Genomic DNA, 64,912 nt, shown 5'->3' on the forward strand with positions numbered 1-64,912 from the left:
CATCAGTCTGACTAAATGGTGGAGATACTGACTGGAACCATCAGACTTGAATGATGTAGTGCTGGCTGCACATGTTGTCTCAGCATATGCATATGCAGACTACTCTAATGGATCCAAGGACCTACTTTTAAGGGTATAAGCTCTGCACTAAATGAATGTGACTCGATAGGAACAACATATGACTCCTAATGTAGATGGAGAACTACCTCTTTCAACATTTCCACAAGCTAAACACTTAGGTAACCAGATGGAAGAAAAGTTTAATTAATGTCTGCAGAATCCACTATATACTTGGAAAAATGTAAAAACATATATGTGAATAATCCTAGAATTAGAGCCAGAGCAATGAATTCAAGAATAACCTGAAACGGGAGGGACACCCATGTCAACTCCCATGTGGAATAGCGAACTCCGAATCTCGCTCTTGTTGCTCTTTAATTTGTGTTCTGCATCAAGCACTTAGAAGCTTGATTTCACTTTGTCCTTTTTCCCCAGGCAAAGGTTGTTCCATATCTCTTTCATGTTAAGGCTGCCACCAATTTGTAGCCTCTCCAAGACTAGAAAATCAATCTGTAAATGTTAAGTTGTGTTAGTACATACCTTGACCTGATTAACATTTCATAATAGCTAAATCAGATTCAACCGGTGAGCTGTGGGCGGTAACCGATTCTTTGCGGGTCATGGGTTCAAACGTCACTACCATCATGGGATGCGATGTGGATAGAAAAAAAAATTAAAAAAAAAAAATTCAATACGAACAACACTTTATCAACCCTTACATTGCAGAAATAAAGATTTATGTGATATAACAAAGTCAAACGATTGAAATCTCATATGATGAAAGCAATCATACATTGGATAAGTTTTAAATACCCGAGTCTAAGAATCTATCAACACAGTACAACATATTAACAATATCTACTACTAAAAGGATTTTTGTTTCGTCAGCAATAAGAAGGAAACTTTGTCTTCGTTTGAGAGAACAAATTCTCCATATCTCCATTATGTTTCATTTGACATGAACTATACGGTTGAGAAAATTTAGTTGTAGAAAACACCAATGCAAATTCAGTGCTCTATTGTTCTCCTAGAAGTAGACAATAAAGAGCAGCAATTGTCTGTTAGTCATAAGTTTTAAGACCATTCCCATGACTTTCACAAACCAAAATTCAATTCAAAATTGTGGCAGCTCCTTCGGATAATGCTTACGGTTATCTTAGTACTTTAGGACTCAGCAAGAAAATTGAAAACAGCTGCAAATACCAGCAAACAAGACATACTCTTCATTTTCTATCTCCAAGGCCACAATTGTTGAAAGTTCGAAAGCTCAGGCTAATTGATTCAAAGTGCAATTCAGCCTAATCATCACAAATTTTCGATAAACACATTTGATTTACCACTTCTCTTTTTCTTTCTCAGCTATTCATTCCCCATATAATCTACTTTGATATGATCCACATATGTATGACTCCATAACCAATCACCACCCAGTTCAAGTTACCAAATTTGAAGCAAAACCCACAAATCCAAACACAGAAAGACTAAAAAAGTGTTACCTTGACAGAAATGGTTCCAGCTAAAGCATCAAGGTCTTCAAGCATCAAGATCCCTGTACTGCTCCCTCAGTATAAAATCAGTAGAGAAATTGTACAGAATTGTAGTCCTGCTCTGAGACGGAGTCTTGTTCAGCAATTCGCTCTGCGGAGGAGCGTCTGCCGGTGGGTCCAAGAGCCTCTCGAACATGTGAGACCTCGCTTCCCACAGTGCCTGTGTCACCGGTGAGTGGAACATTCCGGGCCACAAGCTGATGGGCTTCCGGGTCAAAGAATCCGACCCGAGAGCGGGGAGGGTTGCAACTACCGGAATGGTGGTGTTGGAATTGGAATTGGAAGGAGATGAATTTGGGTACATGGAGCTCTTGGGGGTCTTGGAATTTTGATTTCTGGGGAATCAGGGGATACAGTTTATGGAATTGACTTGATTCAGTTTTGGTGGTTTAAGATTTGGTGAAGTATTAATTATGGTTCGCGGCCCCCAAAAACAATGGGACGTTCACGTTTCTGGCAGGACGCTATGTAACGATATTGACCCATATTACATTGTCATATTAAGTTGAGTGTTGCTATTAGAAACTTCAAATCTCTTCCTATTAAATGACATATATAACCTTTTATAAAATAATAATAATTATATACAAAAATTTATATTCATTTTATCTAGACTTTTCAATTTAATAATATTAGATTACATTCATTATGTTCAAGTAAATCCCTATTTATGTGTCTGACCCAAACTCTAGGTTACTTGATATTGTGATAATAGAGTTTAATTAGAAGAATCTAGATATTCTTATTCAATGTATGATTACCTTTCCTTATATAATTCGAATTCTATATATTGTAATCCTCGATATAAAGAGACTCCTATTATCAATGAGAATACACAGCGAATTTCTCTCAATTCCCGTTTCTCTAAAACACGTTATCAGTACGAGCCCTAACCCTAGCCTTAAAAATCAAAACCCTAAAAGCCGAAATATTCTTCAGAGGATTAGCCTCGCCGGCGCTACTACTGCTCCCGCAACCCTCGCATCACAACTCAACGCTAACCCTACCAGGTTAGCCCCGTTGCCCCCGCAGTGCCCACAAGCTCTGCTTGCCTTTTGTCCCCGCGAACACTCGTTTTTCCCTGCACACGCTCGCCTGTCCCCGCGAACGTTCGCCTTCCCCGCAGCGGTCCTGCAGCAGCCCCACACAAGTCCCTACCGAGATCTGCCGAGTCCTCGCGACTCTGCTACCCCGCGACCTAGCGAATCCGGGTCGCGACCCAGCGACCTCAATTCCACGACCCTGCGAACTCGCGGCCTCATGACTCAGCAAACCAGCGGTCTCGTGACCCCGGGATTCCGCGACCACGCTGCAATCCTACAAGTCTGCTTGCTTGCACTAGACTGAAGCTCGTCTCCAAATCCTACGACAAGGACCAAATACTTTCTGCAATCCTAAGAGGAATGTTTTACTAAAAGTTCCTGTTTTTGAAGTTTTTCATTCTTTTTCTTCTTTTCTCGAGGACTTGCAACCTCCCTTCTTCTACCTCCCTTTCTTCTTCATAGGGGAGACCAAAAGCCGAACTGTGGGGGTTCATGCTTACTCCAAGCTTGGAGCTTGTAGAGTCCTCCAAACTTAGAGTTTGTCGAGAAGATAATGATCGACCACATACATCATTGTTTAGATCTAATCCAATCCCTCTTGGAATCGAATTTCTTAGAAGTGACTACACCCGGATATTCCTAAATTCTTGGAAACGACTACGCTCAGAAATTTTTATTGTTTTCGTGGTAATCTTTTTAGCTCCGAAAATAACCCTAATTTCTTGTTCTTTTTCAGGATGAGTAACATGAACAAATTGGACTTTGCTCCATTGGGAACAGCTGGCTCTGGATATCACAGGTGGGTTCGTGATGTCCGCCAGCATCTCAAAGCCGATGGAATCCTGGATACAATTCTCGAGCCTAACCAGGACGTGCTAACTATTGAGCAAGCTCAAGCTTTGGAAGCAAATATAGCAGCCTTAGAGTCAAATAAGGCGAAAGTCATCATCCTAATGACTCGTCATATGGATGATTCGCTCCAGTACGAGTGTATGAATGAAGTGAAATGGCATAGCCTTCGCTTTTGTGATTTCAAGTCAATTCTTGACTACAACTTGGAATCACTTCGCATTAAATCTGTAATGGAATTCTGTGGTAAAGAGATCACAAATGCGATGTTGATTGAGAAGACTCTCTACCTTCCCTGCCTCTGCATTGATGGTCGCTAAGAACTATCGAATCGATGTTACTGCAGGACGGATCACAAGGTTTCATGAGCTTGTTAGAGCTATGAATGTCGCTGAAAAGCATGACAACATCCTTATGAAGAACTATAATTAGAGATCCGTGGAAACAGAGCAAAATTCGGAATCCAATTATAGTCACGCCCCTAAGAAAGGGTGCTAAAGGCGAAACCTTAATCGTAGGGATACTTCTGGACATTCTGGTCCATATAATCTCTCTACTTGGGAAGGTAACTACCAAAATAGGCTAACACGGAACCGAAGAGGTCAACGTGGAAAGAGAGAGGGAGGCAACACCTTTGGCCTTGTTGCTGGCACCACCAACACTAAGAGCCATCTAAATGATGCTTTCAAAGCGCCTCAATCAATGGAGTCTGAGCAAAGAGATGTATCTTCTCGATGTGGAGTATCCGGTCATTGGGCACACATTTGTAGAGCTAGTGAAGAAATTGTCACCGCCTACAAAGCATATTGTGAAGCAAGAGAAGCTCACTATGTGGAACAAGAAGATCAAGAAGATGATCTAGAGTGAAGGGTTGAAGACTACAAATCTGGTTGGGATCAATAGATCGCCAATTCTGTTTAGATCTTTTAATTTTCCAAGAGATGTAATAGGCAATTGCCATATATTTTTGTAGTAGATGCCAAATGGTTTAGTCTTTCTTCAAAATAGGCTCACTCAAAGTAAGTGTGATGTCTAGGAAGGTTCTGAGATTAGTGGTACTTAAGAGAGCCTTACTCCACCGACATCTCTCTACTCACCTGGTCACATTTATTTTGGAATTACCGAAATAAGTTAGACGATTACCATTGTCTTGCATTAGCTAGCATTTTGGATTAGATTTTATTTGGTCGAAGAGACAATGATGTAAATCTGTTGGCTTATGAATAAAATTTCGAGTTCTTTTCATGACTCCATTTTGATTCTAAGCACATTACTTTGTGACTACGATGGCTAGGCCATAAGTGTTAATTCAAGGACATGGAATAGCCCAAGTTCCCCTTGCCAAATGGCACCTTGATTACTGTCACAAAAAATCTCCACACTCCTAGGGCAAATCGCACCTATGAATAACCAACGGATTCCATGCGAAAACACATGTAGAGAACGAAAATGAGTTCCTTTGCGATACCTCTAACGATTGAAAAACAAAGGCGCATTTTAGAGAAGTTTATGTGTCTCTCTAGTAGACTCTATGTCACTATCCGAGCTATTAAATCCAATAAAGTTATGAGAGAAGATCTCTTGGATTTAGACACATATTGGCTTTTTCACGACAGGATAGGTCATCTTAGTTATGATACGATGATCCGTCTACTAAAGTCTTCACATGGACATCCTTTCTCTTAAGCGAAACGAATCATGAATCAAAAATTGATTCCTGGACTAAGTGTGATCGCCGCCGCTGCCTCTGGAGCTGCCACCGTCCACCACCAGCCTAGGGCTGGCATAATCCTTATCCATGACGCCATGGATAACGTACATCATGGTGATGACGCCCCAGGTGATGTTGCAATCACCAACTTTTCTTCAAATGGCGTTTCAAACGCTTAGGCCCAACCAAAATCCTCATTGGTTGATTCTACGGCCTCTCGCTCATTTTACAAAGCCTGTTCCTTAGGGAAATTAGGACTGCGACTGTCCTATGCAAAGGATATGAAAAAGCTCATTATGTTCTTACATAGGATCCGTAGGGATTCCGTAGACTGATTCAACCAACCTGTGGACGTTTAAATATCTCATGATGTTGGTTGAGATGCAAACACGCTGGTCACATGTTGTGCCATTGTCCACTTGTAAAAGCTGCTTATGCTACACTCCTAACACATACCATATAACAACGGGCTCACTCCCCGGATCATCCTATTCAGTCAATTGGATTTGACATTGCTAGAGAGTTTACATTGAAGACTTTCGATGGTTATTGCATTGGGACTGATGTTGGACATCATATTCTCATGAACATACCTAAATGGTCTCGTAAAAACGACTACGATGGTAGTCCGGACATTGGTAATGCGCACCAATCTCCTTACATCCGCTTGGGGTGATGTAATATCGCATGCAACTATGTTAATTCGTCTACGACCAATCGCCACTCAATCTACCTATGCATTACAGTTAGGCCTGGGCTCGAGTTGGGTGGATCCGAAATTATACTAAGACGAGACCGAGCTGGAAGTGATCGGTCCGGTTCGGTTTGGGCTTTTTGAAAACCTGAAACTGACATAAAACCGACCCGAAACCAGCCGGTTCGGGCTTTCGGTCTTTTAGGGTCCAAAGCACAATTTAGGACTTTAGGACCTTTAGGTTCTTCAGTTCAATACCTGGTTTTTTTACCCGTTTACTTGCCTGCAATGAGTGCAATTGTGTAATCCCTCAATCCAAAATCCAAATCAATAGAACTAAAAGACATCAAACATTCAAAGTTCAAACTGATCAACAATCAACTCATCAAACTATCAAAGTATTAAACCAATAGCAAGTCAGCCAAGTCTGCAAGACTGCAAGTCTGCAACACATCAATACAAGCCATTACAATTTCCAAATCAACAGAAATACAAAATTACAAATGCAGCACATCAAGTCATCAACATAACTACAGAAGTTCTAAAATAAACAAACACTGAAACACAAAGCAATGTGCATTTCTGCAATCTACAGAATGCAATCTAATGAATTAAATATTAATGCACAACACAATAACAGTTTAACACAATAAACCAGCAAGTAGCAACTTCACTCTCCAGTCTTCAGCCTCCGCTCTCCAGACAACCAAAGCTCGGCTTGATCAACAAGCCCACAACACAACATTCCACAACTCTACTTCTAGATTTCCACTTTTCTAGTCAGTCTGCAATCTGCATTCATAACATTCATGCATTGATTCAAGGGAAAAATGCATAGACAGTGTCTGGACACTCTGAGGACTGTCAAAATGATACCTGGACTTTCAAACGTATCAAAATGATACCTGGACTTCTAATTTGTTGTCAACGTAGTACCTACGGGGACTTTCCGTCACGGCTCCGTTAAATTTACCACGTGTGAGGCAAGTGAGGTACAAAATGAAGGTAAAAAGACTGATTTGCCCATATAACTGACATTTTAAATATATTTTTTTTTTGGTAAAAACATATTAAATATTTTTAATAAAAAAGATCTATTTACCTTTAATTTTTTTAATTAATTTTTGTTCACTTCTCCACCTCTCGTCTTCTTCCTCTCCCCTCGATCAACCACTCTCTGAAAAGACTGACTTGGCTCGCCGATTTTCCCATTCAAAGCATACCGATTGATCATCGAATGCCACAAACTCAAATTTCTCTCAGGCATTCTATCAAACACCTTGCGTGCATCTCTCATACTCCCACACCTCTCATACATTTCGATCAATTTCACATTCAACTCGATATCTCCCCCTTCATGTACTGTTCAATCTTTCTCCCAACCTTCAAATCGTCACAAAACTCCAGTAACATCCAGAAAATATGGGGCACCCAATCACTCCTCCCTCCTCATCCACCACCACAGCCACCATTAGATCATCTACGGCCACCACCACCACCACCACCAATTGGGTCTTACCTTCTTCAAACTCCAGTAGCTTCTCTGTAATGGCCAGAAAACATCCAGAAAACACCATAATCAGCAGAAACGCCATGACCCATATACTCCAAGGCCTCTTCGACCTTACCCTCCTTGCACAAACCCATCAAGTCCACATCTTTTCGTGATGCGTCACTCACATTTCGATCGTTGGACTCATTTGTGGGTTCATTTGGGTTCGGGTAGTTGCTGTTCTTGTGTAAAGGTTGGGTCTTGTAGACGGGTTTGGAGCGAGGCCTGGTGGTTTGCAGCTGGGAGGAGCAGTCGTAGCTCCTCGATTTCAGGCACACAACGCCGACGCAATTGACCTCGACGAAAGGATCAGCGGCGCACTCCATCGCTGATTTCAGATCTTCATTTTGGAGAAGACTCTGTCCTTCATTTTGGAGGAGGAAATTGAAATTGAAATTGGGATTGGGATTGAGATTTGGATTTGGATTGGGTTCTCTGTAAACTTTGATGGTACTCAAAGCAGGACTTGAGATCGAGGAAGGAGGACGGAGAGCCCAGCTAGCTATGAACACCAGAATAGAATCATGATGATGATGATGATGATGATGAATATGAAAGCCCAGCTAGCTATGAACACCAGAACTGATTATCATCATGAAGAAAAAACCCATATTCAAAAAATAAAAGAAAACCCAATATACGTGAACAATCAATGGAACTTATAGAAAGGTAAAGGATGATGATTCTTCGTTCTACCTAACAATTCTGCTTGTGTTCTTCGTGGCTTGAATACCCAGAAGTGAAAAGTTGAAGGCTTTGGACTTTAGAGAGAGAAAGTCTCAAGCTTTGGACTTTAGAGAGAGAAAGGACTCTTTTCGGAAGAGGTAAAAACGTTTCTGCGAGAGAATGACTGAATTCATGAATGGGTTCAAGAACATGAACAATTGGGATTTCTTTTGTTTTTTTGTTTTTTTTTTGCTTTTTTTCTGGGTTTGAGAAGATGAACATGAAGAAATGTTCGTTCATACTTATCGGATTGGGATTTTTGTTTTTTTTTTTGAGAATATATTGGATTGATATTGGTTAGTAGAAAAAGCAAAAAAATTTAATCATCTTTTATTTTCAATATAATAAATTATTCTGTTTTTATTTTTAATTTTAAATTTATTCATTTAGGATTTTGATGGAGTGGAAAAGTCTTTTTTGCCCTCATTTTTGGCCTCATGTGCGTCCCACGTGGTCAAAATTGACTGAGCCGTGACGGAAAGTCCCCGTAGGTACTACGTTGACAACAAATTAGAAGTCCAGGTATCACTTTGATACGTTTGAAAGTCCAGGTATCATTTTGACAGTCCTCAGAGTGTCCAGACACTGTCTATGCATTTTTCCCTTGATTCAATTATCCAACATTTCACAACAACACTTCATCTTCCACAGAATTACAAATTTACAATGCAATAGAGTAAAAGTGTCTATGCCAAGTAGTCTTCCAAGCTTAAAAGCACTGATGCACATAGTTTAAACTTTAAACTTTTAATTTTTTCAAACAACACAGCAGTTCATCGGTTCATCCCATTACAAAAACATAATTGCATATTGCACATTTACAAAAACAGAAGTACAAGTTCAGATTGCACATTTAGAACCTTCTTTGATGCTTTACAAAAACACACAAGGACAGAAACAATCAAACAAACCTTCTACAGTTACCTTATTTAGTTGTATTCTTTGATGCTTTAGATGATTTGCAGGTAGATCGCTTCTCAGTCTGCTCCACTGTAGAACCTTCTTCCCTTGCATGTTCTGTAAAACTCAAAAGTGCAAAGTTCATACTAGAAAATTTGATATCACATCATTCACATGTCACAGAAGTAGTAAAAACTTGAAATAAATTAAAGTTACAGTCTACAATCATACCTTCCTCCACACTTTCATAAAATTCAATGTCCTCAATAGTAGGAACATATTGAATGTTGTTGATGCTCTCCGACCTGATCCAGTTTTGGTAGCATATTAATGCCTCCACTGTTTTGGGAGTTAAAGAACTCCTAAAGGGATCAATTGCTAGTGCTAAAGCAAGACTCACTTGCCACTGTGGTCACTTGTATTGCCAAAACATCCTTGGCAAGTGTAGCAAGGTTAGGATACTTGGCACCATTCATCTTCCACTACTCTAATATATCCCACTTTTGAGGAATTACTGGCTTTTCAATTTGGTCCAATAGGTATCTATCCACTTCATGGCCAACAACTGCTTCGTCGGAGTCTTCCAATTCTCTCTCCCAATCTTGTTCCATGTCGGCTATGTTTCCAGTAGCCTCAATCTGCTTTTTGGAGCTGGATTTGCTGCCTTGGCTAACTAAGCTCTCTCCACTTTTAGCTTTTCCAGTCCTTGAAGTACTCAAGGATGAGGTCATTGAGCTGTACAGATCACAAAGAGACCTTCGAAGCTCTTTAAGCTCTGCTGACTTCTTCTTAATGTCATCAGTCTCTATTTTCAGCCACTTATTGCAGATGCTTTCAAAGTTTCTGATCTTGAACCTTGGGTTTAACACCAAGGCAATGAATAAAAGCTGATTGCAATCGTCCAAGCTCCCTAAATACTTATCAAACTTCCCTCTCATCTTCACAGCCATATCGAACAAGATCATTTCAGTCTCCGAACCAATGCACATATGAGGTTTAGTGAACAATTCATCAATCTCAGATTTGATGGCCGTTATATCATGAAAATCTTTCCATGATGTTGGGTGATTTGAAGCACTAATCCTCATTGTCACATCATAGAAGACTTTTAAAAACCTCACAAACACTGCAGCCTTTTCCCAATTCTTTTTAACCGATGGCCCTATATAACGTCCCGAACCTGAATTTACTGTTTTACTAGGCATTTGGACAGTAAACGACAACTATTTCCACTTTTTACTCTGTTTTGATACTTTTAGTGGCCCTAAAATTTGACTTTTTGTTCGGGTCAAAATTTGAGAAAATGTTCTTCATGAAAGTCGTAGAGGACATTAAACCGAGCACGTGCATATGTGGTACGTAAAAATCTGAGTTCGTATGTGAAAGTTATAAGTGAAAATGTGAATTTACTGTTCATGGTAACTCTCTCTATATAAGGAAACTTACCGAGGTAAGTTCCCATTTCAGAACTTTCCCTGACCCTCTCTCTCTCTCCTCTCCCTCTTCCCCCGCGTCGCCCTCCCTTCTTCTTTTTCCGATTTCTTCATCGTCCGGCTTCCGATGAACGTGATTCCAGTTGTCCTTGGACCGTCTCTTCCTCCTCTACACGATGGTACCAGTGGGTATCGGCGATTTGGCAGGAAAACCCCGAATTTATGCAAGCATTGTTACTGTAGCAGTTGGCTTCTCCGGCGAAATTCTCCAGTTCCCGGCTATCTTCGGCGGTGAAATTGGCTTTATTAGGAGCGCCTCGAGTCACTGATCATCTTCCCTCAAGACTTCTAGCTGAAATCTCCACGTTTGGAAGGTGAATTTGAAGGATTTCCAAATTGGTGGGTTTGGAGATTTCCGGGTTTGTGTTCATCGGCAAAATTGGAGCACTTCAAGGTATTTTCTCACTTGGTCACAGTTATGAAAAATGCTTAGAATGTTGAGATGATTCTGTGGTTGAAATTTGGTGGCCGGAGGAGGAGTTGGTCGCCGCATGAACAGTGCGGTGCATGAACAGTGGTGGCTTTTAAACAGTAATTTAAATTATATTTTTTTAGCTAGTTAAATCCTATAATTTTTGTAGAGGTTGAATATGTGAATCTGGTTGGAATTGGAGAAGGTTTTAATCGATTATAAATTTCTAAAGATTTGGATTTCGGTTAATGTTAATCGTGAATCCGATTGTCGGATTTCCTCCATAATTGTTATATAGTCTGAAATCGACGAGTGGGCAGTGTTGGTGAAGTTTGGTTGGATGTGGAAGAGTATTGGAGAAGTTGAGGTTTTGGGTTTTGAGACTTAATTATTGATTATCGTAAGATTATTTTTTGTCCAGTAATTATTTATGTACGAATAATTGTGTACAAGACGAGGTACCGAGCTTTTGCTCGATGAAGGAACTCGTACACGTGGTCACCTATATAGTACTGTGAGTGGACTTTTGTTTTTAAATAATGATGCATGCATTTATTTCTTAAAATAATGCTCTAGTTATTAATCATATTACATTTTGAGCAAATGAATTGATTTTCGGAATTTGATTTCGGTTTATCTTGTGGATTTGCTTTCAATAATGAGTTTCAAAGGTTGGTTATGATTTATAATATTATTTGACTAATTACTTATTTCTGAGATAATTGCCGGAATTAAGTATATTTCTAATCGCCGATTTAAGTTCCTCGAAGATTTTCGAGACGAGTTTCGATGGAGTTGGATTTCTCTTTTATTTATTGACTTTCGGTTTTGGCATTGGGAATGCCTAATTAATGATTTTGGATTTGGTTTGTTTCTTGGAGATTTTGAGAGATTTTTTGGAAATGAGATTTGTTTATTCTAATTTCCGGTTTTGGTTACGGATTTGAGAATATTTTGGCGTGCGGGTCACGTCATTGGAATATTTTATTTTCTCATGAGATATTGGGGAAGCTTTATGGATTTACTGGTTTTCGATTGTTTTTCCTCACCATACTCGGGTCATTTGATTAGGTCTCCTCCTCACTTACTTTGTGTTTGTTAGTGGCAGTTGAGGTAGTTTATTCTCCTCCTCACGTGGGTGGCAGTCGAGGTTATTAGTTCTCCTCCTCACACAATCTATGTGTGAGTGGCAGTCGAGGGTAGGTAGAGCCTAAGGGGCTCCTTTACCCGTATGGTGACATCTTTTCCCCATATCCTTTATGTGTTACTTGACTAGCGGGGCCAGTCTGATTCTTTTAGCCATCAGCGACTGGTATGTTTTCACGAGACTCTGAGTTTTAAAGACATACGTTTTATAAACGTTGCATGTATCGAAGTTTTACGAATTTAAATTCGTGGGGAAGTAATACAACCTCTTTTCTTTTAAATTATTTATTTAGTCATTTATTTTTGTTCACTCACTCTAACGTGTTTTTCAATTACTTTCCCCTGGGCCCTTGGGTTTCAAATGCCCAGTTTGCAGGCGAAATTAGTTGAGGTCGGGCGTACATTGGAGTTGAGGCATAGTCAACAGCATGGCTTCCGCGTTTTTATTTGATTTAGGTTTTCCTTGTTTACCCTTGCTGTTAGAATTGCTCTGATTACCTGAGGAAATTAATGTTATTTAAGTTGTGATTTGTGTTATGTGATTTTTGGTTGATGTTGATTTGGGGAGCAGGGTGGCTCCAGGAGAATAAGGATGGATGTTTTAGAAGTGTACATGTTTTCGTACAGGTTTTGGGTAGCCTACTTTTAGGGGAAGTTCCGCCAAATTTTTGATAGAATTTCTTCTAAAGTGAGCCCCGCATGGCCACTTTCTGTCAGTTGGTATCAGAGCATTAGGTTGTTAGATTCTGTAGACTTGTTTCTATCCTGTTTCCTTACACGCTTGATGTTACACAGTACCTCCCGAGTGATGGCCCGACTGCAGCGGTTCCCCATCGTTTACTCTTCGGTGCTGATGTATTCATTAAGTGTGGAAGGTGCATGTCTAGATGATGTTCCTTTAGGTGCTATGCCTCTTGTACGCCGACCTCCTAGGGTTTTCATTGCGTAGCCGATTGTTCGCATGTTTTGCACATTTCCCTGCTGATGTTAGAGTAAGACTACTCTACAATTTCGAGTTGTGCTACGAAGTATGATTCAAGGAAATGTTGTGGTTATTTCTTCCTTTGTGCCAATAAGTTTGTTGGAGCAGGGTCTATGATGCGAGAACGGAGTTCGATTTCGTGTTCCCTAAACTATTTGGAATGGGGTTGAAATTTGGAGATGGTTTCGAGATCGTGCTGAGATGGTTTTCACTTTTCAGAGATTGGGTTTTCAGAAAATGGGGAAGAACACGAGTGTTCTCTGAAATGGGGTTGAAATTTGGATATGGTTTCGAGATCGGGCTGAGATGGTTTTCAGAGACTGGGTTTTTAGAAAATGGGGAAGAACACTAGTGTTTTCTGAAATGGGGTTGAAATTTGGAGATGGTTTCGAGATCGGGCTGAGATTGTTTTCAGAGACTAGGATTTCAAAAAATGGGGAAGACCACAAGTGTTTAGGGATGAGAGCCTGAGATGGTTTCGAGAGAGAGAGAGGCTAAGATCGGGAAAATGCCAAAATGGGTTAGGCACGACTGTTTTAGTGTTTAGGGTTTTTTTTTTTTAAAATATTTGGTATATTAATATCACCCAATAATAAAGGGACAAATGGCAAATGATGGGAAAATTGGGCCGGTTCGGGCTTTGGTCTATAGTATGTGAGGACCGAGACCGAACCGATATAATGCAATCGGGTCGGGCTTTGAACCGAACCTAGAATTTTCATATCAAAACCTAACCGAATCGGGCTCTTTTGCTCAGTTCGGGTCGGGCTTTCGGGTCCAGACGCCCAGGCCTAGTTACAGTTAGTGACTCAGTACCAGTATCGTACTTACACATATTTGAGTGTGTCATTTATGTGCCAATTGCGTCGCCACAGTGCTCTATGACAGGTCCTTACAGACGAATGGGCATCTACGTTGGATTTAAGACTCCAACAATTGTCTGCCAATTAATACCCTTGCAAGGCGATCTCATTATCGCTAGATTTTCAGGTTGTCACTTTGATGAGACAGTCTTCCAATAGTTAGGGGGAGATAAGAATATGGATGTTCAGCAGGAACGACAGGAATTGTCGTGACCTGCCCCCACTATGTCTCATCTCGATCCCTGTTAAAGTGACGAGATCACACAAATATGCTGCAAACATGCCTGCAAGGAAGGACGTCCCTACAAGAGGACGTAGCGCCACCCTACACGCAGGTAGGCATGGCACCAATGCCAAAGAGAGTGGCACTCTGGTGTTATAGGCCATGGCCCCAGCTAGGATGCTTGGGATGCCCGTGAGTTTGAATGATACTTTAGCACATTCCAATCCTTTGATCATCAAGACTCAAAATCCATCTCATGAGAATCTTTTGGATTATGGTTATCATTAGGGGACGCCTCAACGTCAGAACCTGTTCCTGAGAATATAAAGCTCTATGAAAATTACACTAGTGTATATGAGACTTGGGATAGAAACTCCATCATAATTGATGACATAATCGCATTTTCCATTAAGCATGAGTTTGTTGAGTCTAATGATATCGAACCACGCTTTGTTGATGAATGAATACCAACGTAGAGAAATTTGGCCTAAATGGAAAGATGCGATCCAAGTTATGATGAATTCTTTAATGAAGAGGAAGATTTTCGAGCCAGTAATGCCAACACCTCCTAACATAAAACCTATTGACTAATGGGTCTTAATTAGAAAGCGTGGTGAGAAAAAGATATGGCAATCTCGCCTTATGGCCCAAGGCTTCTCACAAAACGCTCTGGAATTGACTACGATAAGACATATTCTCTCGTAATGGATGTCATTGCACTCCACTACCTTGTCAGTTTAGTAGTTTCCTAATAACAGATTATACAGCTTACAAATGTGGTCACTACATATCTCCATGGGGATCTAGATACGGAGTATACATGAAGGTTCATGGTGAACTTCATTTACCCAAGTCAAGTGGCTCTAGACCATGGAGAGCGTTTACAAAGAGGTTGAAACGCTCACTAAAGTGACTACTTGATTGGGAAGAGATATGCTCGCGTGTTTCCATAAAAAGTTTTGGATTCTATCTCAGTTCATGTTGGACATGATATTCATTGGAATCCCTTAAAGAGTTAAGGGAAACCACTGAACACTTGAAATCCGAGTTTGAGATGAAGGATTTTGGGAGAACACGATTATATCTCAGTTTGGGACTTGAGCATCGTGTTGATAGATGCTTAGGCATTTTGACAAGGTCAAGCCTTCAAGCACCCCCATGATCTTTCGTAGTCTTGATCCTGAAAAGGATCCTCTTCGTTTAAAGGATGATGACAAAGATGTGCTACAAGCAGAAGTGTCCTACATGAGTAGAATAGACGCATTATTGTACTTACCTCAATGCACAAGACCGGACATCTCATGTGTTGTGAACTTGTTAGCTAGGTATAGCTGTGAGCCAACGCGACGCCATTGGATTGGTGGAAAAAGATATCTTTCTGTACTTGAGATGTACGATTGATATGAGCTTGTTCTATCCCTACAGATTGATGATGGATTCGGACCCATCACACGCCAGGATCACCTCCAACACTGGCCTGCGTCCACTATCCCCATCCCAAAATGACATGTGCTTTGGAAGGTTTTGCTGATATTGGGTATCTCTCTGACCCATACAACGGTCATTTCCAAATTGGTTAAGTATTCACCATAGGAAAAGACAGTGATATTTTGGAGGTCTACAGAACAGACCTTAGTCACTATATCTTCAAACCATGCAGAGATTATTTCTCTTCACGAAGTAGTTCGTGAATGTTTATGGATTGGATCCATAATTACGCATGTTCGAACAATTGTGGTTTGAAGTCTACCACAGATGAGTCTACGAGCATTTAGGATAATGCTTTTCGTTTTGAACAAATAAAGCAAGGCTACATCACAAAGCGACAACACCAAACATAATCAGCAACAACAGACTCTCCTCAAGATCAAAGTGAACTAGGTTCGATCTGAGAACAGTATGATAGACTTACTCACTAAGTCATTGCCTAAATTCCACTTTCGAGAAACATGTTGGTAGCATCGTTTGCGGAAGTTATCCCGACTCCAATGACCGTAGTCATCAGGGGGAGATGCAGACATCAGGAGGAGGTGTCTACATGTATGGTCTCGAAATGTGAAGGGTGTGTTGTGCTATTTTTCCCCTTCAACCGAGGTTATTTTTGTCACACTGGGTTTTTGTTACTCGGCAAGGTTTTTAGCGAGGCAACTAGAGAAGCACTACGTTTGGGCAACACAAGGGGGAGTGTTCAAGTAAATCCTTATTTGTGTGTCTGGCACAAACTCTAGGTTGCTTGACCTAGTGATAATAGGGTTTAATTAGAAGAATCTAGATATTCATATTCAATGTATGATTATCTTTCCTTGTATGATTAAGATTCTATATATTGTAATCATCTATATAAAGAGACCCCTATTATCAATAAGAATACATTGCAATTTTCTCTCAATTCCCGTTTCTCTAAAATACTTTATTAGTTTTCTTATCTATTTTTATTTTCCAATTTCACTACATCTTATATATACTAGAAATTGCCTACACTCGATGGGTATAGGAATAGTGGGTAGTTATGCTTATGGTTAGTTTTCAAAAAAAAAAAATTAATTAATTTTTTTTCTTTTGTTTGTTATGTTTTGACACTTTTGTCATTGATGAATAAAACGTTATCAATGATATATTAATTCTTGAGGGTTGAAAAGGTAAAAAAAAAAAAAACCAGTTTTGGCTAACAAAATCTCTTCTCTTAATAATAGTATACACACACACACACACACATATACATATCTAATAGGGTAAATTTTCCAAACAGTACACCAAATAAAAGGCCACTAATAATTCTTATACACAAAGTTTCAAACCAAACATTTCGGTACACGAAATCTGAAACTCGACCCACTATCAGTACACGACGTCAATTTTTGACACCAAAATGTCCATTATGCCCTTTGTTCTTTTTTTTTTAATAATTTTTTTCCTTCGTTTTATCTCTTTCTTCTTCCTTCTTCCTGGCTCACTCCCTTGCTTCCAACGCAGCCTTCCTCACTTCGCATAACAGAAAAAAAAAAATGACTCAAGTCATTTATAAACGAAGGAAAAAAAATAACAGAAAAAAATTATTAAAAAAAAAAGAACTGAGGGCATAATTGACATTTTGGTGTCAAAAAATGACGTCGTGTACTGATAGTGGGTCGAGTTTCAGATCGTGTACCGAAATGTTTGTTTTGAAACTTTGTGTATAAGAATTATTAGTGGCCTATACTTTGTGTACTGTTTGCGAAATTTTCCCTATCCAATAAGAACTAAAACTATGATGTATCATTATACATGTTGAACGGATATTAAAAGAGGGAGAATAAAAAAAAATCTTATTATGACCTAAATCTAAGTCTATTCATTATATTGGAAAAAAAAAAACAAAAAACCATTAAAATTTGAAATAATTAATCATGATACAAAAAATAGAGAAAAAAAATAAAAGTTAAGAAAAAATGATTACTCGTCATTTTCTTTTGCACAACTAAAAGAGAAAAAAAAAATTACAAAATAGTTCATGTTGAAAATTTTCTTTTTAGTTAGAAATTAATTTTTGAAACCCAATATCTTATGTTTGATTTTTTTAAATTGGATAAGATATTGGGAAAATGTCCATTTACCCAAATTTGAGCTACACTAACCCCATTTATTGCCCCTCAATAAACTTTTTATTGCCTCCCAATAAACTTTATTGCCCCCTAATAAACTTTTTATTGCCCCTTAATAAATTTTTTATTGCCCCCCAATAAAATTTTATTAAGGGTTAATAAAAGTCTCCGGCGACCTCTTTGCGAACTGCTTGCAATCTCCGAACCGGTGACCAGAGTCCTGCGTCCTATTTTATTGCCCCCCAATAAACTTTATAAAAATTTATTGGGGTAATAAAAGTCTTCGGCGACCTCTTTGGAAACATTCAGCAACTGTTGATAGAATTCAGGAGGGTGGTGACCGGATTTCGACGGCCGGTGACGGGAGTCCGGCAAGGACTTCAATGACTTTTTAATTATTTAAAGGGAAAACTTGTCTTTTTACATTTAAATTGGGTAAGTGGGCACACAAATCTTTTAGTGGAGTAAGTGGACATTTATTGGGCCCAAATTGGGTAAATGGTCAAGAGCCCTAAGATATTTATGTTGTTTGATTAAGAAATGGAGATGTAATCAAGATCTATAGAATAATTAAAGGGTTAAATACCTGTTACTCCTCAAACTTTACCCTGAAAAACAGTTTAGTCCCTCGCCTTTTAAATTAAACAGAATAGTCCTTATTCTCTTTAATTCTCACACAACTAGTCCCAAAATGACTATTATACCCTTCATTTCCTCTTTTTTTTTCTTTCTATTTTTCTTATTTATTCTTTTCTACCTCTCTCTCTCTCTCTCTCTCTCTCTCTCTCTCCAAGTTCACCTTCCGACCTCTAGTTTATCCGTATCGACGACAACCCATTTTCTGGTCAAGCTAGATCGTTGATAGGATGCCCCACCTCCCTAACCCGAAAATCATGGCTGCCATGACAGGATTCCGATCAACATCATCAACCACCTAAACCTCCCACAACTCCCTGCTCCAGTTCCCCAACCCCAATTCCAGCTCCGACCAACCCAACTCCGATCCAATTTCCAACCAACCCAACTCCGATCCAATTTCCAACCAACCTGCCTCCACCGAGCTCCACTCCCAGCCCGCTTACCCCAAATTCTCAGGCTCTTTGCCTTTCCCAACCCACCCTCCCAACCAGGACCCACCGGAGGAGCTTTCTTCAGACCCAACAGCACCGGGAGGCCCACCCATATCATTCACTCTGAACATCATCCTATTTCGGGTGAAAGCCCCAAATTCATCAGTAGAATTCGATTCAGTGGTTTCATTCTCGCAATCAGACTCTGAATCTCTATCGTTCTATGCACTGGAGTCGGAATAGGATTCGATATCAGAGGGATTCGATTTGGGGCGACCTGACCCGGAGTCTTGATCCTCAATGATCACAGGATCCTCCTCATATTTCTCAATTCAAATCACATAAAGATGAAGCAAGCTCAATAACACCAACACCTATGAGAATATACTAAGACCTTTGTGGCTATAAGTGTTCTACGCACAGCGCAAAGCTCGTTGATGGTAAGCAGTTTGCCCAATACGGCAGCATTTACAATCTTCGATACGTCCTCGATGGAGTGGAGATCGGACAACGGAGACCCGATAGCTGCGATGGCAGAGACTGCAGCGGTGGTTTGATGTAGAAGCTTCTAGCTCTCGGATTTGGACTTTATGAATGGAATTTGGGCCTTTTGCACGGTGGAGAATCCCATGGAGGTGGAGGCGAGAGTGGAGATGTGGTTGCAAATGGAGGCCCATTCGAGCCATTCGAGGATTTTGAGGGTTTCAGATTGGAGGGAATGGGCGAGGAAGAGTTAGTGACGGCGGCGGTGGCGGTGGCAGTGGGTTTGGGGAAGAGAGGGCTGCAGAGCTATACTATTGGACAAGGATAGGAACCCAACCATTCAAAAAAAAAAAAGGATAGGAACCCAAAGGGGGAGGAATCGGAAGAAGAAAAAAAAAATAGAGATAAATGGATGATGTGAAGGTCTGGAGAGAGAGAGAATAAATATATAAAAAAAGAGAGAAAAAGTAAAAGAAAATAGACCCAAAAAAAAGTGAAGGGTATAATAGTCATTTTGGGACCAGTTGTGTGAGAATTAAAGAGAATAAGGACTACTCTGTTTAATTTAAAAGGAGAGGGACTAAACTGTTTTTCAGGGTAAAGTTTGAGGAGTAACAAGTATTTAACCCATAATTAAATTATTGAAATGTCTCCTCCATTCTCTTCTTCCTTCCTTGCCTGTTGTAGACCTGCACTATGAGAGGCCCAGCTCAACGATGCTGTTTGATTTTTTTCAGTTGGGGGGAGCTCGAGAAACATATGCGCAGGCACACCATAATCTCTATTGGAGTTTGTTGCCCGGAATCGGATTGCCTGGCTCTGAGATCGTTATCGGAGTTTATTGCGTAGTTGCCGACATCGGAGTTAAAGTCTGTGCTGCACGTCAAAGTCTGAAACAGGAATCAAAATTTGGAGGAGTCGGAATTGGATTTTGGAAGAGAGATAGTGGCCTGGCTCCGGTGGCCTCGGATTGAGCCTCGATGGCAGGACTTGCCCAAGATTTCACCCTGAAATCAGAGGTGCCATGTGGGGCCCACTTCAGGAATAACACTACTGAAAATTCGGCAGAGTCACCCCTAAAATGGATTACTCAAAACCTGTAGAAAACACATTTACACTTCTAAGGAACCATCCTTATTCTCTTGGAGCCACTTTTCTCCCCGAATCATTCCAACTCCTAAAATATAAAACAAGTCTCGACTTAAACACATCAATCCTACAGGTAATCAGAGCAATTATATATAGTACAAAAGGTATACAAGAAAATAAAAGTAAGATAAAGATACGGAAGCTGTGATATTGCCTAAGCTTCGACCCCAGGTATGCCCGACCTCAACTAATCTAGCCTGCAAACTGGGCATTTGAAACCGAAGAGTCCAGGGAAAAGTATTGAAAAAACACGTTAGTGTGTGTGGACAAAAAATAAATAAACGAGATAATTTAAATGAACCAAGCTTCAATACTTTCCCACAATTTGTATTATTTATAAAATCTTGATGCATGCAACGTTGAAAAAACATATTTCTTTAAACTTGAAATCTCGTGAAAGCATACCAGCCCTACTGATTAAGAGAAATCGGACTAGTCCCGCTAGTCAAAAATAATAAAACATAAGTAGGGTATGGGGACGAAGAAATCACCATACAAAAAAGGAGCCTCCCAGTCCCAGGCTCGGGTATGACCCTCCCAGGCTCTATCCTTGACTTCGACCCACAAACACAGAGTGAGGAGGAACCTCAACTGCAACTCATGTGAGAAGAAGAACTAAAAATAAAGCAACCTAATAGTAAATCCATAAAGCTTTTTCAAAATCTCGCAAATGAAACCATGAGTACGATTCCCAACAGTACTCGTGGAATCTCATGATAATTCAATTAAATTAACTATGTGTCTCACATGTCAAAATAATCTCAAATCAAGAACGAGACTAAATTGCAATTCATAAACTCAAATAATAACCAATTATCGGAGATAAATAATTGAAAACTCAAATTCAAACAAAAGGTAATGTAAAATCTTTCCCAAAAGTCAATATCAAAAATAAATCACAATTAATTCTCCGAAATCATCATCAAAAGTAATTCACAAGATAATTCGAAATCAAATTATGAAATCAAATCATATGCTCAAATCATAGTCCAAAACCAAATAATATCTGAAACTAATGAATGCTCGATAAATGAAACAATAATTAAATAAATCATAAATTTGGAAGTAATCGCATACATAATTTAAAATCAAAATCCACTCACAGTACTATTTAGGTGCATATGTGGTCACGCGTAAGACTTCCTCATTGAACAGTGGCTCAGTACATTGTCCTCAAAAAGATTTTAGGAGGATTTGAGGCCGAAATCGCTCAAATCTAAAATTTGTCTTCCTTGGGTCGAATTGAGATGTGAAATTTGGAAAGATTTGTAGAGAATCTCCATACTAACAAAGCCCAGTTGGTTTCCCTTCCTTATTTGGCCCGAGTTGGCCGAAATTTCAACAAAACTCCAGAAAAGAGGTTTGACATTCTTTGCTTTGATTCATTGTCTATGGTGAATGATAAGATGCAAGGCATATATGGATGGAAAGCTTGTTTCAAGTGGAAGATATGGGTACCAATTTCATGGCCATAGGTGGCCAGATGAAGAGGCGGTGATGCCACAAAGCTTCAATGCCGGGAGGAGAAATTTTTGGGTCATTTTCCCGGAATGGAAAGTTTGAGCTGTCATTTATAGAACACGATTTCAGCATAATTACAAAACTGCCGCTGACTTGAAACCTTTGTAACTTCTTCATTACAACTCATATTTTAGCATGCCATGTGTCCACAAACTCGGTTCAACATCCTCTGCAACTTTTATGAAGAAAGTTTTCTCAAAAACTTAGCCGAACAAAAAGTCAACTTTTAAGGCCACTAAATGATCAAAATGAAGGTAAAAGTAAAGATTTTATTCATTTACGGTCCAAATGACTAGTAATTAGGTAAACTAATTTACGGGATGTAACATTCGACGATAGATTGAGCTCGACGATGGCACTGAGGAGAGGGGGGGGGATCAAGATGAGAGAGTGGCAGGCTATAGTTTATTAAGTAGATTAAGGGCAAAATTGATATTTTACTTTAAATTGAGTTATTATAAATAAAATTTTATTGGTGGGGTAAGTGGGAATACATTTACTCAAGGGAGAATATTACAAATGATCACTGAACTATTATATATTCGACACTTTGGTCACTTAACTTTTGGAAATATCACTTTAGTCACTTAACTTGCACATTGTCTATCACTTTAGTTACTATCGTTAGATTTACTATTACAAGTCTTTTTTTTTAATTGTCACAAGTCCTTAATTTGAGGGAAAATTTATCTAATCACTATTTCTTAATATAATGGAAAAAAAAAATTTAATTATCCATGGTCTTTTAGCTTTTTAAGAAAGAAGCAAAACCATGCCTGATATGATTGATTTCCCTCTCTCCCATTTGAATCTCAGATTCTCAATTTGCTCATCGATGAACCATACTAGCTAGGGCTGCATCACCAATTTCACAAGGCCTAAAACTATCTCCTACCCTAACAATGGTGTTCGAGGGGTGGTTCTTCTCCTCTAAGAAATCAGACTCCTCCAACGGTCTTGATGGCTCCATCAACAACCCCTGATAACTTGCCTTCAACTCTCCAAGAAGATCCAATAAAAAGAAATCCAAATCCTTCATCAAAGACAACTCCAAAGCCGCGACTACAAGCTCCGACGGCGAAGGATTTGGCAGAGGGGTTTTTTGGATTTAGGGGAGACAAAGGCTCTGTGTTGGGGTCTAGTAATTTGTCGAGGCCTGTCGCCGGTGACGGTAATGCAGGGTTGAAGAAGAAGAAGAGTCTGAGCAGGACGAGTTTGTCACACTCTCATGGTTGATAATGGCAGTAATTCGAATAATACGCCAACTGGTAGTGTGTCTTCCAGAGAGTCTCTGGTAGAGACCAAAGACCAAACATGCCTGCGCCGTAAATCTTATCAACCATGGATGAACCGTTTTTTTTTTCTTTTCTTTTGTGGCCTGTCAATAATTATTTCCAGATCTTGTTCGTTGCCTAAATATGGACATGAAATAATTTTGGTATTTTATTTAACTTCCATCATCAACGTTAATTTATTCCTTCTTTCTACACTCACCCTTGGTCACCAAATTTTTTATAGCTATGACCATGGCTGATAATTAACCTGATATGCTTGATTTTCCCCCTCTCTCCACAAGCCCATCTCTTTCCGAACTACTTCTTGTCTATCCCAACAAGATGATAAGGCAGATAAGCAATTACAACCACAATCTGAGCAAAGTCTCTCCTCAACCTGGCCTTCCAATTCCAAGCGATTTTCCATGCAGTTATCGAATTTACCAGATTGACAGCTTGATTCGCTTACTTTGGGATCCAAGACCGAGATGAGATTAGAGTTTTAAGATTATTGGGTGTATACTCGAGTGAATGTTTAGATTCTTCTTGTTGATGCCATTTATTAAGATCTGAACATTTGATTTAATGATCATGAAAAGGTTTTTGAAAATTTGTCCATGGCTGTGCAGATCAAAGAGACAGGGAAAGAAAACAAATAAAAGCAGAAAAAGAAAAAGAGACAGAAAAAAAGTTTAATTTTTGAGTAATTTGAATTAAATTGCCTTCAGATAATGTATTATTTATGAGATTTCAACGGATAAAATTAGGGATCGTCAATGGGTCCGGCCGGCCCAGCCTTGCCCAAAACTGACGGGCTCGGGCCTGGCCTGGCCTGGCCGAGCTTTAATGTGTTTATGCAATTTTATTAGTCAGGCCGGGCCGAGCCGGACTTTTTCTGAAAAATCATAGCCTAGCCCAAGGCCCAAGGCCTTGCGGGCTTTTTCGGGCCAGGCTATTTAAATGGTCCCAAGCTAGGCCTTGTTTTTAATCATGTTTTATGAAAATTTTTACATTCTAATTTATAATGTTACATATGACTGTGGAAATGAGTTTTTGTCACACCTTAACCCGGAAATCTGAATTTTTTTTCATCTTCTGAGTAAGGATGTGAATAGGTTTTAATTGTCAAAGATAAGAAAAACTTTGGCAAATAAAACCTATATAGAAAAATAAGAATCAGAGATGACTTGGTTATGGAACACTTTATTACATAGGTCTATTCTTACAAGGTAAACAAAAACAAGCTTATAAAATAAGTTTTATTGCACAAAGATAAACCAAAATAGCAAGTTAATAGTTTATTTCTCCTTCTCCTAGATCCAAATTTCCAGAATTTAAGTTCTAACCCTTAAGAGTATCATCTGCACAATGTCATAAAAGGGGTGAGCTTAAAGCTCAGTAGAATAAACCTCATATATGTAATTTAATGATGGTGTAAAACATAAAATAACTTCATAATCTCCAGTTGTTAGTAATCTTGTACTAATCTCGATCACCAATGTCATCTTGCCAAACAAAAGATCATTTTATCAATAATAATTGAAGGGGCTTCTCTCCCCAAGTGTATATACCATAGGCTGACATTGCTGGTCACTTACGAGTATTAGACTCAATTACACAATTATTTTCATTCTTTCTTCAAACTAAGAAAAAAAACAATATGATGATGAATTGAGCATATTTTACATATCATTAGCATTTTGACCAACATCAAATATCATCCAAAAACATATCAATAGATATATTAAATCGTACTTGAGATTCCTCATAACTTCCCCTACCTGAAACCTGGTTTAGTAAAGTTGAGGCTTTGTTTCTAGACCTCTAAAAGCTTGTTTCTAGACTTTGCTGTTTCCAGAGTCTCTATATTGTTTTCTGTTATGTTTTCTAACTTGTGTTTTCTTACTTTAGGTGAAGACCTCTTTTATACTAGAAGAAGCAATAATTAGAACCTATTGGTAGACTAGCCACGTCCTATGTAGCTTAGCTGAGTCAGTTAGATAAACAACTAAGAGTAGCTTATTGCTAGCTCCTGCTTAGAAAAATCACTTGAAGATTATCCCAAACTGCCAGCTCCTGTTTTGGGCTTGCTGCCCAAGTTTTAAACTGCTCTAGCTAAGACCAGTCACTTGCAGCACACAATTATAATTATGTCTACAGACTCTTATTTGTGGTTAGAAGTGTATAAGCATGTGTTTCCATCAAGCTACTAGGTGATACAGCAGTTAGATAAAACAAAATAGCATTCTAGATTTTTTTTTTCTCTAATCTGTTTCTGTGCATGTGTTCTACGGTTTAACAAAACTTCTAGCCAAAGAAAACTCAAGAAGAAGGAGCACAATTAGCTAAGCATTTGCTGGAAATTTTGGTACTTTTGCAAAATGTAATGGCAGCAAGTCAAGGAAGCTACGAGTACAAATCATGAACAAGAAATTGATGTAATGTGGCTTATGGAAACATGTATTAATGTACATATAATACTTTGCAGCTGTCTATATATGTATCCTTCTTGAAACCATGCACAATCTGTACTATCTCTTTTTTTTCTTTTTTCTTTTTTCTTTTTGACAATGATTGTATACAGTTTAATATTTGCTTTCCTTTGTAAGAAGTGCTTGTGCTCTATTCTAATGTTTTGTCAACAAAAACTAGTTGGTTTTTGAGTTATAAAAAGAGATCAAGATAAACTAACAGTCCTTTTTTTCATTTTTTCTTTTTCTATTTATCACACAACTAGATTAAAGAAGTGTTTGTCGCCACCACTCCCCATGCTGAAGTCAGCTCGAGCAGAAAATGCGGCAGACACAAACAACGTACATCCCAACCGACCTGTACCAAGCCACTCCTGGATTAACTTCTCCACGAGCATAAATGCACTGCGTCCAAATCTGCAAAATTGATTCTTATTGAAACATATTACACAGATTACATATTTATCCTGATGCTCAGTCAAAACACATAAGGTAGGACTCTGCAGCAGTAGAATTACAATTGCATACCTGATCAGCTTTCTTTCTTGCTATCATTCAGCTCAACTCCTGCTCAAGATTCTCACCAGAATTAGATACATCTATGCTCACTTCCCATGGGATCTTGAGGGATCCTGAACAAAAGTTGTTCATATTGATGCAATCGTAAATGATGATCTTTTCCACTAGTGGCCAATCAAAAGTATATTTGCCTTGCGAAAAGCTTCCAAGATTTGGTAGATCCAAAAGAATCAAAGAAGACAGCTGAGGGAGCATGCTTTCATCCTCTGTTTCTTCACCCTCATCTGCTGCGACTATTGTTTCGATCTTCTTGCAAAATCTTATCTCTAGACTTTTGAGCTTGACAAGACCTCTGGCAATCGAAGGAGTGAGCAGGTATCTCAAACTGCGACACCAACTGACATCTAGTTTAGTTAAATTTTGAAAGCCTTGACAAGATTGTTCAAAATCCATGATATCATTTATTTGCATCCCTTGATCTGGTTGGGAAATATTTGAAGATATTTTGTCTGACTGAGAAATTGAAGCATTCCCTTCATTAATGGTCAATCTTCCGACTTCAAAAATCTCTTCCAGTGAAGAACAGTTCTTTACCCGTATGGTCTCCAATCTCTGCAATCTATTTTGCATTTGTGTTGGTCCCAAATGCAATAGTCTGTGACAATCCTCGACAGTGAGCTTTCTTAATTCAGAGAAGGAGTTGGGTGAAAGTTGGTTATTCCATATCTCTTTCAAGTTGCCTAGGCCTTGAATGTTCAGATCTCTCAAGACGGGAAAGACAACCTGCAAATGCATTGAGATATGTTAATATGGTACTGTCTCCCAAAAATGACTTGTTCGCGTACGTTGTCCAACCATTTGTTCTTACAGTTTACATCATAGTAACAACAATACATATATTTGGGAATTCCTTTTTTGGGTCCAATAAAATACTAGCTGGTTGGTTTATTTTGTCATAAACAATTGAGAGAGGCTGGGTAAGAATTTTGTGACCATTAATTTTAGCATATTCTCCAAGTATCAAGTTTTTACAGTATCTTGTGCAAGTGTAAAACTTTATATCGATATAATTCTTTTTGGACTTTTATTAAGCATTTATATATGTTTATTCAAATCTCTTCTTTCATCCAAATTTAGAAAAGAAGAAGAAAAAAATCAATGATATAAGAGTGTTACTATTGAGACCTCTAAATTTGTTCAGTTAACCTCACTATATTATGAATTATTAAATGACATATATAACCTCCTATAAAATGACTATTTAGGACAATAATTGTATCAAAAAAATATTATATTTAATTTCTCTACACTTTTCAATTTAATAATATTATATTACATTCTTTATTATTTTCCTTATCTATTTTCATTTTCTAATTTCAGTACATACTCATTAAAGCATTTATGTATATTTAATAAGAATTAAAACTATAATCAAGGTCATGAGACATAAAAATTCCATCATCATACATGTTGAACGCATATTGGTGGGGGAGAACAAAAGAAATTCTATTATGGCCTAATCCCAGTCTATCCATTATGTATGCAAAATAAATAAATAAACATTAAGAAAAAAAATTACTCTTCAACTTTCTTTTTTTTGCACATCTAAAAGAGATAAAAAAAAGTGAAAAAAAAAATCATTCTTTTTTAGTAGGAAATTAATTTTGAAACCCAATACCTTGTATTTGATTTTTCTTTTTTATTGGATAAGAAATTTATGTAATCTGATTAAGGAATTGATGAATATGTAATTAATAGTTCGTTTGCAAATTATATGAGTGAAGTTATTTTAGGAACTTGAGTGATGTTTAGTAAGTATTTAGTATTTGAAAACCTGATAGGATGTGTAAAAAGCATAGGAGGTCAAGTGAGTAAATTTAGAGGTTTCAATAGAAAAACTCATGATATAACCTTAGTAGTTAGTAACAGATAGTTGAATTGTAATTCGTAATTTAAAAAGTAAAAGATGGAAATTTTTACTTCCAAAAATGTGACAAAGTAAAAAGAAAAATATTCTGAAAAAGGAAAAAAATACCTTTTTTTTTTGGTCAGTAAGAAAAAAATACCTTAGGGTCAGAGAAAAGTGAATGTTCAACGGTCAAACTTTTGGGACAGAGACTGCTGACTTGCAGTTGCTTTTCCATCCCCGTACAAGTACTTTTGCTCACTCCAGTGAAGCTTGGTAGACCTTCAAGTTTCAACCCTGTCAAACTAAGGAAGTTGATCTCTTTGACATGATGTCCCAATCGTTCCAAGGTAAAAATTGCTTCCAATGACTGGCAATTGCTTATTGATATGCGATTGACAATTGCCAGATCTCCCAACCATCTAGATTGGCTTCTAATAGTCCAAATAGTCGTCAATGCTGGTAGATTCTGTAAATCTAACGTTTCTAGTTTCTGAAGCGACCCCAGTGGCAGGTCACCATGAAAAATCTCTTTCAGTCTCCTTGCTCCATCGATTTCTAGATAATTCAATGCAGGAAAGACGCTTCGTGGAGTATCTTGTTTAACAGTCATGTCAATCAGATATTCCAGAGAATCACAGTCTTTGAGGGCAAGTGACTCCAAGTTTGCACAGCAGTTTACATCTAAGACATTGAGAGGGTCTCTCAAATTCTTCATTTTTAACTCAAGTTTGTTAGTTTTCCTCAACAACAAACTGATTTCAGTATCCGCAAGAGAGCTTCCATCAAGACTATAAACTCTCAAGTAGTTACCCTCTAAGTCCTCCAAGTCTTCATGCTCATCCCATCCAATAGAGATCTTAAATCTTTCAAGCTTATGAAATAGCTTACTGGTTCGCAGAATCTCAATTGGTGGTAAAACCACTTCTAAAGTAGTCAAACGGGACAAGGAAAGTAGCTCTGAAAGTAATCCAACTCTCCAGTCCATAGAGTTGGCCCACCTTGTGAGATCGTCGTAGTCTCCTTCTAAATCTCGAACATACCCTGCAAACAGATCTCCAAGGTTGTCGAGTTCCTCTAATTCGCTACTATCTGCATCCTCATCATCATCCTCCTGATCAGTTGTTGTTTCTGTTGAGGCTAGTTTCTCAACTGCCAACCTGTTGAGTTTCTTCCATATGTCGACTTCTTCTGGTTGGGCATCAACCTCCCATTGAGAGATCCAATAGATTGTTTTTGTTGAGCCCAATTTCTTCAATATGTCTACTTCTTCTTGTTGGGCATTAACCTCCAATTTAGAGATCCAATTGATTGTTTCTGTTGAGCCCAGTTTCTCAACCACCCAATCTTCAAAGCTATCCCACATGTACAATTCTTCTAGATGTGATAAACTCGACAGAACGCCTGGTGAGATTACTTTAAGTTTTGTACATCCTGTCAAATTTAACGACCTCAGATTAGATAAATTTTTGAATGCATCAGGCAACTGTTTGACGTCAGATTCCTGTAAATGGAGTATCATGAGTGACCGTAGCTCTCCAATGACATCAATATTGAGACGGCAACCCACTAGAATGAGCGTTTGAAGATTCTTCAGAAGTGAAAGGGATGGGAGGATTGATCTCCAGATCTCTAAAACCTTGAGATTTTCCATTCCATCGAAAATTGTGGCCGGCAGCTCCAGTTCAATTCCATCTGTGGGTACCAACACTAAAAGCTCAATAGTACTCATACCGGTTGTCAGTGAACTACTCTTGAGCAAATGGTTCAATTCCACTGCTTCTCTACACATAAATCTCCTTTCAAGCTTATCACTCTTCTTTTGTGCCAACTCTTTGGAGGCTATATACACGGCTACATCACGCACCACATCATGCATTCTAACATAATCTTTCTCATCGTCCTCTAACAACAAAGAACGATTTTTGAGTGTGTCAACCAATGTTGTTAAGTAGTCCCTTGCTTCAGATATTGAATCAATGTCTTTAAAAAGTCCAAGCCCAATCCCAAACATAACCAACCATTCAATTGGAAACTCTTCACTTTCTGGAAATGCACAACATAGCAAAAAACATGATTTGGCTTGCTCGCTTGGTAGACATTCAAAGCTGAACGCTATTTTTCCGTACACATGCTCTATGACTCCTGGAACGTCTTCTGGGCAAGCCTGTCTTAGTTGTCTAAGTGCATTTCTCCATTTTGGAATGCTTTCACCTTGTAGTGCCCCTCCAACTGTAGAAATTGCAACTGGTAAGCCATCACATTCATCCAGAACCTGTTTTGCTATAGGACGCAGCTCGAGATCAAATTCTATGGACCCTCCTGCTACCTTCTTAAACAAACTCCAAGCATCATGTTTTGACAAACCAGCAATGAGGAAATTTCTTTTGGTTTTCATCTCTTTGAAGATATCTTGGTTCCGTGATGATACTAGAAGTTTACAACATTTTGGATCACGGGAAATTGGAATCCCTATTTCCCACAAATTTAGTTGTGTCCAAACATTGTCCAATATTATAAGGACCTTTTTGATACCCATTGATAATCTTTCTCGTAACTTGGCTGCTCTATCATCCTCTGCTTTAAGTTCCAGACCTAGAGCATTAGCAATTTTACCTTGGATTTTGATCAAGTCGGGTTCTTGAGTAAACTCTGCAATAGCAACATCATCAAATAGATCTACTTCACTCGCTTTTGCACCAATTTCCATCACCAAGGTTGTTTTGCCAATTCCCCCCATGCCACAGATTACAATGGGGTTGGATTCATCGTCTGTCAGAGCATCCATTACATCTCTGATGATTGAAATTCTTGATTCAAACTCAACGGGTCTTGCTATGGGAGTGGATTGTAATAACAATTTGAAATTGCTCTGAGTCCCCATTTCACCAAATACGTTTGATAGTTGTGAAATCAACATGATCTTGCAGCTTTTCTTGATATCAACATGAGAAATTCCAATTGCATCCAAATCAAGTATTCCACAGACATCAGTCAGTATTACAAGAATCCTCTTAGAATCGGATGCCAATAATACAGCACGTAGCCTATCAGCCCGTTCAACCAAACTCCCATTCTCCAATTTCAGGTCTAGCATTTCTGCAATTTCACCTTGTATTCGTTTCAAGTCTGGATCCTGGGACACAACTGCCATGGCAACCTCTTCAAAGAGCTTTTTTTGTTTCATTCTTTTCATGAACTCTTTAGTTGTTACTGTATCTATCTCTCTGATTGTCCCAGAAATGCCAATCATACTGATCTTGTCATCTTGCAGAGCCGCCAAGAGATCCTTTGTGTAAGGCAACCTATATTGTAGACGCGCATAGAGATCCATAGGTGCAGGTGGTTTAGCAGGATTAGATGTTCCTAAGGAGGAGATTGCCCCTTCATATGGCTTGGCCGGGGCCTCGGTGGAATCCTCAAAATATTGTATGGCTGGATATTCAATCTTCCGCGGAGGAGCAGGACATGATATTATGGGGAAATCTCCTTCTGTAAGGAGGACATCAACCTTTGGAGCCATCTTTGTTGCTTTCCTACTCAAGGAATGACGGACCTTCAGATTTCGACACCACCCATTGGAGCTGCAGCATGTTGTTGCCTTCGATAATCTTCCTTTTTCAAAACGCGTCTCCTTTTCTTGTATGGTCTGGTTTACTTGGTCCAACCAGTTCTGAACTTCGGGCAGAATAGCCTCCAAGTTTCTGTTTGCTGCTTCCACACGTTTTTGTACCCCATCTCTTTTGGAAGTCAGAGTTGTAACCTTCACGGTGAGATCTTCAACATTGCTCTTGTAGTTAATCAGATAACCAAACTGTCGCAGAACAGGTGCGACTGTGCACTCTGCTAATTTTTCCACAACTGAAATACATATTTCTGCCATTTGTCTATTCTGTTTTTCTTTTGATGATGACTAAGAAGGACCACAAACGGAATAAACGAAGGAATACTGAAAAGACAAGGACTCGAAGAAAGGGCGATTTTTGTTATTGTTCTAGTGTGTGTGCTTTGAAACTGAGTGAATTCAGATTCACAAATAATTGAAGTGATGAATCAATAAGCAACAAGAGGGAGGACCAAGGAAAGGAAGGAAGGAACAACAAACGAAAGCCAGGATTTTTTTATTTTTCTTGTATTACTAAAGATTAATTCATAGAACAATTTCGATAACTAGGAAGCAATGGGGAGAGAGGGTGGACAAAGGAAACAAATCTAACTAAGCTTCAGCAAAATAATTGAACAAAAGAAAGAAAGACGACAGAATTGCGGGAAACTCAATTGGAAATGGTAACTAACGCGTACCTTTCTCGTTCGTTGTTGATCAGATAAGAGATGCCGAAATTTCTAGAGGCAGGAGTTGAGAGATGATCAACAGTGATCTTACAATTCAAAGATATTTTCGGCGAGTTTTTCTGTTGGGACCTCTATATTTGTTCATTTGACCTCATATGCATGCTCTTTATACTTCCTATTTGCTTTTTAAAAAGTAAAATTTAGGTTTCAAATCTTTGACTTAACCTTACTTATAAATGGAATGCTTAGAGCATTAAAGATGAGCTCCCTTGTAACCAAAAAAAAAAAAAAAAAAACTAAAACTAAAATAATTACTGCAAAAAAGTCATAGCTTGGTAACTACTTAAAAAAAATTACCATAATTGTTTTCAAGCCTAATGTTTCATATTTTATAGTTGCTACCGTTTTAGCTAGGTTACAAAATTAAATTTGCTCATTCTATCGTTTTATTTTGCTTTATCTTATATGCCGTTTCACAGGCTTATTTAGTTTTGTTTACACGATGACTATCTATCCCTCGTTTTATGATCTTTTTATACTAATGAGAGAAACCTTTTTCTAATTTTGTTCCTATTGCATCATACTTTTGTTCTTGTATAATTCACCAAGTAATTTTGAATGCATTTTCTTTTGCATTTTTTTTCTTCGAAAACTTTCACGAAAAAAGAAATGACATTTGAAAATGGAAATGAATAATAAAAGTATTTGAATTGTATTTCTATTATTATAAAGCTCTGGAGAGAGAGCAAAAATATATACTTTTTTTAATTTGTTGTCTGTAACAGTCTTTTTATATAAGGATATATTAGTCATTTAATAATTAAAAAATTAGGAAGGTCTAGTAAGTAATTAAGAGGTCCCAATAGAAACTCTCAATTTCGGCATAAATCAATCAAATTACGTAAACCATTCAAGTTGGCCTATTTAAACCAATATATTGTGGTTGAAGATAATTGAGCCTCTTTATTTGACGCTTCAAATTGATTGTCTTTTTGTACCCTTTCTAGTTTTAGTTTTTTTTTTTATGACAGAATACAAACAAAAATTAAAGCACAAAACCTCAACTAACACCATCTCCCAGCTGATCCAACTGGAACGCTGGGGACACAGAAATGGCTAAACAGAAAAACCAAACTGAATTGTTCTAAGAATTATGAGCCAAAGTTGTTAGATGATCTGTTACAAAATTTGCCTCTCTATAAATATGTCGGAAAATGATGACCTCAAATTGTTGTGCTAGTTGCTTGATATCTTGGATCATCAGCCTAATTCTCCATGGAACTTCATAGCTGCCTTGGATACAATCAATTAGCAGCTTGGAGTCGCCTTCAACAACAATATTTGAATAATGGTGCAGAAGAGCAGTCTGTAGACCATCTCTTAAAGCAGTCGCTTCAGCCACAAGAACATTAGCATTGCCAATCATCCTATTAGCAGCGAACAAAGGATTGTCATCTGCATTACGAATAACAAAACCAATCGTAGCATTTCCATTCCTAACATATCCATCAAAGTTCATGCAATTTAACCTATTCAGAATTAGGAGGTTGTCATTTGATATGAAAATATCTTGATGTTTTAGGATAAGTACGCTTAGGATTAGCCTGAAGATAATTGGATCGGACTATAGATGCTTGAAAAACACATTTAGATGGGATAGGAGCAACATTCTGAAAAACTAATTTATTTCTACAATTCCAAACTTCTTATTAGTGCTTGGTTGAATACTAGTATGGATTCAATACAAGGCAATGATCAAAAGCTTCACACTTTTTGGGGGAAAATTACAGAGTACTATCATCAGTACAAGTCTTTTGATAGTGATCGTTCACAATCGATGCTGACATAACGGTGGGGAAAAATACAAAATGTGGTGAACAAATTTTCAGGATGTTTTTCAGCTATAAATAAAAGACGTGAAAGTGGGAAGACTGAACAGGACAAGGTAAAATGTATTTGATTGGCTTCTCAATACGTCTTCAAAGTAATGCCTCTAAGCACCATGGAATAATATAATTTTTTTTTTTTACTCTCTTCAGATTGCAGATGCAAAGAAGATGTTTGAAGCACAAGAAAAGTTCTGGTTCAATCTTGATCATGCTTGGATTTTGTTGAGGCACCACCCAAAGTGGATACAATTAATGCAAGAGCTGGACAACAAGAAAAGAAAGAAAAGATCTAAATCTGGTCTATCTAATATCTCATCATCTTCAACTACAGGCATGCATTCACATAGATATTGAAGAAGACACAAACACTTGCTTTCCAGTGTCTAGACCACCAGGTAAGAAGGCTAAGAAAAGAAAGCTGAAAGAGACTGTAGGTACAACTCTTGTACCTGTCGTATTGGCATTCCCATACAAAGAGTCCCTTTACTGATCTCAGGAAAAACAGGTAAATGCATTTGCATAAGCATGGGATTGCAACACCTGTTGCAATCCCCGAGTCTGTAGACAGTTTATTGTGGAGTCCGATTTTGGAAAGTAGGTTTTTGATTTTATGAATTTACGTTTTTAAATGGTCTTCTGATAGTTAAATTCATAGTATTGATGTCCTAGGGTTTGTTAGGCCGTGCCTATTCCTAATTGTTTTTTTTTTTCCTTAAGATTTGTGGAGTTCCTTTAAGGGAAGTTTCTTTCCTAATTAATGTGTATTAGGGTAACATCTTTTCATAGGAGGTGGGTGGCCGTCAGTTGCATATACATTGAGGATTATACACGGTCAAAGATATAGATTCTAGAACGCAAGAATTTTTGATAGAGTCTTGCTTGTTAGTGTGGTTTTGAACTTGAGTCTTCACAAAAGAGTCATGCACTTGGTCCATGAATAAGTGTCATTGATTGTGTTCTCATATGCATATAACTCTCTTGAGATCAATAGGGAGACTGTGAAGAAAGAAGAACAAGATTTGAAGATCGTTCAAGTGAAGGAGTTCTAGAAGGAAGACAAACTTTGTATCAGATTTTGTGTGAATCTTATAGCCGAGCTAGTGCTATTCAAAGTTTGTAAAAGAACATATCCTTTTCAATATGATGATCTTTATTTTGGGTTCTCAAGAGTAAGAGCCCCGCAGTGTTTTTAATCTCATACTTGAGGTTTTCACTGCGTAACCAAAATCTGGTGTTTAGTTTGTTATTTTAGTTTCTGCTGCCCAGTAAGGATTGATCAGTGCACTGCAATCCTCGTTTTCCAGAAAATCATATTCTGTCCTTGTATTTTCATTTGGCATCAGAGCAGGTTCTAAAGCTTTTTTAGTTGATCCGTGGTCAAGGATGGAACGTGAATATAACAGAGCCTCTAGTTCTATAAATTGTCCGCCTTTGTTTGATGGTGAAGACTATTCACAATGGAAGATTATGATGGGGGCTTTTCTCTACTCTCAAGATGAAAACATGTGGAATATAGTTGAGAATGGATGGAAACACCCAACCAAGGCAGAAGAATCAAAGAAAGTAGAAGGGTCCTCTGCAAGGGTTCTCAAACCTAGGAAGGAATGGACAGAAGAGGAAGTTTGTGATAGAACTTGTGACTTTAAGGCAAGGAATTCACTATTCACAGCTTTGTCCAAGAAGGAGAGGATGAGAATTAGCCACTGTGACACAGCCAAACAAGCTTGGGATCTACTTCAGGTTACTTATGAGGGAAACAAGAAGGTTAGAGGTCAGAAGCTTCAAATACTCGTATTGGAATTTGAGAACATGACCATGGGGGAAGATGAATCAATTGATGATTTTCACGCTCGACTTCTCAATGTGACAAACCAATTCCGTAGTCTTGATGATCCATTTGAGGAGCATCGAATAGTCAAGAAATTTCTCAGGGCTCTTCCTTCAAAATTTCAAGCCAAGCAAATTGCCATAGAGGAGACTCAAGACCTGGACACCTATTCTCTTGACGAACTGATAGGTAATCTCAAAACCTTTGAGATGAGGATCAAGCCCGAGAAAAAGGTAAAAAATATTGCTTTCTCTTCTGTTAAAAAGAATGATGATTATGTTGATTTATCATTGTTGACAAAAGAGTTCAAAATTTTTTTGAAAAACAAAAAATCTTTTGGAAACTCTTCGAAAATTTTGCCTAACAAACCTAAATGCTTTGAGTGTGGTGGAATTGGTCACCTTGTTGCCGATTGTGGCAATAAAAGGTATAATTTGCATGGAAACAAGGCTCTAAAATCTACTTGGAGTGATAGTGATGAAGGCTCTCAATCAGATGGTGAAGAGGTAAATCTTGCTCTTACTTCCTCTCTTAATACTGTTGTATCTGATGATTCTGACTTAGAAGATGATACCCTTGATGAAGAAACAAATGTCAAGTGTAAGCAATTATATCATGCTTCGAAAATTGTTCTTCGGAAAAATTATACACTTGAAAAAGAAATTGATTCTTTACGAGAAGAAAAAGAGAAAATTGAGCTACAATTTGAAACTTTTGTAAAAGAATGGAATGTTGAGCGTACTAACCTTGTTGATAAGATAAAAGTTTTGCAGGATGAGGTTAAGTCTGAAGTTGGGGACAAGGAACATGGTGATCTCATTAATAAAATTAAAATTTTGCAGGTTGAAGTCAAGGCTCAATCCACTTTAAATGTTTCACTAACCCTTGAAAATGAGAAATTGTAGAATGAGTTGCTTAAAGTCAAGAAAAGCTTCAACAAGTTCTCCATAGGGTCTGAAAAGGTCTCCAAGATGATAGGATTTGGTAAAACTCACGACAACAAAGAAGGGTTAGGGTTTGAAGGTGAGTCGTGTAAGCCTTTGACCTTTGTAAAAGGTGTGGAAGGTGAAAATTCGCTGGGTCAATCACATGCTTAAGAAGACATTGATTCTGGTCCCAAATTTCCCAAAAGACCAGAACGTAAATTGGACCTTCAAACCTATAAAAAAGTTTCTCAGGTAAGTCTTGACAAACTTTGTCAGCCCAGGTATATTCACAACTCCAAAAACTTTGTTCCTACTTGTCATTATTGTGGGTGCAATATGCTTCGCAGGGTTACTCAAAATCAGAGGAAAACGATGGGTATTAACTCACATGCCTCGCTACAAGCTGAGTTGAAAGAGGGTCTGAATCTGATCGCCAGGATTGCAAAGCTGGCTTCAATCCCTGTGGATCTGGAAACAAAAACGAAGCAGAAGCAAATTTGGATTAAAAAAGGTTCAAATAATCGTTTTTCTACTCATACGGATAATCTTGATAATATGATTGAGCATGCTTTTGATCCTACTGATCACAAATTGGCTAATTCGTTTACTAGGCCCTTAAACCTAACTCAATTTGAATCACTTAGAAGCACCGTTGGTGGATGCTCTAAGTATTGATACTCTCACTTCGCTTGATCCATTTTGCATGCATTCATGGTGTATGTCTTCATGATAGTATAGGTGCATTTCTTTACGTTTCTGCATTGTTAGGTTTAGTTTCTGGAAATTTAATTAGGATTGAAAAATAGTGGTTTGTATCCCTGAGTGTCTAACAGATTATTTTGAACTTAGATTGACAAGAGCCATACTCTTTTCTTTAAATCTGTGTGCAATAAGGTGCCTAGCACGTTTTTAACTTGTACTTACGTCACTCTGTAATTGTGAGCTTGAACAACATATTCTCTATAATCTTGAAACCTCACATGCACACATACTCTAAGTGGTGGTAAGTTTTAATTGATGGTTGGCTTGTTCTCATTGCTCATGTACGAAATTACTCTTGTTGGTTGCTCCTTGATATAAAAAAAAAAAAAAAAATGTAGTTGGTTAATGGAGCATGGCCAGACTATTCCCAAAGTAAACAGGCCTCGGTCGTGACCAACGATATGAGGATTGGGAAGAAACGGGAATGGTTTGGTCACCCCGGTGGATTGTGAAACTATTGACTCGAGTAGATGTGCTCTTTGGGATGTCCTTGTTACATCTAGTACCCTAAAGTCATCTGACTTGGGAGCCGCTAGCATAATACTCGTTACAAGGGTCGTAGTCTTCTTGAGCAACAATGTTACTTTGTGTGAAAGGCCAAAAGAAAAATTCAAAATCATGCCCACACGGTGTTATAAGGGGGAATAAAGTTTATGTGCTTAAATGTGTTTCGTATGTGAGCCTTGCTTTTCAGGTTTCCACAAATATTACACACCCCATCTTGAGATATGTTCACTCTTCAGAACAAGCGGTATAGAATACTCGATCACCCTCTATCTTACCTTGTGATTGTCGGAATAAATTCACTCGTGTGAACTTATTTTGTTGCACTCTTGTTTATGGTTAAGTGGTATTGCTCTTGTTGGAAAAGCTATGCGAATTAAATCTGTTCTTAGCATTTGGATACAACCCACTCATTGTGTGTTTGCATTTCATTCTTGCATCTCTCATCACATGATCACACTTAGGGGGAGTATTAATACTTGGACTATCTTCCTCTGATTGATTCGCCTTGGGCTAGTGTCTATTGTGCACTTTCTACATCGCTTCCGCTACGTAAGTTACCTTTGTCATTCCTATTCAAAAAGGGGGAGAAAGCAGATTCATAACTGTGATACAATTATTCTATCTTGTGTATTTTCACAATGTGTGTGTGATAAGTGTTTCAGGACTGACAGGTCTGTTCACAAGGGAAAGTTCTCAAGTACCTGTTGAGGGGGAGCTTTCATACGGTAAAGTTGTTTTGTATAGGAATGCCAAAGGGGGAGATTGTAGGTACAACTCTTGTACCTGTCGTATTGGCATTCCCATACAAACAGTCCATTTACTGATCTCAGGAAAAACAGGTAAATGCATTTGCATAAGCATGGGATTGCAACACCTGTTGCAATCCCCGAGTCTGTAGACAGTTTATTGTGGAGTCCGATTTTGGAAAGTAGGTTTTTGATTTTATGAATTTACGTTTTTAAATGGTCTTCTGATAGTTAAATTCATAGTATTGATGTCCTAGGGTTTGTTAGGCCGTGCCTATTCCTAATTGTTTTTTTTTTCCTTAAGATTTGTGGAGTTCCTTTAAGGGAAGTTTCTTTCCTAATTAATGTGTATTAGGGTAACATCTTTTCATAGGAGGTGGGTGGCCGTCAGTTGCATATACATTGAGGATTATACACGGTCAAAGATATAGATTCTAGAATGCAAGAATTTTTGATAGAGTCTTGCTTGTTAGTGTGGTTTTCAACTTGAGTCTTCACAAAAGAGTCATGCACTTGGTCCATGAATAAGTGTCATTGATTGTGTTCTCATATGCATATAACTCTCTTGAGATCAATAGGGAGACTGTGAAGAAAGAAGAACAAGATTTGAAGATCGTTCAAGTGAAGGAGTTCTAGAAGGAAGACAAACTTTGTATTAGATTTTGTGTGAATCTTATAGCCGAGCTAGTGCTATTCAAAGTTTGTAAAAGAACATATCATTTTCAATATGATGATCTTTATTTTGGGTTCTCAAGAGTAAGAGCCCCGCAGTGTTTTTAGTCTCATACTTGAGGTTTTCACTGCGTAACCAAAATCTGGTGTTTAGTTTGTTATTTTAGTTTCTGCTGCCCAGTAAGGATTGATCAGTGCACTGCAATCCTCGTTTTCCAGAAAATCATATTCTGTCCTTGTATTTTCAGAGACACCTGATCAATTGGTGGAAATTCAAAAATTACATCAAGAGAAAAAAGAAAGAGATGAAAAAAAACTAGAAATTATGAAGGAGAAAATTGAAGTTGACAAAGAAAAACTGCGAGTTAGGAAACTTGAGGTTGAGAATAGGAAAATTGAGGCTGAGATGAGAATTATGTCTATGGATACATCTACTATGAATCCTGAGCAGAGGGTATATTATTCCAAACTTTAGATGAAAATTTTGTAAGGTGATATATGAAGTTTCTGGAATGTATTCCTCCAATGATTTTTGAACACTAGTTGTTTATTTAATGTGCAGCATAAGTTTGTATGGGAGATTGCAAAGCCTTCTAGTTCTTTTAGTTTGTATCAGTTCGTTTGGTTTCCAGTGAAATAGATATGTTTTCATCTGTTTAGGTTTCCTGCTATGTATTCCTTCATCTCGAATTCTCATAATCTCAATTGCATCTCTCTTACTGGGGTGTGTGTATTTGGTGGGGTGGTAAGGCTTTGGTCTCATATATAAGAGGTCAGGAGTTCGAGCCCCATCAAGGGTGAGAATGGGGTGGGGTTTTTTTTTAAAAAATAAAAAAATAAAAAAAATTGCATCTCTCTTACTGGAAACATTCTTGGTATGTTCTTTGATTTACAAAAAGAAAAAAAAAGAAAGGGAAAACAACATAAATAGAATTATATATATTAAAATAATATTCAAATTTGACATCTTTATTGGAGTTAAAATTAGTCAAAATGTGAACATGTCAATTTTGCCATGTCATATGTCAAATTTAAATTTGACCAAAGCCAAAAGACATTGCCATTGGAGATGCTCTAAGTGGTCCAGCCTAACGATGCCTTGGGCATGAAGCCAACCTATTCAATCACCCTAATTAAGACCTCAAACTCTCAAAGAAGACGGAAACATTAAGATATTGTAACTTGACAGAAACGGTTCCGGCTAGAGCATCAAGATCTTCGAGTAACTTCCCAATTCTAACCTCATTCCAAGGATCCCAATACTGCTCGCTCAAAGTATAATCCGTAGCAAGCTTCAATATAAGTCAGAGGCCGATCTGGATTAACTTCTGTGTAGAGAACACAAGATTTGAGGCGCACAAAATCTCCAACACAAGACATAGGGGCAAGAATCATCACTCCAATCTAACGGGGAGCCTTTGCCCCTTTTTCAAATCCATATATAATTACAAGACAGAAATGAATGAATGTCAATATAGCGACCTTATTTTCCATCTCCCAATAAAGGCCCATGGAGAAAGCCAAAATACCAGATGAAAGATATCTTGGATAAGAAAATAGCAAAAAGATTCTCACAAGATTTTTCATTCGAATTTCAAGTGAAAGAGAAGACAATGACAATATGGGTAATGGTAAAAGTTAGGTTTTTTTTTTTTTTACCAGTAGTCTGTGGACACTTAAGTGATTTTCAGAATGATACATGAATTTAAAATTTTATCAATGTGATAGCTGGACTCATTTTTTTTTTTTTATCAATGTTTTGGACGGACATTTCAGTCACGGAGCTCTTAAAAATGATCACGCATGTAACTGAATTTTAAAGGGTTAAATTGTCTTTTTATGTCTAAAACAATAAAAATAAAAAAACAAGAAAACAAAAATTAAAGCATGATACTATATACCAAAGATGAGTTCACTGTTTATGATGGGACTGTTCATGAACAGTAAAGTGACGGTTCTGGCCTCCTTTTTCCGCAGACTGTTCACTCTGTTACTGTTCATAGGATAGTGAAGAAACGGTTTTGCCCTCCTTTGAGATTATTTTTTTAATTTTCGGCTGTGTATGGATCTTATCTTCTTTTCTCTTCTAGAGTCGGTTGTTGCTGTGGATCGATTTTATCTTCTTCTCTACTCACCAATCCTCAAAAGAACAACAACCCGAAAACAAAAACAAACAGAGAGACATACAAGATTGACAACGAAAACGAGGTAACGTCGCCTTTGCCCTCCTTTTTTCTCCGTCATGTGTTTGTTTGTTTGCTTTGTGCGAGGAGATAGAGAGCTCGATTGTTGCTGCAATCACGTAATCAACTGCGCCAGTTTGTAAATTTCTGAAATTTCGCTCGCATGTTGGTTTGGTTTCTAATTGAATGGGTTTTGTTTTATATCGGTTTTGCAGGAACAGTGATCTTACAGCCAAGTACTGTTCGAGATCTTCCATCAACATCAATCTCCATAGAAACTGGGTTAGCATCATCAATCACTATGTTTCACTTTTTTTTTTCCTTGAATCACAGATCTGATAAATTTTGGCCCTCTTATCTCAATTGAATTCGAGTTTGACTTACTTGATTTCATGGATTTATTTTGTGATATTTGATCAGATTAGTTGGTATTGATTGTTATTAATCTTTCTTTTGTTAATTAAAGCTTATCTTATTGAATTATTAATGTATACGATTTCGTTTTGTTTTGTAGCCTGGGGTTTAACCTTTCAACGATTCCAAGATCCAACTTTTTTGGAGATTCTCAAAGAAAAGGATTCGATTGAAAAGAAATAAAACAGGTTTGGTTTTTAATCTGACTCATCTTTGTTATCATTTAGTGAATTGTCACTGGTTTCCATGAGTAAAATATTTTCTTCTACTGATGACTGATAAAGTTGTGAGTTTCTGTTGACGTGAAAGGTCTATTACAAGTTCTATATACTTTAAAGTTAGCAACTGATCGATGTACGAATATGACTGAAGAATGAATTAGAATCCTTCTTATTTGAAATATAGAATGCAGGAAGTTGTTCTTACTTGGTTTCCATGATCATTATTATATTATCTAAAGAAACTAATTCATATGGTTGTTTCAAATATAGAATGTAAGAAGCTGTTCTTATTTGGTTTTCGTAATGACCAACTATTCTTTTCTGTTGTTATCTTATCTATGTTTTATGAATTCTTATACGTTTCTGTAATTGATGGTATTTCAATTGGTGTATTGATCCAGTTAACTATTATGTGCTTGGTTTGCTCTTACAGGTTTGACACAAGATCAGTTACTACATTTGCTGAACAAAAGTTCTCCACAGATGGTATTCAAGTAAAAACAGGTCCCTAGGTTGTAAAAGTAGCTGCTCCATTCTAAAAGCCGATCTCCGATACTGTTTGCATGAACAAAGATGTAGTTAAGGAATTTGACCCTTATTTTATTCCCCAATGTCTTTGCAGGTTTGTGTTTTTTCCTCTCTTTGATATTATTGCCTTGCTACATCAGTTTTTAGCTCTGATAATTTGTGTTGAATGTTTTGGATAGTCTTTGGTTCGTTTTTTTATTTTATCGTATGCCATGTCTCATAACCAAAATAGATATAGAACACTGACCCTATGTCCTCTCCCTCTTTCAGAGCAAAAGCTGGCTTCAAGCTTGGCAGATAGTGTTACTCAAATGTCTCAAGATGTGAGTTCCGTTAATTGCTTCTGATGCTTGGAATTTGTTACATGCATTTGTTTCGGTGAACTCTGATATTGCTGTCTCTAGATAGATTGGGAAATAAAGGTTTTTTTTTTTTTTTCCTCCACAAAGGGATATAAAGGGTTTTGATGTTATAGTTAGTGGTGGGGATCATAATGCACAACATTCAGTTGCTTTAGTGAAAGTGAGTCTTGCTACTATATATATATATATATATATATATATATATATATATATATATATATATATATATATATATGTATATATATATATGGAAATGCGCAAGATTGATGATAGAGAGCTACATTTTTGCAGGTTGATAAGGTGAGCAATCCTGACAGCATCAGAATAGAAGCAGAAAAGAGATGATGTTGTATTGTTGTTTGCATATCAGCTCTGAGTGGCTAGGGCTTAAATGATTGCTGCAGTGCAATCCAGGCAAAATTGAAGATACTTCTAATTGTTTTCATACTCTTGAGTAATGTGTGTGCTCTTATAAGTTAGAAGATAAGAATGTCTTTTGTTTAGCAGTACGCTAATGGTACCGGTGGAAGCCTTGATCCTATTTGAAAGAGGAGAGCTTCACGAAGCACATTATGAAACTGTTTTATATCGGATCGTCCAAGGTGTCATCGACAAAAAAAAAAAATAGAACCATGACTCTATTAGCAAGCAGCTGTTCAAATCAACCCCTAACAAAAATCCAATGAGGTAATTTTCTATACTTACAGCTTTTATATAAAAGTTAAATATTTCCTATTCTATTCCTATGCTTTAAAAGTTGTATATAAAGCAATATCTCACAGAAATGAATTTGAAGCGGTTTTTATATGTTTGCAAATGTTTGTAAGATAACTTGCCATCAATCATAATTATATGTGATAATTGAGATTTGTCTTAGTGTCGGATGTTATGTGTCTATTGTTTATATACATGCTTCATTTTATGCAGTGTGATTGTGGAATCCTTGAAGCCCTGAAGGTGGTTAGCTTGCAAGGATTTGCCTCAATTTTGGAGCCTAACCTCTGTAGAATCATGAGTCAAATTTTGACTATTTACTGATTATAGTTGAATTTTGGTCGAGACTAGATGCCGTTAGATGAATCTCTTCAATATGTTTATCAATTCAGTGAAGCATCATGTTGCTTTTAATAGTTCTGTTATTCAAATTCTCATGTCATTCATTCATCAAAATCATGTAATGGAATCACTTTAATGGAATTTTTCTGGAATTATATTCTGTAAGGTCTTCTATTTTTTATTGATTTATTTTTTTCTCTAAATAGAGATTTAGAGACAAACCTTCCAGGGCTGAAGCAAGATCGCAAACCTATTGTGTTTCACTTTCTCTATTTAGACCTTTGGTGTGTATTAGAACACAGAAGGTCCTAAAATTCTTGAGATGGATTTAGGTCCTAAGTTTAGTTATGGTCTAAACTCAGTATTCATATTGGTTTAGATGGATTTAATTGTTTTGTACCAGAGGTAGTGTGTGTGTGTTTGGGAATGTCAAATGAATTTGGAATATGTTATCTGCATTGTTTTGCTCGCTTTGAACATTATCATGATAGAGTGGTTTAATGTCAAATTAATTTGGAGTAAGTTGTTCACAACGACAAATTCCGCAGCAAAGCGCGGGTAACATTTCTAGTACAGACAATAAGTGAGGCAAAGCATCGGCAGAGATACGACAAGCTCGTCACAATGGGTCGTATGCACAGTAGAGGAAAGGGTATTTCGGCTTCGGCTCTACTGTAGGAACCCTCCTAGCTGGTTGAAGATCTCTACTCAAGATTTTGAGAACATTTGCAAGTTTGCCAAGAAGGGTCTGACACCATATCAAATTGGTGTTATTCTTCGTGATTCTCATGGGATTGCTCAGGTGAAGAGTGTTACTGGGAGCAAGATATTGCGTATAGTGAAGGCTCATGGTCTTGCTCATGAAATACCAGAGAATTTGTACCACCTCATCAAGAAATCATTCTCAATTAGGAAGCACTAGTGTTTAAACCCGCGCAATGCTGCCGGATTTTTTTTCCTCCTAAATTGTATTAATAAAAGTAGCAATTACAATCCAAGAAATGCTAACCTTATTTTGTAGAAAACAAATACGAATAGAAACTAAAACCCACTGTAGGAGTAATTGTAGAAAACACATATTTGACCTGAATAGAACAACCAAACACAGGGTTTAAAATAATTATCAGAAAACTCTATTGGTTTCTTCCAATTTTCGGTACATCAACTCGAAGTTAATCGTTTGAAACCCTGAGATGTTGTATCATGGGCTCTTTATCTTTTAAACTACATTTGAGATCCTCACACATATGCTGTGTTGTGGATATTTTTTCTGCATTCTCATTTAGTTCTTGCCTGCTTCTCGATTTTCAAACTTGCCTCCTGGACCTTACTAGGCTGCTCATTGTGTGCTTTCCTCAATTTCTCAGATAGTTCTGCTTTGCTTTTATATTCAGTCATGAGCTTCTCAAGCTCAGCTTTAACTTCATCCAGCTCGTACAGACATGTTCTTCTAGGTTCAACAATACTGTTTGCAAAAAAACAAAAACTTAAATTTGCAGGCATTACTAAACTTTAATGAGCAATCTACACAAAGCCTTAGTAAATTAATTTAAATCCTCCTACAGATAACCATATATTTACCACTTCTTTCGAATCGCAAGAACAATATAGTAACACAACAAAACAATGCACTTATCACTACTGCATTTACCGAAATCTAACTTGTATACCTTTTCAAACAGAAAAAATCATCAAAAGCAGAAAATTAACTAATAGCTCAAGCATACACGGCTGAATCTATTTAAGCATACCAGCCACGGGGCCAAGAAGAAGCAGATTCTAAAACATCAGTTTCCAATGACAACAATAGAAACATAGAAAAGAGGCAGAGCTCCATCATATCAAGTAGTGCCTAGTTGAGCCAAAAATTTTCCTTATCCAACACAACCAACTCAACATGAATCACAATAATTAAATCATCCATTTGCTGCACCAGACAAATATATATAAACTAAAGAAGTTCAATATAATTAGCAAAAATGCGAAAGGAAATTCACAATTCCATCACATTTTATTTTCTGCATTTTTCTCAATAAGCTAACCATGCAAGCACCAAGCTCACTCTATTTCTGTTCATCATAATCTTTTCCGAATTTGACTCAACAAACCAAGCACAGAGAAAGCACAAAAAACTTGGTAACATTTCTTTTCTAATACCTTATTGCTCTCAATTTCAAATTTTTATGCGAAACCAAACCAAACCTAACACAATTCCCCAAATTCAACTCCAAAACTCCAGACCAAAGAACCATGCAAGAATCAAAAGAAACTGAAATCGAACCTAGTTTCACCTCCATCTTCGCCTTCCCAGATTTCCTCAAGATTGATAAAACCCAGATGCACAGATCATTAAAAAAAAAAAAAATAATAAATAAAAGGATATTTATTGAGACAGGGTCTGTTTGAGCTTATAGAGGACTGAAATCTAGTTGAGCTCTTCGTTCTCTCTCTGGAGCGATTACAAAACTGAGAGACCCAATACTTCGAAGCAGTGCAGTACAAACAAATGATAAAGCCAGGGGCACAACAACAAAAGAGACCAGAGAGAAGGGGCAAAATCGTTCTATCACTTAGACAGGTACTATTCATCGTGCGGTAGAACTTTAGTATAGAGTATAATTTGGAGAGAAACAAGAAGGACAAGAATTATAAATCTAAAGACAATTCTGGTGGAAAACAGGATCCATCATTTAGCTCGTTATTATAAGAAGACAAAGAAGCTTCGAAATATGAATCTACCACAACCAGTACTCTTGTGGCTTAGGTTGGAGATGATTGGCACAGATTATGAGGCTTCCCGTTAAAAGAGAAAACCTAGTTGTTAGTTGCTACTTTTGTTTGCTTCAATTTGGGAGCTCCTTCATGAAATCCTCAGAATTCTATGTGACAATCTCAACCATTCCATCAAACCCAAAATAAATTTTTAAGATTTGGGCTTTTCGAATTCTGAGATTGATGAAATGAATAGGGATCCAAAACCTCCACTACCATCGTGCTCCCAGCCTCCGTCGAGACGGAGTCGAGTCAGGCCTCAATGTCGTATGACAATGCCTGAAAGCCAATTCACGCGCTGGCATACCAGCACCCAGAAGTGATTTGGAAACCCAAATCTTCTTTAGGCACCTGACCTGCTCTCTCTTTGTACATCAAACTCCGCCCACACCATCAATAACTCCTCTCTTCTCTGAAGACGAGAGGTGGAGAAACTCGAAGAAGACGAGAGACCTTCAAAATATGATTATAAAAAAAAGAAGGTGAAATAGGTGTTTAAGGAAAACTGAATTAGGAGAGAATTGAGTCGTACTTTCATTGATAATAGGGGCCTCTTTATATAGAAGATTACAAACATAGAGATAGAGTTGTACATGAAAACATAATCGTACATTGATTAGATATATCTCCTAAGATTCTCAGAGAATATCTCTAATATAAACCCTATTTCAACTAGAGCAAGTAACCTCGAGTTTGGGCCAGACACATATTCTGGATTTACTTGAACACTCCCCCTTGTGTCGCCCAAACGTGGTGCTTCTCTCGTTGCCTCGCTAAAAACCTTGCTGAGTAACAAAAACCCAGTGGGACAAAAATAACCTCGGTCGAAGGGGAAAAAGAGCACAACACACCCTTCACGTTTCGAGACCATACATGTAGACACCTCCCCCTGATGTCTGCATCTCTCCCTGATGACAACGGTCATAGGAGTTCGGATAACTTCCGCAAACAATGCTACCAACATGCTTCCCGAAAGTGGAATTTAGGCAATGACTTAGTGAGCAAGTCTGCCGCACTGTCCTCAAATTGAACCTAGTTCACTTCAATCTTAAGGAGAGTCTGTTGTTGCTGATTATACTTGGTGTGGTCGCTTTTGATATAGCCTTGCTTCAAAACAAGCAGCATTATCCTATATGCTCGTAGGCTCATTTGTGGTAGACTTCAAACCACAATTGTTCAAACATGCGTAACTATGGATCCAATCCATATACATTCACGAATCACTTCGTGAAGAGCAATAATCTCTGCATTTTTCGAAGATATACCGACTAGGGTCTGTTCTGTAGACCTCCAAGATATCACGGTCTTTACCCATGGTGAACACTTAACCAGTTTGGGAACGACCTTTGTGTGGGTCAGAGAGATACCTAATATCAACAAAACCTTCCAAAAGACATGTCGTTTTGGGATGGGGATAGAGGACGCAGGCTAGTGTTGGAGGCGTTCCTGGTGTGTGATGGGTCCGAATCCATCATCTTTCTGTAGGGATATAACAAGCCCATATCAATCGTACATCTCAAGTACTGAAGGATATCTTTTACACCAATCCTAATGGTGTCGCGTTGGCACAGAGCTACTTAGCTAACAAGTTTACTGCAAATGAGATGTCCGGTCTTATGCATTGGGCTAAGTACAATAATGCGCCTATTGTACTAAGTAAGGCACTTCGGCCTCTAGCACATCTTCGTCATCATCCTTTGGACGAAGAGGATCCTTTTTCAGAATCAAGACTACAGACGATCATGGAGGTGCTTGAAGGCTTGACCTTGTCAAAATGCCTAAGCATCTATCGACACGATGCTCAAGTTCCAAACCGAGACATAATCGTGTTCTCCCAAAATCCTTCATCTCAAACTCGGATTTCAAGTGTTCAGCGGTTTCCCTTAATTCTTTAAGGGTTTCCAATGAAGATCATGTCCAACATGAACAGCGATAGAATCCAGAACTTGTTATGGAAACGCGCGGACATATCCCTTCCCAATCAAGTAGTCACTTTAGTGAGCGTTTCAACCTCTTTGTAAAACGCGCTCCGTGGTCTAGAGCCACTTGACTTGGGTAAATGAAGTTCACCATGAACCTTCATGTATATTCCGTATCTAGATCCCTATAGAGATACGTAGTGACCACATTTGTAAGCTGCATGTTCAGTTATTCGGAAACTACCAAACTGACAAGGTAGTGGAGTGCAATGACATCCATTATGAGAGAATATGTCTCATCGTAGTCGATTCCAGGGCATTTTGTGAGAAGCCTTGCGCTATAAGGCGAGATTGCCATCTCTTTTTCTCATCACGCTTTCTAACGAAGACCCATTAGTCAATAGGTTTTATGTTAGGAGGTGTTGACATCACTGGCTCAAAAACCTTCCTCTTCCTTAGAGAATCCAACTTAACCTGGATCGCATCTTTCCATTTAGGCCAAATTTCTCTACGTTGGCATTCATTCATCAACGGAGCGTGGTTCGATATCATCAGACTCAACAAACTCATGCGCAACGAAATGCGCAACTACATCATCAATTATGATGAAGTTTCTATCCCACGTCTCATGTACACTAGTGTAAGTTTCATAGAGCTCTATATTCTCAGGAATAGGTTCTGACGTTGAGGCGTCCCCCAACAATAACCATTACCCGAAAGATACTCATGAGACGGATTTTGTGTGTCGATGATAAAAGGATTGGAGTGTGCCAAAATATCATTCGAACCCACGGGCCTCCCATGCATCCTAGCTGGGGCCATGGCCTGTAACGCTAGAGTGTCACTCTCTTTGGCGTTGGCGCCATGCCTATCTCAGTGTAGGGTGGCGCTACGTCCTCTCGTAGGGACGTCCTTCCTTGCAGGCATGTTTGCAGCATATTTGTGTGATCTCGTCACATTAGTAGGGATCGAGATGAGACATAGTGGGGACAGACCACGACAATTCCTGTCGTTCCAGCTGAACATCTGTGTTCTTATCTCCCCCTAACGACGAGAAGACTGTCTCATCAAAGTGACATCCGCAAATCTAGCGGTAAGGAGATCGCCTAGCAAGGGCATGAAGTCACTACTAAAAACAATTGCATTCGCTTCGGAAATTTGCGACAGCATTGATTTCCGTAGCAATTGAGACTCTATTGCTACGGAAAATGTTCTGTCGCAATTAAGTCTTATCATTTGCAACGGAAAATCTTTGCCGTAGTAACTTTGTAATCAATTGCTACGCCTTTTTCTCTTGTCGTCGCATAACTTATTTCTATTTCCCCACTAACATCTCGATCGATCTGTAGCCCTAATTAACCCAAGCTCTCTCTGTCTCTATCTTGCCCAAGCGCGCTCTCTCTCTCTCTTCAGAACTTGGGTTTCTGTCTTCGTCCAAACTCAGGTTCCAAGGGCCTGAGGATCCACGACAACCCTGCTCTCGAGCACGCCTCCAAGGCCTCCAATTTCCTCTACCCGGTCTTCTTCATCGATCAGCACTGCATGAATCCCGACCCGAACGCACCCTCGGCAGGGTCCTCCAAGGCCGGCCTGAACCGAATCTGGCGCTCATTAGGTTTGCTCTAATTTATCCTTTTTTTTTTCACTCTGTCTTTCTCCATCTCTCTGTTGTCTCTCTTTCTCCTTTCGGCTAAATCTCATCTCCCAGATTTGATTAAAATTTGAGATTTTGATTCTTTGATTTGACGTCAGATTTGCAATTTTGATCATAAAGTTTACATTATGATTGATGGTTTGTAGATTAATCTGATGGATACTTTTCTGAGTGTTTGGATTTTGTTTTCCACCCATCTCCACAAAATGCACGAATCGATTAATAACAGCTGACCCATCACGATTTCTGACTCTGAATTTGATTCTCTTGTGCTTTCAGATCTAAAAGAAGCGGAAAAATGGTGAGAGTCAGCGTTTTGAACGATGCTCTGAAGAGCATGTACAACGCAGAGAAGAGGGGCAAGAGACAGTTCATGATCAGACCTTCGTCCAAGGTCATAATCAAGTTCCTTATCGTTATGCAGAAGCACGGTTCGTAATTTCTTCACTCCTTTTTGTATTTTGAAAAATAAAGCTTGAATCTTTATATCATGTGTACTTTTGGAGTTGTGTGTTGTGCTGATCGAACTATGTGATTATTGGTTCTGGAATTGCTTAGTTATCTGATTACTGGGTCTGAAATTGTTTGGTTAGATGATTTACTGGGTCTGAGATTAGCTACTTATCTGATTATGGTTCTGAAGCTGGCTATTATGTGATTAATGGGTCTGGAATTGTTTGGTTGTATGATTATTGGGTCTGAAATTCTGCAGGTTATATTGGAGAGTTTGAGTATGTTGATGACCACAGATCTGGAAAGATTGTGGTTGAACTCAATGGGAGGCTGAACAAGTGTGGGGTTATCAGTCCTCGCTTTGATGTTGGTGTCAAGGAGATTGAAGGCTGGACGGCTAGACTTCTTCCGTCAAGATAGGTTTGCCCTTGTTAGCTCATCACTGTATTAGATGTTAGGAAATTATGACTCCTTTGAACTCACCTCTTTGTAAGTTGGCAACTGGTTTGGAACAAACTTCAACATTCTACTTATGAAATGCTCCTGCAAATAATTATTCTGTTTTGTCATTTTTCTTAACAGCCTACTTGAAAAAGACACTTTCCATCTCAAAAGTACATTAGTGCATCTAGCAGCTGCGATGGAACTTGGGAATTCAAATGACCTCTATCTTATGGCATGCAATTTAGTGAAGGACTATCCTCAAAAGTGAGTGGTTGAAACACTTACTGCTTGAACCTTAAGTGCATAGACATGTATATTGTGGTTCGCTGGTAATGCGCATGAGACAGGATGTGCAACTGGGATTGTGGTTTCTTGGGGGTTTGGGGAATGCAGCAAACCCCATTGAGATGCCACTCGAAGGAAGGATTTTGGATTTTCGTTAGGATTTCTCTGTTGTGCTGTTCTTGTTATTCATTTAGTTTATTACTAATCAGGTTTGTTCTCTGTGTAGGGCTTTGTCATGGTTTTTTGTTGGCTGTTACTACTATTGTATAAAAAAGTATGATCAGTCACGCCGTTATTTCAGGTAATGTCATCATGATTATTAGTCCTATATTCTGGGTTGCCCCTGCATGGTTGAAGATATTTTTGAGCACTTGAAATTTTATACGTTTACTGTTTGTGAAGTTTTGATTTATTTGGGTTTGAAATATATGAATGATTTCTGATTTCTTTTGTATCTATTATACACTATAGTAAGGCTACCAATGTCGATGGAAACTTTCCACCTGCATGGATAGGATATGGGAATGCTTATTCTGCTCAAGATGAGGGAGATCAAGCTATGTCAATTTATCGCACTGCTGCTCGTTTGTTTCCAGGGTAAGTTATTGTAACTCTCGGTGCTTTCTTTATGGTTTTTTTTTTTTTCCTTTTCTTCCGCCACTTGGACATACATGGAAGAAGGATATTATGTTATTTATATGTGCTATTGTTAATTGCCTTTTTGTTAAATTGAGAAATTTTCTGTTGGTTGGTGAAATTTCTATATTCATTTCATTTAAAATATGTCATCAATGCTTTTATTGTTTATAATATGTATTTTTCAACATTTCCATTGTCGGCTAATTGTTGAATGCTTTCTCTACACTTTCCCACCATATCTTCTTCTAGAATCGCTTTGCAAGATCTAGATTTTAGGTTGAAATTGAAGTTTCAGTAGAATATATAATTAATCTGGATGACTAATCAGCTCTCTTTGTAGTATTAAGGAAATTATGTAAGGAAATATGTGAAAATTTTTGTAAGAAAATTATGACTCCTTTGAGAAAATATGTAAGGAAATTATTGGAGTCATTCGTCAAATTATATGGGAAGACAACTATTTGAGTGAAAATTGTTGTATGATTAATTGACTTTGCTTGATATGTCCCTTTGGTTGCTCTGAGGTTATATGGTAGAGCAAAGAAGATATGTCTGATTTTTTTTTCTTTTTTTGTTAGTTCTACTATAAACATATAATGTTGTTTCATGTTTGGCTCTCTCTCTCAGAGGCTAGCATCAGTCATGATAGCCTTAAGTACACTTTGCTTTTGTCATTCAGAATTGAACACAATTTAACTTTGATTGTCATGAGAGAAGAAAAGAAAAATCTTAGCACTGACCTTGGCTGTAATTCTCTGACATACTGTAATTTTTACCGGTGCCAAAGTTGGACAACATTTATTTACAATATATGGTCTTTACTGTGGCTGCAAACGTACTCAAGTAATCCATACTTAACGTATTGTTGATGTATTTGTAGAATAGCTGTAAATCTTATGTAATTATGATTCTTATTTATTTAGGTTATCATGTAATTATAGGAATGATTGTTTCCTATTAGGGTTAGACTACTCCTTTTGTCCTTGTATATATACCCCTTTGTGGGATGAATAGAATCATTATTGAAAACCCTAAATCAAAGTATTCTTTTCTACTTGGTATCAGAGCAGGTTCAATCCTTTGAACTTGCCTGCATCCTTTGAATCCTGAATCCTGAATCCCAAAGCACACCACAAACCGCTGCGTACCACCACCATTAAAATCAAGCCATCCCTGAATTTTTTGAAACCCTAGAAAAACCAAACCTGAAAAAAAAAAAAAAAAAAAACACCCCAAATTCCTCAATGGCCGGACCTGCAATTGAAGGCGAACAGTCAAATCCCGAGACGACAATGGTGTCATCCTCACCGATCATCCATCACCACTACACCACCCAACAAGACAACTCTGCTTTCCCCACAAGCGTTGTCTTGAATGAATCCAACTACACCATATGGGCTCCTCTTATGCGAATGCGCATTGGAGCACGAGGGAAGGTTGGTTATCTGACCGGAGTAAAGGCTGAACTCGCCATGAATTCTGCAGAGTATGAAGCTTGGGCCACGAACAATGAAAAGGTGAAAAGTTGGCTAATTGACTCCATGGAATCCTCTCTCATGAATCGGTATATTCGTCTTCCTACTGCAAAAGATATTTGGGAAGCTGTAGAGAAAACCTTTTATGATGATTCTGATGAAACCCGAATCTTTGAGTTGAACAAAAAGTGTTTTGAAGCAAAGCAGAATGGAAGGCCCATTCCGACCTACTACAATGAGTTAGTGGCAATGTTCCAGGAGATTGATCAAAGGGTGGCCTCTCAACATGATAGTGTTGCAGCTGTCGTTCAAGAAACTTCAGCAATGTCCCGGATGCGTGTTCACATGTTTTTGAGTGGACTTGACCCAGAGTATGATCAGGTGCGTGGAGAAATCCTACGCAAGGAGCCTAAATTCTCCTTGGAGCAGAGCTATGCTTACATTCGCAAGGTGCAATCAGAGAAACAAGCTATGGGGCGTTCGGTACCTACTGAATCTTCTGTTATGGCCGTTCAACGCCGACCAGGTCCTCCTCCAGGCTTCTCAGGTCCTTCTCCACGCCGTCCTCATGACAAACCAAACCCATACGCAAACAAAAAATGTGTTGTCTGTGGGGAATTAGGTCATACCAAGGAGCGGTGCTATGAAGTGATTGGCTACCCTGATTGGTGGGACTTCACCAGGAAACCGCGAAAGAATCCGGGCAAGGCGGCTATTGCTACTACAGAGGAAGAGCATCTCGACAATGCCTCCGCTAATGTAGCACAGTCAGGTATGAAGGTAAGGTTACTTTAAATAATACATGGATAATTTGAATCAATATCTAGACATATCTGAAGCTCACACACAAGATATTTCCCCTTCTACATCACCAACCGAAGATTCCGCTCAGAATGATCCACCTCAGGTACCCCTAAACTTTAATGAGTCTTCTGGGTTAGAGAGTGTTGAACCTAGGAAATCACAAAGGGTTACCAAGGGAATTCCTAAGAAACAATATGAACCAGATACCAAAGCCAAAGCTAAATACCCTATAGCTAACTTTATGTCTAACCATAGGATTTCCGGGTCACATGCACTTGTTGTTGATCAATTGTCTACTGTATCTATTCCTAGTAATGTGCAGGATGCATTGACGGATCCGAAATGGGCAAGGGCGATGAATGAAGAATTGGAGGCTCTTCAGAAGAATGCAACATGGGAGTTAGTACCTATGTCGGTTGGAAAGAAGACTGTAGGATGTCGTTGGGTGTTTACTGTGAAGCTTAATGCTGATGGAACTATTGATAGATACAAAGCTAGGTTGGTTGCCAAGGGATACACACAACGTTATGGGATTGATTATGAGGAGACTTTTGCACCTGTGGCAAAGATCAATACTGTTCGGATTCTAATCTCACTTGCAGCAAACAAAGATTGGCCCTTGCACCAGTTTGATGTGAAGAATGTGTTTCTTAATGGGAATTTAGAAGAAGAAGTGTACATGGATGTGCCCCCTGGTGTTAAGAATTACCCAAGTGAAGTTGGCAAGGTGTGTAAGTTGAGGAAATCGTTGTATGGCCTGAAGCAATCTCCAAGAGCCTGGTTTGGGAGATTTTCAAAGTCCATGAGAACCTTTGGATACAAACAGAGCAATTCTGACCATACCTTGTTTATCAAGCGCAAGAATGGTAAGATTACAGCTCTTATTGTGTATGTTGATGACATGATTGTTACAGGGGATGATCCAAAAGAGATGAATGAGTTGCAAAAGTATCTGTCAAAGGAGTTTGAAATGAAGGATCTGGGGCAACTGAAGTATTTTCTGGGTATTGAAGTTGCGAGGTCTAAGAAGGGAATTTCACTGTCACAGAGGAAGTATGTTCTTGACTTGCTGAAACGGGGATGCTGGACTGCAGTCCAATTGAGACACCCATTGAGATGAATCACAGACTTGCCATTTATCCTGATCAAGTTCCAACTGATAAAGGAAGGTATCAACGTCTTGTAGGAAGGTTGATTTATCTTTCACATAATAGACCTAATATTGCTTATGATGTGAGTGTTGTCAGTCAGTTTATGCATTGTCCTAGTGAAGAACATATGGATGCAGTTTTTCGGATTTTGAGGTATTTGAAGATGGCGCCAGGTAAATGATTACTGTTTGAAAAAAAGGATGAATTGGAAGTTGTGGGATACACAGATGCAGATTGGGCTGGTGATAAAACTGACAGGCGTTCTTCATCTGGGTACTTCACTTTTGTAGGAGGGAACCTTGTCACTTGGCGTAGCAAGAAACAGAAAGTTGTGGCCAGATCAAGTGCAGAAGCTGAATTTCGAGGTATGGCACATGGAGTCTGTGAAATGTTATGGATTCGTAATGTCCTGAAAGATCTAGGTTACAAGCTTAAACAACCTATGAATTTGCATTGTGATAATAAAGCTGCAATTGAGATTGCACATAATCCAGTTCAGCATGATAGGACAAAGCATGTGGAGGTTGACCGTCACTTTATTAAAGAAAATCTTGATAGAAAGGTTATTCGTTTTCCATTTGTAAATTCAGAAGAGCAGTTAGCTGATGTTCTTACTAAAGGAGTGTCCAGGAAGATATTTGACAGCTCAGTTGACAAGTTGGGCATGATAGATATCTATGCACCAACTTGAGGGGGAGTGTAGAATAGCTGTAAATCTTATGTAATTATGATTCTTATTTATTTAGGTTATCATGTAATTATAGGAATGATTGTTTCCTATTAGGGTTAGACTACTCCTCTTGTCCTTGTATATATACCCCTTTGTGGGATGAATAGAATCATTATTGAAAACCCTAAATCAAAGTATTCTTTTCTACTGTATTGTCATTTCAAAGATCTTGATATTCTCTGTTCCAGGTGTCATTTACCAACTTTGTACATTGGAATGGAGTACATGCGAACCCACAGCTACAAACTTGCTGAGCAGGTGACTTAGTGTTCTGTAAAGTGTTTATTTGAATACTGTCTTTTGTGATCTTGACTTTGGTACGAGTGTGAATCAATCCGCGTCTATTCGTCTATGTGATCGTATAAGGGAAGCGCTGAAATAAAAACCAAATATTACAGCATATACGTGTCATAAGTTGGTTTTGGATGAAGTACTGTTATACCTTTTATAATACCTAGATTCTTTGTTCATAGGGTATTCTTAATGATGGAAGAGTAATTGCCATGCAGCAATTGTCTGCAGCATCCTAGCAAGGAAAAAATGAGTTTCTCCCTTGTTGTGTGTTCTTGCAGGCAACGTATTAAGCTCCCCCCTTCTTGATTTTATGTCATGCTTGATTGTATTATTTGGTACTAATTCACTTTATTCTTTGAGCCCATTTTTGCTGCAGTACAGTGACTAAGAAGAAGTTGAGGCAGAGAATTTGGAACCTGCTAAGTACATTATGTATTCAAATGGTTTTTGATTTGGTCGACCCACAAATAGAAGTCCTGAAACACTGCCAAGTGTTAAATAAGGTATTTTGTAGTTGATTAGGTGTTTTGTGAAAATTACTTTGGGATATTGCTAGAAGCCTAGAACATGGAAATTACTGACATTATCTGTATAGATGTTTTCATACTTAGGAGATTCATTTATCTGTTAGTGTATCTAGCTATGTTGTTCCATATATGATTACTTACGAATTCAAAATGAATAGAGGAAAATTCTTACAAATAAGTCCTTTTTGGATGATGAACAAATACTCAAGTCGTATATGTATACATGAGCCTTGATTGAAATTTTGGAAATTGATGAACATATTACTGGTATATAGATGAGCTTAAGTTTTTCTTTCTAAGTTGAAATTATAGGATTGGGGTTTAATGCAAACTGCAGATAAGAATCAGTGGTTTCAGAATCTCAGATATACAAGTACTTTGCTCTCTCAAAAGTGCAGAATTATATAATTCATGATTCTTTCAATGATATCAGCTGATCGAGAATAGATTGTTCATGATCCACTAGTTTATTTTAGCTAACTGATCAAAATTCTCATCCTTACAGGTACTCGATAAGAATGAGGCTGCTCCAGCTAGAAGTGTTTTGGCGTGGATTCTAATATAAATTTGAAAGTATGCTTAGTAGCAGCTGTGGTTGATAATCTGGCCATTTTTTTTACTTCTAATGAAGGTGCTGCAGTGTTGGCATGGCTCATCTTTGTTTTTAAACAATCTTTGGCTGGTCTTAGAATTGTGATTGTTGGTTGGTTATAGATGATGGGTTTCATAATATTTTTCAATTTATGATATTTGGTGGGTTATACTAGCTTTGGTGTGCAATCCACACCTTTTTTTTTTTTTTTAAATGGAATATTCTTTTGCGACGGCAAAGTATCCGTCGCAACGAATTCACCCCACTTTTTTTTTTATTTTTTTTTAAAATGACATATCTTTTTGCGACGGCAGCAGTTTTCCGTCGCAAATACTTTTTGCAACGGAAATTTACCGTCGCAAATGGATTTTGTGACGCCACCTATTGCAACGCCAACATTTCCGTCGCAAAAGGCTCAATTTTCCGTCGCAAAAGCCCAATTTGCTGTCGCAAAAGCAATTCTTTTTAGTAGTGAGTGGCGGACGATTGTTGGAGTCTCAAATCCAACGTAGTTGCCCATTCGTCTGTGAGGACCTGTCATAGAGCGCTGTGGCGGCGCAATTGGCACATAAATGGCTCACTCAAATGTGCGTAAGTACGATACTTGTACCCAGTCACTAGCTGTAACGCAGAGGTAGGTTGAGTGGCGATGGGTCGTAAACGAATTAGCATAGCTGCATGCGATATTGCATCACCCCAAGCGGATATTAGGAGATTGGTGTGCATTACCAATGTCCGGACTACTAACGTAGTCGTTTTCGCGAGACCATTTGGATGTGCTCATGGGAATCTGATGTCCAACATCAGTCCCAATGCAATAACCATCGAAGGTCTTCGATGTAAACTCACTAGCATAGTCAAATCCAATTGACTGAATAGGATGATTCGGGGAGTGAGCCTGTTGTCATATGATATGTGCTAGGAGTGTAGCATAAGCAGCATTACAAGTGGACAATGGCACAACACATGACCAGCGTGTTTGCGTGTCAACCAACATCATGAGATATTTAAACGTCCGCAAGTTGGTTGAATCAGTCCATAGAATCCCCATGGGTTCTATGTAAGAATAAAATGAGTATTTTCATATCCTTTGCATAGGACGGTCTCAGTCCTAACTTCCCTAAGGAACAGGCTTTGTAAAACAAGCGAGAGACCTTAGAATCAACCAATGAGGATTTTGGTTGGGGCTAAGAGTTTGAAACGCTATTTGAAGCAAAGTTGGTGATTACTACATCACCTGTGGCGTCATCACCATGATGTACGCTATCCATGGCGTCATGGATAAGGACTATGCCAGCCTTAGGCTGGTGGTGGACGGTAGCGACGACGGTCACACTTAGTCCAGGAATCAACTGTTGATTCATGCTTCATTTCGCTCGAGAAAATAGATGTCCGTGTGAAGTCTTTAGTAGACGGATCATCATATCATGACTAGGATGACCTATCATGTCGTGACAAAGCCAATATGTGTCTAAATCCAAGAGATCTTCTCTCATAACTTTTATTGGATTTAATAGCTCGGATAGTGACATGGAGTCCACTAGAGAGACACATAAACTTCTCTAAGGTGCGCCTTTGTTCGCAATCATTAGAGGTATTGAAAAAGAACTCATTTCAGTTCTCTACATGCGTTTTCACATAGAATCTGTTGGCTATTCATAGGGGCAATTTGCCCTACGAGCGTAGAGAGTTTTTGTGACAGTAATCAAGGTGCCATTTGGCAAAGGGGAACTTGGGCTATTCCATGTCCTTGAATCAATACTGATGGCCCAGCCATCGTAGTCACAAAGTCATATGCTCAGAATTAAAATGGAGTCATAATGAAAAGAACTCGAAATTTTATTCATAAGCCAACGGAGTACATCATTGTCTCTTAACCATTAGGAGAATCTAATCCAAATGCTAGCGAATGCAAAACAAAGGTAGTCGTCTAACTTCTTTCGGTAATTCCAAAATAAATTTGACCAGGTGAGTAGAGAGATGTCGGTGGAGCAAGGCTCGCTTAAGTACCACTAATCTCAGAACCTTCCTAGACATCACACTTACTTTGGGTGTGCCTACTTTGAAGAAAGACTAAACCATTGGCATTTACTACAAAAATATATGGCAATTGCCTATTACATCTCTTGAAAAAATAAAGACTTAAACAGAATTGGCGATCTATTGATCCCAGCCAGATTTGTAGTCTTCAACCCTTCACTCTAGATCATCTTCTTGATCTTCTTGTTCCACATAGTGAGCTTCTCTTGCGTCACAATATGCTTTGTAGGCAGTGACAATTTCTTCACGAGCTCTACAAATGTGCGCCCAATGACCAGATACTCCACATCGAGAACATACATCTCTTTGCTCAGACTCCATTGATTGAGGCGCTTTGAAAGCGTCATTTAGATGGCTCTTAGTGTTGGTGGCACCACCAACATGGCCAGAGGCGTTGCCTCCCTCTCTCTTTCCACGTTTACCTCTTCGGTTCCTTGTTCGCCTAATTTGGCGGTTACCTTCCCAAGTAGAGCGATTATATGGACCAGAACGTCCACAAGTATCCCTAAGATTAGGGTTTCGCTCTTGGCGCCCTCTCTTAGGGGTGCGACTATAATTGGATTCCGGAATATGCTCTGTTTCCACGGATCTCGAATTATAGTTCTTCACAAGGATGTTGTCATGCTTTTCAGCGACATTCATAGCTCCAATAAGCTCATGAAATCTTGTAATCCGTCCTGCAGTAACATCGATTCGATAGTTCTTAGCAACCATCAATGCAGAGACGGGGAAGGTAGAGAGAGTCTTCTCAATCAACATCGCATCTGTGATCTCTTTACCACAGAATTACATTAAGGATTTAATGCGAAGTGCTTCTGAGTTGTAGTCAAGAACTGACTTGAAATCACAGAAGCGGAGGCTATGCCATCTCACTTCTAGGTCAGGAAGCAGGGAGTCACGGACGTTGCCAAATCTTTCTTCGAGTGAGACCCACAACCTTCTGGGGTCTTTTTCATTCATACACTCGTACTGGAGCGAATCATCCATATGACGAGTCATTAGGATGATGGCTTTCGCCTTATTTTCCTCTAAGGCTGCTCTATTTGCTTCCAAAGCTTGAGCTTGCTCAATAGTTAGCACGTCCTGGCTAGGCTCGAGAATCGTATCCAGGATTCCATCGGCCTTGAGATGCTAGCGGATATCACGAACCCACATGTGATATTCAGAGCCAGTTGTTCCCAATGGAGCAAAGTCCAATTTGTTCAGGTTACTCATCCTGAAAGAGAACAAGAAATTAGGGTTAGTTTCGGAGCGAAAAAGACTACCACGAAAACAAATAAAATTTCTGAGCATACTCGCTTCCAAGAAATTAGGAATTTCCGAGCGTAATCGCTTCCAAGAAATTCGATTCCAAGAGGGGTTGGATTAGATCGAAACAATGATGTTTGCGGTCGATCGTTTTATCTCAACAAACTCTAAGTTTGGAGGACTCTACAAGCTCCAAGCTTGGAGTGAGCACGAACCCCCACAGTTCGGCTTAATTCGGTCACCCCTATGATGTAGAAAGGGGGGTAGAAGAAGGGAGGTTGCAAGTCCCCGAAAAAAGAAGAGAAATTAAATTAAAAAACTCTAAAAAATGGGAACTTTTAGTAAAAAATACCTTGAAATAGGTCGCCGGAAAATTTGGCCGGAAAGTTGTTGACCGAAGGTTGACTGTTGCTGACCGGTGCTGACGTGTCGCGATGACGTGGCCCTGGTGATGACGTGTTAGGCTGACGTGTTGCGCTGACGTGGCTGATGATGTGGCACTGATGTCAGTGGGCCTCTGGCAGTGGGTTGGGCTTTGACCTTTTCTCTGGGCTTTGACTTCTTCCTTCTGGGCTGGGCTGCTTCTTTCTTCTTTTTTTCTTTTTCTTTTCTTTTCTGCTTCTGCTGGTTCAAGAGTGCTGACGCTCAGGTGGCCGGTTCACATCTTTTTAGGCCGGTTCTTGTAAGATTTCTTCCGGTTCCTGAATCTACAAATCTAGGGGCTTCTGTAGACAAAATTTTGTGGAAATTAGAGGTCAGTAAGATGGTGAACCGGTGGAATATTTGCTGCGGGTTGTATGGAACTTCCGGTGGCCGGTTCGGTAGGTTTCGGCCGGTTCTTGGGGTGGCGCTGCCGGTTCTGGACTCCTTGGAAGGAGGTCTTCATTATGTGTGGCGGGGGCCGAAAGGGTTTCAAGGTTTTGTATTCGGATTTAGGGTTTGGCTATTTGTTTCATGGTTAGGACGTCGTGCTGATAACGTGTTTAAGGAAAACTGAATTAGGAGATAATTGAGTCGTACTTTCATTGATAATAGGGGCCTCTTTATATAGAGGATTACAAACATAGAGATAGAGTTGTACATGGAAATATAATGGTACATTGATTGGATATATCTCCTAAGATTCTCCGAAAATATCTCTAATATAAACTCTATTTCAACTAGAGCAAGTAACCTCGAGTTTGGCATGGGCTAGACACATATTCTGGATTTACTTGAACAATAAGTTATTTTTTATTAAAAATACGTAAAATGTCCGATACAACCCTACAATTAGGGAAAATCGGTCTTTTTGCCATAATTTACTCCCTCTCACGTGCGTCAGACGTGCTCATTTTAACGACTCCGTGATGCAAATTGGACCGAGGTACAACGTTGTGTATCACATTAATAACATTGTAAGTTCAAGTATCATCTTAAAAGTCACCTAAGTGTCCAAACACTGTTGATGAAAAAAACCTTAAAAAGTAATAAGAAAGAAGAATGTCTATAGGGTACTTACAGGTCTCAAGAAGTCAACATGATCGACTTCTAGAAAGCAAGGCACCAGTTCAACAAAGGCATAAGCTGTGGAGAAAGCCATTTCAAATGCTTGGTACGTGCATTAAAAATCCTCCAAAGATTCGACCATTGATGTTTCTCTGTTTTGGTTGGCAAATCAATTGAGTTCTCTAAGTTGGTATCTCTCAAAAAAATGTTATTGTACATACTATCTATATCACATACCGTCAAGTATAAACAATGGCCTCTTAGACAGTCTGCGTAACATGGTTGGCCATGTTCTTGACATACATTATTTAGACTGATACCTGAGCTATCTCGTCATGGTGGCCGGGAATTAGCTGATATCTCACCGGAAGGTTAACATTCCATGCTCTCTAAATGCCTTTAAGATTAGCAATATACACATTAGCATCCCACATCGAAAGAGGAGGCTCCCCTAACTTAAAGGGACGCTCTCCCTCTTTAAATGAGATCTGATTCATTATCACCCCCACTTGTACTACATTGGCTAAACTCTCATAGTGAAACATTAAAAGTGGACGTGCCTCAGTGCCTGTCACTCCCCGATTTTCAAGCACGAATAATAAACAAATACAAATACACAGGGCGTGATGGTTCAGACATCAACACTAAATACCTGTAAAAATTGTAACTAAAAACAAGTACATGATAATGTCTAGAACCTACAATGTCAATATAGACTCGTTCTTTAGAGTCATATATTACATTACACAAAGTTTACGAATTAAGTTACATTAACAAAATAATAAGTAAATGCTCCCTCAGAGCTTACTACAAAACAGAAGTCTAAGGAAAGTAAGCAACAAAATTAGCTTCCGAACACCTACAGTTACGACCACACGATTCCTACTTCAACCACGGTTTCCTTGACTTGCATGATCAACCCCTACACCATTGAATAGTGCACCGGGTTGCAACAACAAACCTGGTAAGGTTTTGACTGCTTGTATGAGTAAACTCAAACGAACAAGATAGAAGACCAAAATAATAAAATTTAAAAAAAAAAATAGTAACTCCGATCCTGCATAAGATTTAGTTCATGTGATTACATGCAATTAAAACAATATAGAAACTGGTAATCCCTGCGTATGATTTAGTTCAGGAGATTATATGTAATTAAAACAATACAGAAAAATGGTAATCCCGGCGTATGATTTATTTAAGGAGATTACATGAAAATAGAAATGCTTAAATAACGTACTAACACATAACCTAATTTACTCAATAATCTACTTCAAACACTTAATGAAATAAGAATCACTAAAGCACCAGACATGATCATTATAACCAACAATAAAACCAACAAATCTACTCAAAATCGCCACACTGGTTCCATCACACAAGTCCTACCACGCCACACTCTACTGTTTTAATCATACTATCAAACACAACTTGCAATTTAAAACGAAAACTGAAGAAAAATCAACAAAATATAAAACCACAATCACAACACAATATATTATTTTCACCCCCAACTCAAGCATTCCCAGAATTATATATATATAACACGTAAATATATAAATACATAGTCATTCACTCAGGAATGCCACAATACCTACTATAAATCACCATTAGCTAAATCTGAAAATTATTTTATAATAAACCTGAACCGTCGACAATCAAGTCCATATATTTCAAAACAAATATTTATTTCGATAATAAGACATCACATGCTACTAAATAGTTCTAAAACAAGTTAAAACATATCTAATTTATCAACCGAACACTTTACTCACCTAAAATCCAGCTGCGTCTTCAACGAAACAATAATAATTATAGAACACCCTCTGTCAAGCACC

At 38.4% G+C, this 64,912-nt stretch overlaps 3 protein-coding genes, 1 long non-coding RNA gene and 1 pseudogene across 4 annotated transcripts; 3 read left to right on the forward strand and 2 right to left on the reverse strand.

Annotated features, from left to right (window-relative positions):
- Positions 1-25,659: 25,659 nt before the first annotated feature.
- LOC133735494 (uncharacterized) lies at positions 25,660-32,508 on the reverse strand. Its single transcript, XM_062162902.1, has 3 exons — positions 28,336-32,508; positions 26,279-27,052; positions 25,660-26,167 (listed from the first exon to the last, which is right to left on the reverse strand). Exons 1-2 carry the CDS (start codon positions 32,056-32,058, stop codon positions 26,306-26,308), a joined length of 4,470 nt encoding a protein of 1,489 aa, XP_062018886.1. The 5' UTR covers positions 32,059-32,508; the 3' UTR covers positions 25,660-26,167; positions 26,279-26,305.
- Positions 32,509-33,612: 1,104 nt separating this feature from the next.
- Positions 33,613-33,987, reverse strand: LOC133737678 (uncharacterized). The gene has a single exon (XM_062165188.1). The coding sequence runs from the start codon at positions 33,985-33,987 to the stop codon at positions 33,613-33,615; it is 375 nt and encodes a 124-aa protein (XP_062021172.1).
- Positions 33,988-36,046: 2,059 nt separating this feature from the next.
- On the forward strand, positions 36,047-40,438 carry LOC133737680 (uncharacterized). The gene is made up of 7 exons (XM_062165190.1): positions 36,047-36,236; positions 36,750-37,027; positions 37,091-37,147; positions 37,242-37,363; positions 37,459-37,622; positions 40,047-40,252; positions 40,361-40,438. Exons 1-7 carry the CDS (start codon positions 36,047-36,049, stop codon positions 40,436-40,438), a joined length of 1,095 nt encoding a protein of 364 aa, XP_062021174.1.
- A 1,420-nt stretch (positions 40,439-41,858) lies between these two features.
- LOC133740401 (uncharacterized) lies at positions 41,859-44,722 on the forward strand. Its single transcript, XR_009861201.1, has 7 exons — positions 41,859-42,006; positions 42,197-42,263; positions 42,496-42,583; positions 43,050-43,238; positions 43,415-43,467; positions 43,798-44,193; positions 44,434-44,722. It is a non-coding gene; the product is annotated as an uncharacterized LOC133740401 (long non-coding RNA).
- Positions 44,723-45,186: 464 nt separating this feature from the next.
- On the forward strand, positions 45,187-47,714 carry LOC133740588 (small ribosomal subunit protein uS15-like; annotated as a pseudogene).
- The last annotated feature ends 17,198 nt before the right edge of the window (positions 47,715-64,912 follow it).

This window comes from Rosa rugosa, chromosome 3 (genome assembly GCF_958449725.1).
Source record: "Rosa rugosa chromosome 3, drRosRugo1.1, whole genome shotgun sequence".
NCBI lineage: Eukaryota > Viridiplantae > Streptophyta > Magnoliopsida > Rosales > Rosaceae > Rosa > Rosa rugosa.

What these genes read in the sequence shown, in the direction of transcription:
- LOC133735494 (XM_062162902.1), bottom strand. Translation starts at nt 32,058, where the DNA reads ATGGCAGAAATATGTATTTCAGTTGTGGAAAAATTAGCAGAGTGCACA. An exon ending in CACTTTTCTCTGACCCTAAG is followed by an intron (nt 27,053 to 28,335) that starts GTATTTTTTTCT and finishes ATGCATTTGCAG; the next exon opens with GTTGTCTTTCCCGTCTTGAG.
- LOC133737680 (XM_062165190.1), top strand. Translation starts at nt 36,047, where the DNA reads ATGAGAATTAGCCACTGTGACACAGCCAAACAAGCTTGGGATCTACTT. An exon ending in CAATGTGACAAACCAATTCC is followed by an intron (nt 36,237 to 36,749) that starts GTAGTCTTGATG and finishes ATTCTGACTTAG; the next exon opens with AAGATGATACCCTTGATGAA. An exon ending in ATAAAATTAAAATTTTGCAG is followed by an intron (nt 37,028 to 37,090) that starts GTTGAAGTCAAG and finishes GAGAAATTGTAG; the next exon opens with AATGAGTTGCTTAAAGTCAA.
- LOC133737678 (XM_062165188.1), bottom strand. Translation starts at nt 33,987, where the DNA reads ATGAACTTTGATGGATATGTTAGGAATGGAAATGCTACGATTGGTTTT.